This window comes from Lolium rigidum, chromosome 4 (assembly GCF_022539505.1).
Source record: "Lolium rigidum isolate FL_2022 chromosome 4, APGP_CSIRO_Lrig_0.1, whole genome shotgun sequence".
NCBI classification, from domain to species: Eukaryota; Viridiplantae; Streptophyta; class Magnoliopsida; order Poales; family Poaceae; genus Lolium; species Lolium rigidum.
Genome location: NC_061511.1, coordinates 252,143,414 through 252,215,502, shown reverse-complemented (window position 1 = coordinate 252,215,502; position 72,089 = coordinate 252,143,414). Strand labels below are relative to the sequence as shown.

The following is a 72,089-nucleotide window of genomic DNA, read 5'->3' as shown; positions in this document are numbered from 1 at the left end:
AGTAGTCAAAAGTGTTTCCACCTCTCGTTCATCAACGGATGCGCTTTACCGTAGACACTTGTATCCGTCGGGGCAAGCGGTGGGCTGGGGAAGCCTTAAGTCCCCACGGCATAGTCCGTAGACACTTGTCGCTCGAAGTGCAAGCGGTGGGCTGGGGAAGCCTAAAGTCCCCACGGTATTGCGGTCTATGATGGGTTGCAGCTACCGGCGAAGGAGTTTGGTTCGATCCCAAACTGTTGTCGTGGTCGGGGTCCATCCTTAAGTGGTATAAGAGGACCGACGAGGACCCAGGGTCGGGGTATGCAACAAAGGGTGGGTGTTCGAGGTAGCGGAGGAACATGATTGGCTAGACCTTATACCGGGCCTCACACCAAAGGAAGTGTGGACGGGGAAATTGCTCGGTTGGCACCAAGGTTAAGATCTCTTATGGGTAAAGCAACACACCTCTGCAGAGTGTAAAGAACCGTGACCTGTCACTCCCTGTTCCGGGATATGGAACTGCGAACGCTGCCGGAAAGGAGCTCCATGAAGTTCTAGTAAACCGGTGAAGGCCGACGGACATAGCTCTTCCGAATAAAAGCAACCTCTTGAAGAAATGATTATGAAAACCTGCATTGGTATTAGACTTTCTGGTCTAATGCCGTAGCTAGTGCATTAAACACCTCTTTCCTATAATGAACTTGTTGAGTACGCTCGTACTCATCCCACTCTTAAATTCCCTGCTTAGGTATGGAGGCATCGAAGGAGGATCTACAGTGCAACTCAAAGGCCGAGGAGTCAACAACTACTTCAAGAGACAGGACCCCGTCAGTGGAGTCAGATATCACATCCAACAAGGAGAAAACATAGATTAGCCATAGAAGGGAACTAGCTTCCTTAACCTAGCTCCTATTTAGCTAGAACCTATTCTTAGCCTCTATAGCCAGTTAAATACTCTACAAATAGTGTTCGTGATAGGATTAGACTACGAGTCGTTCTTCTGGAGTTTATTTGCAGTTTTACCTCATTGTAAAGTAGGAGGCTGTGCTGATCTTATGTAACAGAGTCAGTGTTGTAATTCTATAGACATGCCTTGGACCCGCATATGTTTCTGTTGTACCACTCTGAGCGATATAATACTAGTGGAACGGTGTTTCATTGGTGTTATATCAGACTTGCATACTACACCATGCAGTGGTATGCCGGGTCACCACGGTTGGTATCGAGCAAATGCTTTGACCCTAGGATTAAAACCCTTCAAAGGAGACCTATAGGATTGGTAGTGTCTATAGGAAGTCATTTTAGTTAAACCAAATATTTTTATGACTTGAGATGGATATTCACTAGAGAATAATCCTGACACACTTGAGTCAACATTTCTTACCTATCCTTCCTAAGTAAAGTTAGTTAGCTAATCCCAAATATGTAGCACACCATTGAAGTCTTAAAACAATAGATGAGTAGATCACGAGTTGGTATACAATACATGGTAGTCCAAAGAGAGGATACAACCATATGGAAGATATCCTATTGGAAGATGTGTACCAACACATGTTATGGTTAAGAACTATTATGACCTGTAATAGGAACGATATCAAGTGATAAAGATAAGAAAATTAGGAAGATATCCTAAAAGAAGGTGTATACCAAAACAAGTAATAGGGTAAGTAAAATTTATCTAAATTTGTGAAACAACTGGTAGTAAGTGATAACTATGAGTCATATGTGGTAGTATAGACCATGATGAGTCAATCATGGGAGATAAGGAAGAGAGATATGAATAAAATATGATTACTTACATGGTAGAGTTGTTAATCATATATGATTCACTTGAGAATCATTATGTGATGGAATAGAACATTATAAGTATTTTGGAGGAGTACAATAAGAAGCCAAGTGCTAAACAATAGTGTAAGAATTATGTTCCAAAAATATGGGAAGTGTGCCAAGCACATCATGTCCATAGTCTCGTGATAGTATAAACACTTGGAAGTATAAGAACTATATTTTCATAGTTATGTGTTTAGAGTAGCAATGTTAGAACCTAGACATATCATAGGAACTAGTCCTCAATAACACTTATATATTATATAACACTTTGTTAGTACTTCCAAAGAAAATTAGGTTAACCACAACTATCCTAGACCACTTTGTTTCAAGTTTATCTCATTGCAAATGTGCAATTCAGGTAAAGGTTGAGACAAATAGTAGAATTCCCTATATTCGTGCTAAGTATCACGATATAAACCTATATTATGTGGTGTTCTATACTACACATCAGAGCCTGATGTTTAGAGATGTCTTACTCAACTATTATATTCGGGCTTATGATGGTGTGTATTATAAGCACAAAGCTGAATCTTCTTGGATTTTATTGGATTTTCATTGTTTGACTAGATCCATACATGAAGTTTGACTTTGATATGCAAATGCATGTTGCAATATCAAGTCTTTACTTGATGCTATAGATCTAGAGGGTAATAGTATTCGTGTGAGGAAGCGACGAATTCGGAAGATTCTGAAGACAAGATGAAGGTTCATCAAATAAAGGAAACAAAGTTGTGGGAAGTAACCACTATACTCTGAAGGAAGTACCAACCAAAACTCATGCTTTACCTCAACAGAGGAGTACTTTAGTACAGGAGAAGCATGAAGGTGAGAAATATGATGATTATGGTGAAGCTCAAGCAGATCCCTAGTCATCATGAAAGAGGGAATGCATGGGAAATCACTTAGGATACTATAATCATAGTGTCAGCTAGTGGTTTTCTTGCAAAATAAACCCTGAATGAAGGAATATTATATTTGAAACCATAGCAAATGTAAGAAGACCATAGTTGATATCAGAAGACCACAATTGGTATAATATCAATACTGCGAGATAAAGTAGAAGATGTCTCGTCCAGCTCATCAGAACCTATAATAGAATCCATTTTTAGATATCAAATAGCCACAGTTGGTATAATAACCACAGCTGGTATCATTTGGTATTACAAATAGTCCACGATTTAATTGTTTGTAACAAAAGTTGTGAACAAATAAAACCTTATTAGCCAAATGACAATGACCTATAATCATTCAGTCGAAGGATTCTTGTTGGATATCCACAATTGAGTGGATACACCACAAGGATTCTTCACAAGACCTTAGAAGAATATAAACCATACGCCACACCTCGACCAATATTCTAACCATTAATCCAATGGTTGGAATAAAAGGAATTGAAGACCATAAGAAAACTCTAAGGGGTAGAGTAAAGATTGAGTTGGATGTACAATAACTCAATACTTTGAGCAAAATAGAAACAGAAGGTCTGAACTGAGAGGAAGTTCGATCTTATTTTCATAAGATTGTTGAGTACTATTTTCAGAAGAATGTCAGACCAGAAGCCGAGGTTTATACCTCGAGAAAGTAAGGATTGGACTATAACTTGAGAAAGGGAGAAATATTTACTCAGAAGTACGAAACCTCAAGTAAGTTAAGCTTAATGAAGCTGGAAGAAGGAAATATAGGAGACCAAATAAAGCTCAAGAAGACCAAAGACCTAAGGAGATTGACTATACCAAAACTAAAGTCCATTTGAAATATTCCTTTCATGGAACCTAAATAACCAAAATAGTTTTAGGTATCACCTATAATCCATGATTGGATGGACTAAATGAGTCTAATCCATTCTTGGGGAAATAAGCCATCATGATCATTCCCATAGTTAGTACCTTATTAAGCACCATTACTGCAATTTTAGTAGTAAGGAAAAAAAAAACAAAGACCTATTTTATCAAATAGGAGATTGTTATCTAATTAGTCCTCAAATAAGACTGTCAGGACAAGACGAAGTTCCAATCATTGAATATTCAATGAGAAAGGAAACAAGCTTATAATATTGGAGGAAATCATGGAAGATAGGGAAGTAATAGTTGTTTGATGTCAAACACTAATGGATTCCAGGAAGAATCTGGACAAGGGATATATTCAATTATATCTAGTAAGATCACTACGGAGTTCAAGAAAAGTTTAAGTCTGCATAAGTCAGAACCACACTCCGGAAACGTGAGAGAGTTCAAACTTCGAGGACGAAGTTTAGTTTAAGGGGTAGAGACTGTAATATCCCAGGTAATGGGGTTACAAAAATAGAGGAAACATATGTGTGCATTGCATTCATGCATAGAAAATCTGGGGAATTTTCGCGCTTTAAGGTAAAACGATCCACGATAACTGAAGTTTCACTTGACCTTGGTGGAATTGAAGTAGCTCATCAAGTCAAGCGCTATAAACCTCAATGTGACTTTGCTAAAACCTTGTTTTGGGAAAAGATGATTTGATCTAAGGGGTTAGATCAAATGGAACTAAAATTAACACAACAACACTTTACTCAATGATCAATTGCTTGATCTCCTAAAAGATCACAACATGGTAGTCCTTGCCATAACATATGAACATCCATTTAAATAGGAATCAAGTAACAATAAATCAAGAAACCATTCTTCACTTATCTTTTCCATGTCTTCAACTAATCCTTGATCCTACCATGAACCTCATGGTATGCATTCTATTTCAATCTTGGAAATATGACAAGGAGATGAACTCTAGAAATATATATATCCTTCTCTATTCCATATTGTTGTACATCAAACATAGAGAGGTGAGAGTTCTATAATAATTATTAAAGAAGCAATAACAAACTTTGAGTTAAACCTTGGATATACATCCAAGTATTCAAATCATCATCTTCAAGACAATCCCAAATAAGAGAGACCATCCATACCAATCTTAGAATTACCTATTATGGAATAAAGGACAATCTTTGAACTAAAGCATTGGGTTGTAAATCATTTCACCTTGGAGTGGTGAGATAACCAAATACCAAGTGAAATAAGACTATATCCATGAATTAGTGAAATAAGGAGTGGAATAATCCAACTAAGTTAGACAATTGAATCTTTAGCTCAGCAACCTAAATAAATATTAGGAGTACACCATAAACCCTAGAATACCCATTCCTATATGACAGAACTCAAGCTATGGGGTTATACTCAAGATAGTTGAGGCAACACCTGGATTTGAGGGAGAGAACTATTCTTATAACCAGATGACCATATCATCATTGTTGGAATAGAAACCTAGCAGAATATCTCGGGCATTCTCCTGGGATATAAACTAATGAGACAACCATAAATGTTCCATCCTAGAAAGTGAAATAGAAGTACTATACCCTAGTTGGTCAAGACAATGCTTGATCATAGAAGTGAGAAACTCATTTCATAAGAGATACTTTAGGAAGCCAAACCTTGATCATTATAAATTGGTGAATGATCATAAATCCTAAGAACTTGAGGTATGTGAGGATCAGATAAACCCTACTAGTATAAGTAGATCCCATTTCCACATGAAATTATAGGGAGATCACTAGTAATCAAATCTAAGCTTATATCCCAACCTTTACTTGTGAATCACTTGGTTATCATAAGTACAATTCTACCACATCTACATTCCACTTATCCTTCACTTAAGAACCACAAGAAAACCTTTAGAGTCAAACTCTATACTTTGTATGGTGAGAAACCATCCATTCATATTACCAAAGTTAACTATAAAAAGAACTATAACCCTATAGTTACTTTAATAATTAACGAGGATAACCATAGAAGTTAATTGGTAGAAGATAAAACCAATCCTCAAGTCCTTTAAATAGACCCACAAGTGGTGATCAACCACTTATCATTATAACCAAGACCAAATCATATTAAGAGTAGCAACTACTTTGGGTATTTCAAGGTGTTAAGTATTAACCTTGAAATAGGGGTGTAATCAAACCTACAAGACCTTAATAAAGAAGTACTCACATAAAATCATATGCAAGTGAACAAAATTTCCAAATATGAGATCAAGTCCTTAGAAATAATCTAGCACTTGAAATCATGTCATTAAATCACTTCTTAATAGTAATCCATAAGTATATGTTACTTTGAAATTGTTTCTTGCAAGATAAAACCACATAAAACTCTACATATCATTAAGTAAGATCAACAATCAATTGGAAAATAATTTGAACATTTCCAAAGACAATACTCAAATTCATGCCTATATGGCTATTTAACTCAAATCCAAATAGCAATTAATAAATCAATGTTTTAGTATCCATATTCAATCTTCTAATACACCACTAAATAAATTGCAGTATTTTGGAATAAGTCTTGTATGGTTCAAATAGGAAAGACCTGCAAAATAATAATGAATTCAAATCTGAATTCAAAACATGAATTAAAAACGAGAAAATGAAAAAAATAGAAGAGAGAAGAGAGCTTACCGCCTTACCCGGCCGTGTAGCCCACCTAGCAGCCCGAGCACCCAGCCCACCAACACGGCCCAAATCACCAACTTAGCAGCCCCGGATACCCCTTCGTCCAAAAACGAGCTGGAGGAGCTCGTCCTCATCCTCTCCTCCCGCATGCCGGCCGGCACGACGCCGTGCCTCTCCTCCTCTCTCTCGCTGTCGACCTCCCCTTGCTCGATTACGTGACGAGGCGAGTTCTGGAGCCCTATAAATAACCTAGACGAAGACCTAGCGCCGATTCTTCCTCTTTCCGCTCCATTTCACCACATGCCGAAACCCTGGCCGCCCCAGTCCCCATCACCGCCGGCGACTGAAGCCTCCTCGAGCCGATCCGGGCACACCGGCAGCTGACCGCCGTCATCGACAAGCCCGATCCACGGGAGGAATTGAGCCGAGGCACCCGAAATCAACGCCGGCGAGATCATCTTCTCCGACACCGGCAACACCAAATTCCGGCGGACTAGACCTCCATTTGCCTCGCCGTCAAGCCCTCGCTTGCTCGGGGTGAGTCCCTCTTCCTCCTCGTGTGCTCGGCATCCTCGATAATAGCTTGGAACGCCGCCGCGTTTGATCGCTCGTGAGCGCCGCCGTCGGACATGAACGCCGCCGCCGCTCCGGCGACCATTAGGAGGTGGCGCCGCCACCTTTAGGCCCCTCGCGGTGCGCTGGTTCGAATGGAACCAGTCGCCCAGCCGAGCTTGGCCGGAATCGGCGACGCCGGCGACGTCTGCCCGCCGGTCACCATGCTCCTGGCCACGTCGTCGATTTTGACTCTGGTCAAAAGACGCGTGGCAGGTGACGTGGCCTTGGCCCACCAGTCAGTGACTGCGTGGGTAAACTGGCCGGGTAGGTTTAGTCATTTCGTTTTAATTTTTCAATTCAACAATTATCGCAACTTCAAATAATTATAGAAAAATCATATTAACTCGGAAAAATAAAAATAAGATATCAAAATTCTTATAAAAGTAAATTCTATTTAATAAAAATATAATATGAAATTTTTATTTTAAATAAAAATTTAATTGTTTAATACCTGTTAATTAAGCCTTTAATTTTAATTCTAAATTGAATTAAAATTCAATAATTAAGAAAACCTTCTAAAATAAATAAAAACCAGTAAGAAATCAAAGAAAACATTAAAGTTATTTTCTTTATTGGTTTTTTTTAATAAATCTTTATTAGTGGAGATTTTAACCCTGATTAATAATTACCTTAATTATTAATTCATTGAAAATAATAAAATGCCAAATCCAATATTAATTTTATTTCAAAGATATTAATAACTTCAACCTTAAAGTGAAGTTATTAATTCAAGAACTTAGGGTATTTAGAAAACCCTAATTTGATCGGTAATAGAACCAGGAACTCATCATTTCATGTGACTCCTAAAACCCTAAATTAATTAGGAACCCTAGTTCCATTATTACATGTGAACCCTAATTTGCTTCTAACCTAAACCCAAGGTTAGAACAGATGATCATGGTACTTTATTTCAAATCATAGAGCCATCATTAGCAACTAAAAGACATACATATGTTCACATAAAATGTAGAACCCTATCACTAGCAATTTAGTATTCCATGTATGCATATCACTAAACCTAGTTGATCAAGTAGGATCAACCAAGTTTAAACCCTAGCCTCTACTGTCAAAACCATCATCCTTATTCATCCATGCTTAGCATCACACCATTGTGATGAACCCTAATAACAACTATACCAAATATTATGCATTACCTAACCATAGTCCACTGAACCCTACAAATATTTCATAATTATGAACCATCCTATTTAGGAGTCAATCATTCCTTACTTAGTGGATCCAGTAGCAAAACCTAGACAACCTCAACCCTAACTGATATACTTCTTATTACTTAGGAAGTATGTTCTTCAAAAGTTATTCTTTTGAAGTAAATAAAGAATCATCATCAACCCTGCTTATAAGGACCTATAAACCCTAGCCAGCTATCACCAACAAGGTATACCACCTTGATAGCAACTATTGGTAATTAAGATGTTTAGGCTTAAGAAAACAATACAAGCCTAATAGCTAATGAATCCAACTAGGTTGTGATCCATTTACCACTTACTCCAGAAAACAATTAGAACCATAGAAAACCATAGAACCCCACAAATCTAATAATCATACTTGTTCTTTATTAAATAACATGTTCTTCAAAAGTTATTCTTTTAAAGAATATAACAAGTAATCATCAACCATGCCTTATAGGACTTAAAATTGACAACTGCTCTTTACTTATTATACAACTACTATTCCTGGGTGTGTATGATTGTTACTATTCAGTTTACCACCTGCTTATGATCCTAAAACAACACCACCCATGATAAGAACCTTGTTTGTGATTCACTCTAAAAGTGCAACAAACCCTGAACTAATCATTACCACTCACTAATCCTAAATCATCGGGGTTAGGTCACGCTTAGAGCGACTGCATCTCATACTTATGCATTATTGCATCCTTGCCAATCTTTAAACATCGTCCTTACCGGACGATGATGCTATTTCAGAATTTGGAGTTGTTGCGTATCGAAGACCTTGCCCGCATAATCTTGCAGTCAAGAAAGGCAAGTTCATCACTTGCTCATGTCATTTGATTATTTCTATCAAATTACTTGCAAATTACTATGGTTATCACTATTGCATAAAAACCCAAAACCACTACTTTCATAACTATGAATATGACTATGTGGTGGGCAATGGAACCATGGATTGTGTTGATATGGTGGAGGTTCCATTGCACGGGCTTATATCCATCTAGGATTAAACAACAAATGTCGCCAGTGATTCTTGTGCCGTAATATCCGTGTTAACCATAAGATCCGGAGTGGGACGGAGTAGTCAAAAGTGTTTCCACCTCTCGTTCATCAACGGATGCGCTTTACCGTAGACACTTGTATCCGTCGGTGGCAAGCGGTGGGCTGGGGAAGCCTTAAGTCCCCACGGCATAGTCCGTAGACACTTGTCGCTCGAAGTGCAAGCGGTGGGCTGGGGAAGCCTAAAGTCCCCACGGTATTGCGGTCTATGATGGGTTGCAGCTACCGGCGAAGGAGTTTGGTTCGATCCCGAACCGTTGTCGTGGTCGGGGTCCATCCTTAAGTGGTATAAGAGGACCGACGAGGACCCAGGGGTCGGGGTATGCAACAAAGGGTGGGTGTTCGAGGTAGCGGAGGAACATGATTGGCTAGACCTTATACCGGGCCTCACACCAAAGGAAGTGTGGACGGGGAAATTGCCCGGTTGGCACCAAGGTTAAGATCTCTTATGGGTAAAGCAACACACCTCTGCAGAGTGTAAAGAACCGTGACCTGTCACTCCCTCGTTCCGGGATATGGAACTGCGAACGCTGCCTGGAAAGGAGCTCCATGAAGTTCTAGTAAACCGGTGAAGGCCGACGGACATAGCTCTTCCGAATAAAAGCAACCTCTTGAAGAAATGATTATGAAAACTCTGCATTGGTATTAGACTTTCCGGTCTAATGCCGTAGCTAGTGCATTAAACACCTCTTTCCTATAATGAACTTGTTGAGTACGCTCGTACTCATCCCACTCTTAAATTCCTCGCTTAGGTATGGAGGCATCGAAGGAGGATCTACAAGTGCAACTCAAAGGCCGAGGAGTCAACAACTACTTCAAGAGACAGGACCCCGTCGATGGAGTCGGATATCACATCCAACAAGGAGAAAACATAGATTAGCCATAGAAGGGAACTAGCTTCCTTAACCTAGCTCCTATTTAGCTAGAACCTATTCTTAGCCTCTATAGCCAGTTAAATACTCTACAAATAGTGTTCGTGATAGGATTAGACTACGAGTCGTTCTTCTGGAGTTTATTTGCAGTTTTACCTCATTGTAAAGTAGGAGGCTGTGCTGATCTTATGTAACAGAGTCAGTGTTGTAATTCTATAGACATGCCTTGGACCCGCATATGTTTCTGTTGTACCACTCTGAGCGATATAATACTAGTGGAACGGTGTTTCATTGGTGTTATATCAGACTTGCATACTACACCATGCAGTGGTATGCCGGGTCACCACAGAAGCTCGGGGGCTGATATTCGCCAAAACTACATATTGAATAAATGCCTTGGTTCAAAACCTCGCATTATACAAATACAGTGAATAGCCACCGAAAACACTCGGGGGCTAGACAAATATAGAAATATGATGTTTACTTCACAATATAATCACAATCATGATTTACAAGGAAGAATTGTCTACCAAAGGAAAATAATTAGTCATGATTCAATATATCATCAAGGGTAATTCTGTTTTCTTCAGGAGCAGCGCCAAGAAAATTAGCATAATGACCATCTGCAAAAAAGTCGGCATCCATCCGAAGAAGGTCTTCAATCATTTCTTCAGCTATAGGCGAAACCTTTGTGTCAATACGATCGACACCAACTCTTCGGCGCCGTACCTTCTCGTGAACTTTCACAACAACTTGGGTCAGGTCAAGCTTTGAGTGGCAGATCTGAAGCATGATAAGGGCAAATCTGGCGCCAGCTACCAGTTGAGCTTTGACAAAGTCATGGATCCTGTGGGCATCCTTAAATTTCTCCATTAACTCGGGAAGAGTTTTTGGTTGAACGTTCCGAGGAAACATGGAGTTATAAACCATAGACAGGGTCTTGCTACGAAGTCAAGGAAGTCGCGAGTTTGAGAGGCGCGATCCCGAAATCCGACAATCCGGCGGGTCCTCTCCGGGGTAGCCCAAAATAGAGAACCATGATCAAGGGAAAGGTTAACAAGGAGGTTTGCCCTAGTATTTACCCTCTCCTCTTCGGCAACAGATATCGATAAAGGAACCTATTAAAACAAAGGAGCGAGAAAACTTTAAGAGACGTAGCATGAAGACGGAAGATATTGAGGATGAAACAAGCATACCCGACATATCCGCACTGGCTTCATTCATTAACTCGAGCATGAAATTCTCTCGAGCAGTCGCCTTTTCAGCCTCGGAAGCAGCAATTTCCCTAGCAGCCACGGCCTCGCGAGCTTGCTGAAGTGCAATTTTTTCGGCTTCAGATGACTTACGAGACTTTTCCAACATCACAAGTGTTTGCTTCTTCGCATACTGAAGTTGCTGCCGAAGTTCATCCAATTCTTGCGGCAAGGAATCTTCGACAGGTGTAGTATCAGCAAGAGCTCTCCTTGAGCGAGAAGAAGAAGGCGAAATATTGGAAGGAGCGGAAGATGGCGTATAGTTATCAAATACCAACTGAAATTTAATAAAACAAGACAATATCAATCAACAAGCAAAGATCGAGTTTTCATTAATCTTTCGGGATAGTTACAAAGACCTTACAGTGGAGCTAAAGAAGTACGTATCGCCAAATAACTACTTTGGCGACAAGAGCAAAAGAAACAAAGAAAGAAAAAACAAGGAGGCATGCAACTAGACCTCCGGCCTCGATGAGCTAGGAGTCGAAGCTGGCTTGATCCCGAGATATGCCAAGATTTTCTTCGTGTTGGGCTTGGCTGCCTTAATCAGCGACCTCCATCTCGATTGCTCTATTTGATCGGTGTCGCCAACTTTCATCCAATCAACGATCTGTTGGTCGTCGGCAACCGAGGCAACGAGTGTTTTCGACAGCAATCTTCATGTTTTCCTGACGCATCTTCAGTCCAAGGTCTTCTGACGAGTTGAAGCTCTTGGCAAGGGCAAGGAAAGTCGGGGGCTCCTCTTTCTTCGGGAAGAAGTAGGGGAACAGCATCGACAATCCTGCACTAGCATTTGCCACGCCTTCACGAATTTCGGATCCATGAAGCTCCAGATAAGAAAGTGCGTCAAGGAGAGGGTCATTGACGGGATTCTCCAGATCAAAATCTTGGTTTGTTTGGGCTGCCACAGGAAACAAAACATTAATCAAAAAACAAGAAACAGGAAGTCCACTAAAAATAGAAGGGATCGATAATATTACTTAAAGTACGTCGACTTTGTGATTTCAGACGCTTGAGGATACCCTGCTCACGAGCAGCTTGTGCATCTTTATGCTCGTTTAAAGCAGATTCAGCATCCTCAAGTCTTTTCTGCAGTTCCTCGACACTAGCAGCTTTTGCTCTGGCTTCATCAGCCTCGGCTTTAGCTTCGCTAGCAACAAGTTCGGCTTTCTTGCGAGCCGCCTCACTTTGCTCCAGTTTTTGAGCAAGTGCGTCGGCACATTTATTGGCCTCTGCAAGTTTCTCTGTCGAGATAAAAAAAAGAGGAGGAGGAAAGATCAAAACTTTGCGACAAACAACAGGAGCAAAAAGTCAGAAAGAACGGCAAGTATAAAGGTTGTTACCTTCAGTTTTGCTGGCATACTCACGGTACCCAATGAATTGGGATCCGATGCGGATAAGATCTTTGATCATGGGCTGTCAAAGAAGAACAAAGGAAGAGAAACATCGGCATGAAAAAAAAGAGTGAAGGCATGAAAAAGCAAAATAGAGGAAATATAGATATCGACAAACTTACATCATCCAAGAGCAGGGTCGAAGAGCTGCCCAATTGAGGGGCAGGCTCGATGATCGTTTCAACCCTTGTCCTTTTTGGTGAAGAAGCAAGGGGGCTTGAAGGAGGAGTGGTGGTGACGACGTTTTGTTGAGGAGGCGAAGATTCTTCTCCTTCAACTACCGTCTCCGATACAAGCAAAGTGTGTGACGTGCTTGTCCGAGGAGCCACGTCACGAGTTGGCACTTCTTCCTCGTCATCACTGCGATTGAGGATCAATAGCATAAAAAGCAAGACAAGATAAAAAATTTCGACTACAGAAATAAGGGGAAGTCAAGGTGACTTACGAGCTGACGAGGGATGCGAGATATGGATCATAAATTGCCTTCTGCTGTGAAGGATCAACTTCTTCGGCTTTGGAAGTGCCGGAATCTTCGGCGTTATTCCTCTTCCTTTTCCTTTTTGGAGAAACAGCGGGAGGAGGAGATTGGACAGACGTAGTGTCCTCGGAAGATCCCGCAGATTTTCGAGAATCCACGGGATCATTCACAAAAGACGGAGCTTCTTGATTGTCATCAGTGACAATGCCCCTTTCTTCGACTTCTCCATCCTCGGGAAGAGGAGGAAGGGAAGCCATAGTAGGATGGTTCTGCAGGAAAATAGCGACAACAAGAAAAATTAGAGAGATATCAATACAATGAGATGCGAGGAAAGTTCGGAACAAGATAAAAATTCGAGAAGACAAAATACCTCGGGGAGAGGATTGGCGGAGCTGTATGGTTCCACGCGGCAAGAGGAGGGAATAGGATCCTTCTTGTTCGGCGAGGAAATTCTTCGAATCAGCTTCTCCAAGTCCTTCAAAGAAAGATCATTGGAGAGCCTATTGGCGTCATTTTCACCGACATACGTCCAAAGGGGATTTTTGCGAGCTCGAAGAGGCTGCACTCTAATCCTAAGAAAGTAGGCAGTGATTTGAACACCGAGACAGCTCTTCGCCTCGAGTATTTTGAAGTCGATGAATACGAGACATAAGTGCTTCGTCGCCTTTTTCTCTTCTTCGGAAGCTTCAGCATCCCAGGAGCGGCGGCGTTGAATTTTGGCACTTCCGTCGAAAGGGATTATGTTGTGTTCCACAGAATTGGCACTTTCTTCGTGTATGTAGAGCCACCTTTTGCGCCATACTTGGACATAATCAGGAAATTTGACGTCGAAGTAATCAACATCAGTTCGGACACAGATAACAACGCCGCCTATGTTATAGGTGGCGTTGTGGGAGCCATTGCGGCGGAGGCAGAAAATGCGTTTCCACAGAGCCCAGTTAGGAGGGATTCCAAGGAAGCATTCGCACGGCGTGATAAAAATGGAAATATGGAGGATGGAATTGGGGGTCAGCTGGTGCGGTTGAATCCCATAAACAAAAAGAAGGCCGCGGAGGAATCGTGAATTGGGGCAGAAAGGCCGCGGATGAGGTGATCAACGAAACTAACCCGGTACTCCATTGGAGGGTCTGGGTAGCTTTCTTCGATGGGAAAGCGGATGGCGTCCTCTTTCTTCATCAGGCCAAGCCTCTTCAGCATGTTGACGTCTTGGTTGGAGATTTTAGATCTCTCCCATTCAAGATCTTCAGCGGCCATCTTGGACTCTGGAGTACTGTGGCGAGTGAGTCGCGTGCGCGGTGGCATCAACGGCACTGGGAAAGCAATGTTCGTGCGTGCGGAAGATCAAAGAGAATTGGGCGCAGGGGAAGTTTTTGCAAAGAACAGATGTGCGGCGCAAGCGAAGAAGTGAACCGAGGTTGAAGAAAGGTTTATATAGGAATAGGGCGAAGCAATGCACCGTTGGATGAAGAAATCGTGTGGTGAAAAAAGGTCTTGTAGATAAAAGGGTAAAAAGGTATTTTTACTGAGATGGAATAGAACAGGCATTACCGTACGTGCGCCAGGAAAACCGGAGGACGTGTGTCCCCCACTTGCACGACGTGTCAACGTGGTGGAAACAATGGACCCACAAGGCAGAAAAATCCCGACTATTAATAGAGATGAAGTGAATTTGACTAAGGGAAGCGTGCCGACAAGAAAAATAAAAGAAGATTGGCGACAGGAGAAGTTATTTGAATACTTTGGGAGCCTTTGGTCAAATACAAGTTTTTGCCCAAATGCTCGGGGGCTACTTCGATAAAAGTAAAATTTCGAGTATGGCAATATAGAAATTATGGGAGTCTACAAGCACAAGTTCTTGGCTGTAACCTGGGCTATCTCATCGGAGCGCTGTCACGCCTCGAGATGAAAAGAAGATCATATCGAAATAATGACAATATACACAAGGTGGACTAAATGTTGAGCCTACAACCAGCACAAGTTCTTGCTGTAGCCTCGGGAGACTGAACTATTCGCGCCGATGAAATTAAAAAAAAAAGAGAAGATAGAAAAGCAAGAGAGTATATTTCAAGTTATAATTAACTCTACATATACTCCCATCGGGAGAGCAATACAAGTCATATTTGACTCGATAAAATGTGCCATTCCAACAGCCGGAAAAGCACTCGACAATATATTCTCAGAACGCCAAAGTTGCGATCAATTTCTGAATGCCGCAAATTTGCGAAGGTAAGACCCCGGATCCGTTCCGCCGGGCGTGGCATCGCCGAAGACTGCGCTCTGCTACTTTTATCCGTATCAACGGATACGAAGAAAAATCCTAACGGACGCGTTAGGTACTCGATAAATATGACCGGGACTCGACGGAATGGTAAGACCTTAAGCGGCACTCGTCGAAGTTTACACCAGTATCCCGAAATCATGTCCAGGGACGTGATTTTGAAGTAGGTTTTTGCGGATTGCCACTAGAGCAGTTAACTAGTACCTGATCCGTCAGATGAACTAGCCCCAACTACCATTATCCCTGTACAATATAGAAATTTATATAAAGAAATATAGAAAAGTCTAAGGTGTCAAATAAAAATAAACAGTGGAGATTTTCCCTGACTCTACGATTCAAGCAAAATCTCGGGGGCTACTGACATAGGCATCCCTAATGGGCCTGCCGAAGATAGTACCCGGGGTTTATTGAAGGCCCACTACTCGAAGAATAAGAAGATTCGGGAGCCCAAGATATATTAAGGAAAGTTAGAGTTGTAATAGGAAGTGCTATTTGTAATCTGGCGGGATGAGTTAGAAACCATCCCGGACTCTGTAACTTGTACAAAACAAAACCCTCGGCTCCGCCTCCTATATAAAGGGGGAGTCGAGGGACGAAGAGATCATCGAATCATTGTTGACAAACCCTAGTTTTCATAATCGTCGAGTACTTTTCGGCTGAAACCTTCGAGATCTACTTGCCCTCTACTTCCAACTAAACCCTAGCCTACAATCCATAGGCATTGACAAGTTGATACCTTGTCACCGGGGGCCCCACCCCACAAGGCGGCGCGGCCAAGGGGGGGCGCCCCCTATGGTGTGGGACCCCTGGGACTCCACCGACATTGCCCTTCCACCTATATATTCTCTCCGCCTCGAAAACCCTAAGAGAAGAAGCCGCGATACGAGAAAAGTTCCAGAGCCGCCGCCATCGCGAAGCCAAGATTCAGGGGACAGAAGTCTCTGTTCCGGCACGCCGTCGGGACGGGGAAGTGCCCCCGGAAGGCATCTCCATCGACACCACCGCCATCTTCATCGTCGCTGCTGTCTCCTATGATGAGGAGGGAGTAGTTCTCTCCCGAGGCTAAGGGCTGTACCGTAGCTATGTGGTTCATCTCTCTCTCATGTGATCTTTATGTGATCATGAGCTTTGTGATCTAGTTGAATATCACCTATGTGCTACTCTAGTGATGTTATTAAAGTATTCTATTCCTCCTCCATGATGTAATGTTGACAGTGTGTGCATCATGTAGTACTTGGCATAGGTTATGATTGTAATCTCTTGTAGATTATGGAGTTAACTATTACCATGATAGTATTGATGTGATCTATTCCCCCTTTCATAGCCTGACGGTGACAGTGTGCATGCTATGTTAGTACTCGGTATAATTGCAATGGTCTATTATGCACTCTAAGGTTACTTAAATATGAACACCGAATGTTGTGGAGCTTGTTAACTCCGGCTTGAGGGAGCTCTTGTAGCCCTACACAATGAATGGTGTTTGTCATCCAACAAGAGAGTGTAGATAAAGTAGTATTTGTTTATTCAGTTATGTGATCAATGTTGAGAGTGTCCACTAGTGAAAGTAGGATCCCTAGGTCTTGTTTCCAAGCATCGAAACTCCGTTTATTTACTGTTCCACTGCATGTTTACTTGCTGCCATATTTATTTCAGATTGCTACTACCACTCATATTCATCGATATCACTTGCATCTCCCTATCTCTTCGCCGAACTATTGCACCTATACATCTGACAAGTGTATTAGGTGTGTTGGGGACACAAGAGACTTCTTGTATCGTAATTGCAGGGTTGCTTGAGAGGGATATCTTTGTCCTCTACCTCCCTGAGTTCGATAAACCTTGAGTGATTCACTTAAGGGAAACTTGCTGCTGTTCTACAAACCTCTGCTCTTGGAGGCCCAACACCGTCTACGAGGAATAGAAGCGTGCGTAGACATCAAGCTATTTTTCTGGCGCCGTTGCCGGGGAACGAAGAAAAGCTACACCACAGAGATTTCTACCTCCCACGTCAACCACGCGCCAGTTGTGGACAGCAAGCTATTTTCTGGCGACGTTGCCGGGGAGGTAAGATAAAAGGTATTCACATCCTCCGACTACTAAGTTATTTCCTAGCATTGTTGCCGGTGTGTGAGTGCTCGAAGCTATTTCCTTTAGATCCTGCAATTGCATCTTCTTGTTTCTTGTTTTTATTTTCACTAGTTAGGCTTAATGGAAAACAACAAAAATATTAGAGATCTTTATAGTATCTATCTTGAGTTAGGACATGAGGGGTTTGAAGAGAAAATTAAAAAACCAATGGAACTTTATATGCATGATAATGCCATTGTTATTAGTATGAATGCTTTGAACACTATTATTGCTAATGCTATGGAAGAATTTAAGCTTGGGGAAGCTGGTTGTGATATTTTTAGTCCCCCAAGTTTTGAGGAGAAAATTTTCTTTGATGATACTTTGCCTCCCATTTATGATGATTATAATGATAGTGGTATTTTGGTGCCACCTACTATGGAGGATAAAGTTTATTATGATTATACCATGCCTGCAATTTATGATGATTACAATGATGGTTGTGATAGTTTTACTCCCACTATTACTAATAAAATTGATTATGCTTATGTGGAGAGTAATGATACTTTTATGCATGTGAATAAGAATGCTTTATGTGATAGTTATATTGTTGAGTTTGTTCATGATGCCACTGAAAGTTATTATGAGAGAGGGAAACATGGCTATATGCATCTTAATAATATTAAGTTCCCCTCTTTATGTTGAGAATCTTGAAGTTACTCGTGTTTTATCTTCCTATGCTTGTCACTTTGCTCCTCATGAATTTATTTGTGTACAAGATTCCTTTTCATAGGAAGTGGGTTAGACTTAAATTTGTTTCATACTTGCTTCTTGATGCTCCTTTTGCTTTATTTTCTATTTTCCATGTGAGCATCATTAAAATTGCTGAGCCCATCTTAATGGCTATAAAGAAAGCACTTCTTGGGAGATAACCCATGTTTTTATTTTGCTACTGTTTTGTTGTGTCTTGGAAGTTGTTACTACTGTAGCAACCTCTCCTTATCTTTATTTTATTGCATTGTTGTGCCAAGTAAAGTCTTTGATAGTAAGGTTGATACTAGATTTGGATTGCTGCGCAAAAACATATTTCTTGCTGTCACGAATTTGAGTAGGATTCTCTGTAGGTAACTCAGAAAAATCTGCAAATTTACGTGTGTGATCCTCAGATATGTACGCAACTTTCATTCAATTTGAGCTTTTTCATCTGAGCAAGTTAAGTGCCTCAAAAAAATTCGTCTTTACGGACTGTTCTGTTTTGACAGATTCTGCCTTTTATTTTGCATTGCCTGTTTTGCTATGTTGGATGGATTTTTTTGTTCCATTAACTTTCAGTAGCTTTGTGCAATGTCCAGAAGTATTAAAAATGATTGTGTCACCTCTGAATATGTGAATTTTTGATTATGCACTAACCCTCTAATGAGTTTATTTTGAGTTTGGTGTGGAGGAAGTTTTCAAGGGTCAAGAGAGGAGGATGATACAATATGATCAAGAAGAGTGAAAAGTCTAAGCTTGGGGATGCCCCGTGGTTCATCCCTGCATATTTCAAGAAGACTCAAGCATCTAAGCTTGGGGATGCCCAAGGCATCCCCTTCTTCATCGACAACTTATCAGGTCACCTCTAGTGAAACTATATTTTTATTCCGTCACATCTTATGTGCTTTACTTGGAGCATCTGTATGTTTTTATTTTTGTTTATGTTTGAACAAATTGGATCCTATCATGTGTGGGAGAGAGACACGCTCCGCTTTTTCATATGAACACTAGTGTTCTTCGCTTTTACTTTTAATGTTCATGGCGAAGGTTGAAACTGCTTCATTCATTGTTATTTGGTTGGCAATAGAAAATGCTTCATGTGGTAATTGGTATATTGTCTTGAATAATTTGATACTTGGAAATTGTTGTGCTCAAATAGATCATGTTTAAGCTCTTGCATCATGTACTTTGCACCTATTAATGAAGAACTACCATAGAGCTTGTTGAAATTTGGTTTGCATGATTGGTCTCTCTAGAGTCTAGATATTTTCTGGAGAAGTGTTTGAACAACAAGGAGATAGTGTAGAGTCTTATAATGCTTGCAATATGTTCTTATGTAAGTTTTGCTGTACCGGTTCATACTTGTGTTTGCTTCAAACAACCTTGCTAGCATAAGCCTTGTATTGAGAGGGATTACTTCTCGTGCATCTAAATCCTTGAGCCAAAAACTATGCCATTTGTGTCCACCATACCTACCTACTACATGGTATTTCTCTGCCATTCCAAAGTAAATTACTTGAGTGCTACCTTTAAAAATCTATTCTTTGTCTTTGCAATATATAGCTCATGGGAAAATAGCCTTAAAAACTATTGTGGTATTGAATATGTTACTTATGTATCTTATTTCTTATAAGTTGCTTGTTGAGCGGTAACCATGTTTCCGGGGACGCCATCAACTATTACACCTTTGTTGAATATCATGTGAGTTGCTATGCATGTTCGTCTTGTCTGAAGTAAGGGTGATTTATCATGATCAAATGGTTTGAGTATGCATATTGTTAGAGAAGAATATTGGGCCGCTAACTAAAGCCATGAATCATGGTGGAAGTTTCAGTTTGGACATCAATCCTCAATCTCTTATGAGTATATTATCTCGTTGTTGAATGCTTATGCATTAAAGAGGAGTCCATTATCTGTTGTCTATGTTGTCCCGGTATGGATGTCCTAAGTTGAGATCTATCAAAAACGAGAAATCAAATGTGATCTATCTCCTTGGACCTTTGTACAGGCGACATAGAGGTACCCCTTTGTGACACTTGGTTGAAATATATGTTATGCAATGATAATCCATGTAAATCCAAGCTAATTAGGACAAGGTGCGAGCACTATTGGTATTCTATGCATGAGGCTTGCAACTTATAGGATGTCTTATGCATAACACATATTGATTATTACTACCGTTGACAAAATTGTTTCTATGTTTTCAAAATGAAAAGCTCTAGCACAAAAATAGTAATCCATGCTTCCTCTACGAAGGGCCTTTCTTTTACTTTATGTTGAGTCAGTCTACCTACTTCTTCTATCTTAGAAGCAAACACTTGTGTCAACTGTGTGCATTGATTCTTACATGTTTACTTATTGCACTTGTTATATTGCTTTATGTTGACAACTATCCATGAGATATACATGTTACAAGTTGAAAGAAATTGTTGAAACTTAATCATCCTTTGTGTTGCTTCAATGCCTTCTACTTTGAATCTATTGCTTTATGAGTTAACTCTTATGCAAGACTTATTGATGCTTGTCTTGAAAGTACTATTCATGAAAAGTCTTTGCTATGTGATTCAGCTTGTTTAGTCATTGTCTTTACCATTGCTTTGAATCACTTCATTCATCTCATATGCTTTACAATAGTATTGATCAAGATCATGTTGGTAGCATGTCACTTAAGAAATTATCCTTGTTATCGTTTACCTACTCGAGGCCGAGTAGGAACTAAGCTTGGGGATGCTTGATACGTCTCCAACGTATCTATAATTTCTTATGTTCCATGCTAGTTTTATGACAATACCTACATGTTTTATTCATACTTTATATCGTTTTGATGCATTTTCCGGAACTAACCTATTAACGAGATGCCGAAGCGCCAGTTCCTGTTTTCTGCTGTTTTTGGTTTCAGAAATCCTAGAAAGGAAATATTCTCGGAATTGGACGAAATCAACGCCCACGATCTTATATTTCACGGAAGCTTCCAGAGAGTCAGAGAGGGACCAGAGGGGAGCCCTGGGGGGCCCACCCCACAAGGCGGCGCGGCCAAGGGGGGGGCGCCCCCCTATGGTGTGGGACCCCTGGGACTCCACCGACATTGCCCTTCCGCCTATATATTCTCCCCGCCTCGAAAACCCTAAGAGAAGAAGCCACGATACGAGAAAAGTTCCAGAGCCGCCGCCATCGCGAAGCCAAGATTCGGGGGACAGAAGTCTCTGTTCCGGCACGCCGCCATGACGGGGAAGTGCCCCCGGAAGGCATCTCCATCGACACCACCTCCATCTTCATCGTCGCTGCTGTCTCCTATGATGAGGAGGGAGTAGTTCTCCCCCGAGGCTAAGGGTTGTACCGTAGCTATGTGGTTCATCTCTCTCTCATGTGATCTTTATGTGATCATGAGCTTTGTGATCTAGTTGAATATCATCTATGTGCTACTCTAGTGATGTTATTAAAGTATTCTATTCCTCCTCCATGATGTAATGTTGACGAGTGTGTGCATCATGTAGTACTTGGCATAGGTTATGATTGTAATCTCTTGTAGATTATGGAGTTAACTATTACTATGATAGTATTGATGCGATCTATTCCCCCTTTCATAGCCTGACGGTGATAGTGTGCATGCTATGTTAGTACTCGGTATAATTGCAACGGTCTATTATGCACTCTAAGGTTACTTAAATATGAACACCGAATGTTGTGGAGCTTGTTAACTCCGGCTTCAGGGAGCTCTTGTAGCCCTACACAATGAATGGTGTTTGTCATCCAACAAGAGAGTGTAGAGAAAGTAGTATTTGTTTATTCAGTTATGTGATCAATGTTGAGAGTGTCCACTAGTGAAAGTAGAATCCCTAGGCCTTGTTTCCAAGCATCGAAACTCCGTTTATTTACTGTTCCACTGCATGTTTACTTGCTGCCATATTTATTGCAGATTGCTACTACCACTCATATTCATCCATATCACTTGCATCTCGCTATCTCTTCGCCGAACTAGTGCACCTATACATCTGACAAGTGTATTAGGTGTGTTGGGGACACAAGAGACTTCTTGTATCGTAATTGCAGGGTTGCTTGAGAGGGATATCTTCGTCCTCTACCTCCCTGAGTTCGATAAACCTTGGGTGATTCACTTAAGGGAAACTTGCTGTTGTTCTACAAACCTCTGCTCTTGGAGGCCCAACACTGTCTACAGGAATAGAAGCGTGCGTAGACATCAGCCCTCTCGGTGCAATGACATCCAATTAGCTTGCAAGCATGTGACTGACTCACAAGGGATATCATATCACGGTACGAGTAAAGAGTACTTATCGGTAACGAGGTTGAACTAGGTATGGAGATACCGACGATCAAACTTCGGATAAGTAAAATATCACGAGACAAAGGGAATTGTTATTTTATGTAAATGGTTCTTTCGATCACGAAGTCATCGTTGAATATGTGGGAGCTATTATGGATCTCCAGGTCCCGCTATTAGTTATTGATCGGAGAAGAGTCTCGATCGTGTCTGCATAGTTCTCGAACCGTAGGTTGACACACTTAAGGTTTGATGTCGTTTTAAGTAGATATGAAATATGGAATGGAGTTCGAATGTTGTTCGGGGTCTCGGATGGGATCCAGGACATCACGAGGAGTTCCGGAATGGTATGGAGAATAACATTCATATATAGGATGTCACTTTCCAAGTTCGGAAATGATCCGGTGTATTTATGGAAGGCGCTAGAATGTTGTAGAAGCTTCCGAAATAAATCACTATGGAAGGTGGAGTCCCGGATGGACTCCGCCAACCCTAGCCGGCCAACCAAGAGGGAAGGTGGAGTCCATGGTGGACTCCACCACATTGGCCGGCCAAAGGAGAAGGGAGCAATCCCACTCCACCTAGGTTTCCCTATTATGGTAGTTTTGGAGTTGGACTTCAGACTGGTTTTGGGGCAAACTCTAGCGGGTTCCACCTATATAAAGAGAGAGAGAGGGGAGGGGCCGGCCACCCAAGCCAGACGCACCACCAAGGGCTCCCAAGGCCGGCGCCCAAGAGCCCCCCTCTCCCAAACCCTAGCTACTCCATCCTCCTTCTCCCGCGGTGCTTACGGCGAAGCGCTGCCGATGATCTCCACCACCACCGTCACCACGCCGTCGTTCTGGCGGGATTCCGAGGAGGATCTACTACATCTGTTGCCCGCTGGAACACGGAGAAAGACGTCGTCATCAACACCGTATGTGTGACCGAGTGCGGAGGTGCTGCCCGATTGTGTCACCGTCAAGATCTTCTACGCGCTTTTGCAAGCGGCAAATGATTGACTACATCAACCACGAGATATATCGAGTTAACGCTTAGCGATCTTCAAGGGTATGATGATCTTCACCTCGTTGCTACCATCTACTAGATTAGATCTTGGCTTGTTATTCGTTCTTGTGGTAGGAAATTTTTTGTTTTCTATGCTACGAATCCCTACAGTGGTATTAGAGCCGTGTCTATGCATAGATTGGTTGCACGAGTAGAACACAATGGTTTTGTGGGTGTTGATACTTTTGTTGTCTCTTGTTTATCGTGTACCTGCGGGATGGTGGGATGAAGCGGCATGGGCTAACCTTACATGACCGCGTTCATGATACTTGCTCCATGCTTGAGATGCAACTTGTATTGCATAAGTGGCTTTGCAGGTGTCAGTTTCTCTCACCATAGTTAAGATTCAATTTACAATTTTCAATTGACAACACTTGTATCAGCGTTGTGGTTCATGTTCATAGGTAGATTGGATCTTAATCGAAAACCCTAAACCACGTAAAATATGCAAACAAAATTAGAGACGTCTAACTTGTTTTTGCAGGGTTTGGTGATGTGATATGGTCATGATTTGATGATTAGTATATTTGATGTATGAGATGATCATTATTATATTGTGGGAACCGGCAGGAGCCTTATGATTGTCTTTATATTTCATGTAGTAGTTTTATTTCAAAGTAGTTGTAATAGTTGCTACACGTGGTGGACAACCATGAAGACGGCACCATTGACCTTGACGCGACGCCGACAATGATGGAGATCATGCCCGTTGATGATGGAGATCATGTCCGTGCTTTGGAGATGAAGATCAAAGGCGCAAAGATAAAAGGGCCATATCATATCACATTATGAATTGCATGTGATGTTAATCCTTGTATGCATCTTATATTGCTTAGATCGCGACAATACCATTATAAGATGATCCCTCTCACTAAAAATCAAGATAACAAAATGTTCGTCCTTACTTAGCACCGTTGCTAAGACTCGTTGTTTCGAAGCATCACGTGATGATCGGGTGTGATAGACTCAACGTGTGCATACAACGGGTGCAAGCCAGATTTGCACATGCGGAAACTAAGGTTTGACTTGATGATCCTAGCATGTACATACATGGCCTCGTAACACGGCAGACCGAAAGGTTAAGCATGACAATAAGTATGTAGAGATCCTCATGATATGTAGAGATCCTCATGACAATAAGTTCATATCTCTCTAATTCTATAGGCGTCCGTTTTACTTATCCGCCTTCACCCCCTTGTATTTCTTTCTGTTCCGCCTTCCCTATACTATGTCATCCATATACACATTTTTTCCATTGATGAAATTTATGTGAAGTGATCCTATTTTTCATCATTTATAAATTCAATAAAAATATATCTTTGAAACATTCACTCCAAGTGTTTCGTGACAAGGAGTAATGTGTCACTGAGAGATAGAAAAACATTACTACGAAAAATTTGTCAAATTAATTATAATTTATTTAGTTAGATTAATATCATGAAAAAGTATTTGCGATATTAACTAGTACTAGTATTGACATACTATATAATCTATAGGTGAACCGATAAACATCTAGCACATATATCTCATTTGCATATGAAGTAATCATCAATAGAGGTATCAACAACAAGGCAAGAAGACCAAATATATTGGTTGATACTTGATAGTATGACCATGGTAATCATTGTCTTGGCGACGACGGTCTTGTCAGCACATTCCCATGACGACGATGTGTCATAGTCATAGCAGGTGATCCAAAGGAAGAAGTCTTGCCAGCACACAAAAAAAAGAGTATATCCAAATGGCACAGAATTTTCAAGTGGGTAACATGACATGATCATAATAAATAAACGGCCAATTACCATGAAAGTGTAATGAATCACCAATTTATCTCCAAATAGCCAAAGTAAAGGGTAAAACTGCATCGAACTGAGCCGTGCTCGATCATGAAACACAACGCGAATAAGCGATTAGGAAAACCAGAATAAAACAAGATACAAAAGAGCATAATGTCTCCCACTGATAGGGTCGAAGACAAACACGACGCCAAACTCACTAGCATACCTGTAATTACCCCGGAGACCACCACACCACAAACAACACCATTGTTGAAGGGGGGAAGGAGAAACCGAACTGCTATAACAAATGGGCTAACAACCTCAAGGCATGCGAGATTTATACAGGTTTAGGCCCCACGTGATGATTGGGTAACAACCCTACATACTGTACCGACTATATTATATGCACCATGTGAGGTGCTCAAATATTACAAGGGGTGTCCGGCTAGCTGGAAGATATGGTGGATAACGGCTAGGAGTCTAGCCGGCATGTCAAGTCTGTTCCGACTAGGATTTAGCTCCGGGTAGAATGAAAGTAATGAGTATGCTATAAGTTCATAAAGATTAACTACCTAACTACTACAACTTCGGTGAGCTTCTCGCTAGAGTCTTATGGATTCTGGTGTGTGGATGAATTTCTGAGTGTATGGTGTGAATGAAATTGGGCATGGTTCTTCCTCAGTGGGCTTCTCCTTTTATGACCTCGGCCATGGGCATTGGGGTATGGCCAAGAGGTTACCTCCATAGTAGAAAAGACATGGCAGTGCTGAGCTCCTTGGCCGCTACTCTTCGACTCCTTGGATGCTACACTGTTTTTCTGTCGCCTGACTGTCGGGAGCCTTCTATTGTAGCCGAGGTCACTGTGGACTTTCGTGTCTTCGGGGATGACTCCATCGGTCGAGGGACTGGGATGCGACCCTTCAAGTTAGGCTATCCAAGGATGTGCCAGGACGACATGCTATTTGGTCCCATCTGTCAATCGTGCGTCGCGTAACGTGTCATGGGTGCTGACTTCTATGATGCGGGGCCTCCTGGCCCCTTTAGCATGTCGATTTTGCAAGCTGGCTACTATGGGTTGTCTTGTTGGTGCGTTCGGCGAGTACCGTATTTGTATTATGTCATCTAAGTCTAAGATCTTCCATGTCTGGCATGCTAAAGTTTACCCGTCTTTGGGTACTCGGTTACTAATGTCTACGCACGCTTCTATTCTTGTAGACAATGCTGGGCCTCCAAGTGCAGAGGTTTGTAGAACATCAGCAAGTTTCTCTTAAGTAGATCACCCAAGGTTTATCGAACTCAGGGAGGTAGAGGTCAAAGATATCCCTCTCAAACAACTCTGCAATTAAGATACAAGAAGTCTCTTGTGTCTCCGACACACCCAATACACTTGTCAGGTGTGTATAGGTGCACTAGTTCGGCGAAGAGACAGTGAAATACAAGTAATATGGATGATTATGAGTAGTAATTGCAATCTGAAATAAAAATGCTACCAAGCAAACATGTAGCAGAACTGGTTGTAAACGGTGTTTCAATGCTTAGAAACAAGGCCTAGAGATCATACTTTCACCAGTGGATACTCTCAACAATGATACCATAATTGAATACATAGATATTATCACCTCACTATGCTACTCTGAACCACTCTCCGGTTTGATAATAAACAGAAGTTCACTTCGTAGGTCTGCATGAGCATTCCTTAAAGTTCACATTCCCAATCTATTAACACCCCACGCTGTCACTTTGAGCATACAAAGATGGTACTAACTAGTCACCACAATTCATAAGTATTTCTATAAATTAAGCATAAGAAACAAACATGGTGTGCACACTGTTACCTTCACACCGTTGGACAAGGTGTCCCCGGAGATCACATAATAAAACCACTTGAGTAGCATAATAGTTGAAGCATAACATTTACTTATTCAACTAGATTACAAAGTTCATGATCACATAAAGATCATACATGGAGAGATAGATAGACCGCATAGCTACCGGTAAAGCCCTCAGCCTCGGGGGAGAACTACTCACTCCTCATCATGGGAGTCAGCAACGGCGATGAAGATGGCGGTGGAGTCGATGGAGATGGCTCCGGGGTCAATTTCCCGTCCCGGTAGGGTGCCGGAACAGAGATTTCTGTCCCCCGAATCTTGTCTACGACGTCGGCGGAGCTACGGAACTTTTCATAGGCGAAGACTTATTGATTTATGGTTCACGCGTTGGGAGGCTTCTTATAGGTGGAAGGGCGAGGTCGGTGGAGGCCAGGTCGCACCACACCACCCCTAGGCGCGGGCCAGGGACATGCCGCGCCTAGGCCTGGTCTGGCCACCCTGTGGCCCCCTTCGTCTCTCCTCCGGAATTCGTCTTTGTTACGGAAAAATAAGATCTTCGGCTTTTGTTTCGTCCAATTCCGAGAATATTTTCTGTACCATTTTTCTGAAATACAAAACGGCAGAAAACTGAAAACTGGCACTGTGGCATCTTGTTAATAGGTTAGTGCCGGAAAATGTATAAAAGTGCAACGAAGTGTGAACAAAACATATAGCAATTGGTGTAAAACAAGCATAGAGCATCAAAAATTATAGATACGTTTGCAAGGTATCAGTTACCCATAACCCCGTCAAGGTCGCCCAACATTGTCGGTAGGAAAAGAGTGCCTCAAGAACCTAGGGTGTGATAAGTAGCACTAGAAAAATTGATGCCCACCTCATCCTAGGACACCACACGACATGCACCTGGCCGCTGCACCCTGCTAGCCATCACCACCTTCCGGGGGAGCGTCATCAACACCCTCCGCTTGCACGCAAGACATAGCGTCACTGACCTAGTTGATCACAAGGTTATCTTCACCAAAATTATGCCCGCGGACCATGACTATCACACCAAACACAGGGACACCAATGCGATGTAAAAGGATAAACAAGACCCAAGAGTTGCACCCCCATCTAGGGCCTCTGATCCGATATGCAAAAAAGCCTCGAGGCAGTTGCCTCGACACCCATTGCAACCATTGACAAAAAAACTACTTGCAGGAAGATGAAGCGCTGGGCGTCCAAGGTGACACCCTCCTAGGGAGACGCCGAAGAATTTTCCACCCACTTTCTCAAAGACCAAAGCTATGGTCTCAGTTGGATAGCACTGTTATTTGAGGAGATGGAGATGTTGGCGCTCCACGGCGGCGCCTCCAGGAAGGGGATGAGGTCCCAGTATGTTGTTATTGTCGACGCAGGTGTGGTCAAGTCTAGTTGTTCGCCAGGAATGAAAAAACGACCATTGGTTCGAACAAGCCGATTACCAATGCCATCTACGTCCAAGCCAAAGCATGTGTACGACTAGTTTGACACCGCCTCCATGTCAACCGCCAAGGGCAACAGCATGAAGTCACCTCACACCGTAATGCTACCACCCACGAAATGCTCCTTTGTAAGGTGGTCTCAACTCTACTCCACTCAACTCTTATTTGCGGGACGAAAATCTGCGCATATTGTTATACAGTCAAAGATGTGCCTTTGAGATTTGTTGGAATATCTTCAGTCAATGGAGAAAAAAAAAACATAAACTCCAACAGAATTCGCTACCCACAAACAAACTAGGAACGTGGCAAAAACCTTCAATAACAGAATGGACAGCGCTAGCCGTCCAAGACGAATGAGGAGGAGGACAGCAATAACCATGCATGAACCATCGATGTGGACCGCGAGCGACGAAAATATCGAGCATGAGACCATGAGAGTAGTGTAGTAACGACGATTGGACGATCGCTTGTTTCATTGTCCCTCACCATGCAGGTCGCGATCATCGGTGCATCCCAATTGCCTAACACTTCAAGAGGGCTAGCGATCGTGAACCATACTCCATCCTGTTTAATTCCATAATAATATAGCCTTGCCTTCTAGACGGCCGATCGACGTACGTACGTGCCACACCTCATCAATCCGGTGGAGTCCAAAGTCTGATCTCTGTGCCGCGATAGTATCTCCGCGCGCGGGCGAAACATCGTACACTCCAAAGTCGCCAGATATTTAAATTTCGTGACTGCGACCTTGGCTCCTGTCTTATTATTAGTGCTAATTAAACCTCCAGCTCAGTGTGCGTGAAAATTTTCTCCGCTCACATTAAATCGATCGCACTGTGGCTGTTATGGCACTGCTGTGCGAGATCAGCACAGCACACTACTGTGTATCCACTAAAGAGACTGCACAAACACTGGTTGTTGGCGATGGTACCTCTTGATTTGATATTTTCCTTCTCTTTCACCATGGATATTATCATTGGTCACGGCCTAGCGTTGTTACAGTCACACCTGACTAGGACCCATATGAAACTTCAGGTCCTAAGGTTGCGAAATACCTTGTCGGGAAAGTTTCAACCCACACAAAAGGCGTAACTATCCGGGCACTGTCTCGGAAAGAGAGACTCGGTGAAATGGATATGCCTGTGAAGTGTGAAGATATGGACTACTGCACAAGACCCTACTTCCTCTGTTTTATATATAAGGCCACTAAGTATTTTGAGTCAAAACTTTAACCAACAATTTAACAATAAAACATGAGTTATGTGACATCAAAAATATGAATTCAATGGTATACTTTCGATGAAATATAACTCATATTTCATTGACTAACTTATTATACAAATATTCTTGCCTATGGCGTGGCGGCCTTATAAAAAAGAGAGGAAGTATGAAGCTGTTTATTTTTCTTCATGATTGTCACGAAATCCTAACTTGAACTTCTTTATGTATAGATCCTTAAAACTCACGTGTTCTAAAGTATTAATCCCTCCATTTTATAATTCTTTTTGTGCTTGTAGTTCAATGAAAATAGGGAGCATGAGAGATGAGAGATTTCAAGCTGCATGATTCAAGCCTCTTTTTTTCTAAAATGTAGTACAAACGCAGAGACTTCATAAATACACACGTGCACCTATTCCTATAAACGCGTATACGCATCTTACAGCTATAAGCACATCCGAGTTATTGGGTTATAAATTTTGAGAATGATGAAATCATCATAGCCGTCTCACTATCGACGGGAGCATCGTCTATCACTGATAAATGTTTCATAGTTACGAGACATCAAAGTGTTAAACCTGAAATTTGATTTCTAAGTAAACGAAGATAGCACTACATACCTGCTAACAATCCAACCACGAGTAAATTTTGAAGACCCCATTCAATCATGACGAGAGCAACAGCTCGCCACGGCCTTGTAATTAATTAACAGAAAACTCACAATCACATGCACATGCACCATGACCAACCGAAGAAAACATTTCGCCCTGGCTTAGCTAGCTCCCCGCCGTACGTCCCACGTATATATGCACCTCCATCCGCCCTCCCCCCGCACACGAAGCCCTCTCGCCTGCAAGCTTCCAAATCCTCTCACATCACCGCATTCCCACATTCCCCCGGGTCTCGTGCGCTCGGATCTCCTCCACGATCTCCGAATCTCGTCACCATGCTGCCTTCTCACTGCGAAGACATGCTGGCCTACGCCGCCGCCGCCGCCGGACGGCGCGCGGCGCTGATCGACCCGCGTCGGTACCGGCCTAACGTGGAGGTGGCGCCCAGCTGCCCGCGCTGCGACTCGCCCAACACCAAGTTCTGCTACTACAACAACTACAGCCTCAGCCAGCCGCGCTACTTCTGCAAGGGCTGCCGCCGGTACTGGACCAAAGGCGGGTCCCTCCGGAACGTGCCCGTCGGCGGCGGGTGCCGCAAGAACCGGCGGGGCAAGCCGGTGCGGTCCACCACAGAAACCGTCTCGGCGAACCACGACGCAGCAGCGTTCTCTCCTCGGTTCCACGGCCCTGTGATCCGGCCCGACCTGCTCCTCGAAGGCATGACCGGCAGCCCGCCCGAGCCCGGCCACCAGCCCGCATCGTCCGGCAACGAAAAGCCAGCTGGAGTCGCCGATGGATCGACGATCGATATGTCGCTGCTCTACTCCAGGTTCTTGAGCCATCAACCTCTCGGCGAGAAGTGCGCCGTCGTGCCGGAATCGGTCGACACCTTGAGTGGGTCATGCACAGATGAAGTGAGCCCGCCGGCGCTGTCCGATCCGAGCCAGCACGGGTTCGGCGAGCTCTGCGGGCCGGTAAGCTGCACAGAACCCAGCAGCGCAACCACCATGCCGCAGTGCGCCGACGCCGCGCGCGCACAGGCGCTCAGCGAATATAACAACTTCAGCGTAGACCAGAGCTGCTACGACTCGCTCGGGCTGCCAACGGACGGCGGCGATCTGGTCCTCCCCTCAACCTGGGGCCAGGAGGCCAAGTACGAGCCGTTCGACTCTCTCCCCGAGGACGCCATGGGCCTCCACGCCGGCGACGATGTCTGGAGCAAAGTGCTGGGCTGCCAGGGACTAGAAGCGGCTCTCTGCAGGCCATGATCGATGGATATGAACTCATTTACTAGCTCGTTGATTCGCGGCTGCAGCCTGCCTCTGGTGTTCTTGTGATCGATTCTATGTCTTCTTCTTCTTCTTCTTCTCCTTATTTTGATCTTGTTCATAAGTAAGTAACTTATATGGGGTGTTCATCAGGGTGAAAGGACTGGTATACATGTGGGATAGAAAGGACATGTAATAATAATACTCGCTTGCTATAATCGATATACTACTGTTTAACAGCTAGCTAGCTGGGCTTCCTATTCTGAACTATCTGCTCACTTCTTCCTAGTACGATCAATCAATGTCCTTCCTCTTATACGCCTGTGGACACATGGTGATGCCGCCATGCCATGCCATGCTGGTGAATGCATGATGGATGGATGCACTGGGATTCCAACGACATGCCCTGTGGGCGGTGGTGTGGACGTTGCTCGCAATCTGAAACAGCTGCCACTAGTTGCTTGAAAGGCCGCATTTGGCCCTAGCTAGTTATAGAGGATTTACCATGCCTGCACGCCTCCATTATTGTTGCTACAACAGGACAGGCAGCTCCGAGATCCAGTCCATGGCCAGATGGTGGGAGGACGATATTGTTGTGTATGGATCGATCGATCATTACCCACTACCAGCTCCAGTGTCCTGTCATGGAGAGAGTGGTCGGAAACGATACTATGGAGTGGTGCTCCCGCCGGTCCGTAGCAGATGTGCTAGAAGCTGAGTTTTTCATTCTTGAAAGAAAGGAAAAAAGGCTTACCTTAATTCATTAATAGAGAAAGAGTTCAGAACAAGGTCTTAACATACATATAACCCGCGGAAAACAAAAGCCTAGTCTCCCGGCAACATGAGACCCGTGTGCTTAGCATCGGCTAAAACCCAAGTTTTCATGTCCATCTTAATCTTTGCAATGACGATGCCGGGCAAGGTATTGAACTTCTTAAAAATTCTTACCTTTTTCTCATTCCAAATTTCCCATGAGACAAGCATCACAAGGAGGCCATGGCCTTGTGATGCCCCGGGTGCTTAAGGACAAGATGGCTCCACCAAGACTCAACGTCCTCGAAAGCGCCCCAAGAGTTGTGGTCAAAGTGGTGCATCCCAATCCATTTTTTAAGCATATTCCATATATGGATGGTGTATCGACAATGTAGCAACAAGTGGAACACGGATTCGTCAACTAGTTGACAAAGAGGGCAAATCTCTCGTTGGGCCACCCTCTTCTTCCATGCGGTCCGCCGCCCAAACCCGATTTTCAAGGATGAGCCAAACAAAGAGCTTGCATTTGGGTGGCGCCCATTTTTTCCAAACAATCGCATCCATTGGAGAGCGAATGGGTCCCACAAACTGACTCATGTACGCCGAGGCGCAAGAGTAGGATCCAAAGGTGGTGAGCTTCCAAACAATGGTGTCTGTGTATCGTCAATGAGATCAACTTGGGAAGTGAATTGCCAAAGATTGGTAAATTCTTGAAGGTGTTGGACCGATAGACCATGGAAGATATCAATTGAAGAATCCAAGCATCATTGGCTAAAGCTTTACTAACGGTCCAAGCCATCCTCTTGGAGCGGGCATAAATGGACAGCCCTATGACTTTTGGTCTTAACCCATCCGCCCAAGGGGCATCACAAAAACTTGTCTTGTTGCCATCACCGGTCATGATCTTTAGTCATCGCGTAAAAAAGATTCCATGTCTTCCTTGCTAGAAGCTGTAGAGTTCGCACTGCATCTGAAACGAAGTAAAAAAGGGCGTCAGAAAATTCCAAAATCCACATGTTTAGAACATGAAAATCAGTTTGTTATTGACCAAGGAAAATGTTTCACACCAGCTTACCTGCATATATATGGGCATTGATCCGATTGAGAAGATGTAGTTCCCAAATCCTGCAATCCAGGGCTACGGTGCATATGGGCTTTGATCTGATTGACAGAATAAATTGGCCGATAGTCCATAATTGAGCTATATAAAAGTAGATTAATTATTTCTGGCTCCTCCCAAAAGCAAAAAAAAGGCATAATTCAGTTACTTCATATACTACTTACGCATACTCTCATATAATGTAGCCACTTCAGTCCAGAACATAGAAATCTCCAAATTCTCCTCAGAGTTGTCGTCCAATTTCTGTTTACATATGAACTCATCTGAACAGAGGACAACGGAGATAAGGAGTCCGTAAGCTTGCTGTTTCAGTTTATTCAGGTCTTGTAGCCACTCCCAGGACATATCTGGTGCTTCCACCTCTTCCGGTACTTCCGCAATACTCAAGAATTATACTCCATAAACCTGTAAAACGATCGATAACATTAATACAAGATGAATCTACCACAAAACTTCAAGACCCAATTCCATTCACAGCTCGAGAAAAAAATAGGAATATCCTATACTGTTCAAATCTGCTGTCAATGGTACATGTTCAGATCTTCAGGAAGTAAGAAATAGACAGGAGCGAAAATCTTTGTACAAATCCGTGTAAAGCCACAGCAGTCTTCAATCTTCATACAATACTGACAAACCATACACAATCGTAGTAGACATGACACTCTTGATGCAGCTATTGCCGAATGGGAAGTTCACTCTTTGCATAGTTTTAGCAGGTTTCGACAACGATCTTGGAAAATACATGGTAATGAAGGTGATGTATACATCTCCAGATTTTACAACAGCAGTGCTGCATTCTAAGCAGCAACAAGTGTGGTCACAGCCGGAGCTTGGACTTGTCCTGGAGTTGCCAGCTGACTGATGTTCGCCGGACGAATCCGGCCGCTTGCGAGTCCGGCTGTCAGGTCCTCCACCTCTAATTTCAGCACGTCTCGACGGTTGCCAATGTCGCCAGCATACCTGCTGACACAGTACACCCCGACAGCCATCACCACCATTCCATAGATGTTCGTGGTTACTAGGCGGAAAGGGGTTGAAACCACAGCAGCAAGAGGCCCGCCAATGATGGAGACAGCCTGCCCACTCTGGCCAAGCCCGACGCTACCTTGCTCAGCCACAAGCAGACCAGTCTTGCAGTATATCGCGAAGTCCTCACAGTTATTCTTGAACAGGCTGTAGCATCTGAAACCATTGCTCAACAAGTAGTTGGCACGACGGACAACCACCTCATCGGGATCAGTGGCAGCAAGCGTGCAAGTCCCTCCTCGCGCCTTGGCAAGGAAAAGGGCCGGGTTGACAGCATACTCGAAACGGTAGAGGGCACCCCCTGAGAGGAAACAGCTGAGACAGGAGGACGTCACACCATTTGTCTCTGTGGCGGCGGTGACTTCGTTGCTGCTGCATACCGAGCATGGTGTGGTGCTCCTAGCAGGGCCAGAACTCACAAGAAGATAATCAATGACTGTTCCTGTTCCAACCTCTTGGTCCCTTCCTCTGGTAAAATGGATCACCTTATCATCGCCCACGTATATTCCTGTGGAGAAAGAAATCGGTTATAAATGCAATAAAAGAACCAACAATATAGCACCTCCAACGAAATATACTACTAGTACTAATTTCAGAAAAAAGGTCCACGAGATTGCCACTGCATCGGACCTGTACTATTTGTATGATCAGAACTAAGATTTGTGCTCTCGTCTATGTTTTGGCAAGTGTTTCTAACGTGCCAGATAGTTATGCCCAATAACTGTTACACTCCAAAAAGAACATCAAAACCAAGTCTATGCCATATATATAGTAGTACATAATGTGTATGCATATGCTTCATATGTAATTGTTCGAGATATGCTCCATATGTAATTCATCGACAGATTTTTCATGATCTCCTGCCGAGCAATAAACAGCTTCAAGATTACACATCAAAACCAGAGAGGCTGGCTACGGCAATCTGCTGCACAGTTGTATAGCCAATTAAGCACTAAACGGTTACCAAAATCTGATTGTGAACGCATGGACATGCTAGCTCGTTCACTGAATCTACTGTTTTGGAAAAATTACCAACACACAGTAATCTCCTGATTTGGCAAAATAAGCAAAGCACAGTAATCTCCTAATACTGAATCTCATTGTGAACGCATAGACCCGGCTAGATTTCCATTAAAACTATAAACGCGAGGCATTCAATACGGGTTCTCTCTTCTCCTAAATCCACTGATTTAGAAACGCAACCGATTCATCAACCACCGCGACCAAAAATCTAGGCGCAAGGGGAATTAATCTGATCCAACCAAGCAAATATACACAAAGGAGGCGACAGAGCGTTCCGCACCATGATGCGCGTAGACCCAGGCGGCCCTCCAGGAGTAGATGTGATCCCCCGCCTTCAGGGTCTCCTTCCCGACCCTGAAACAATGGGGAAAAAGAAAACAGCACAAGATTCAGCAACCAACATACCAAATTAGATGCGATGGTTCGATGAGCAGTAGCGCGGAGCAGGAGAATCAGAGAACGGGTAGAGAGATTTGGAGCAGCACCTGTTGGACAGGAGACCCATGGAGACGGGAGGCTGTGGATGAATGAACGGCGAGGCGGGCGGCGAGGAAGAAGGAGAGGGACGGAAGCGAAAAGGCGCCGTGCGCTTTGGGGCAAAGCACGAATAGGGCGAGGGGAGTGGCCGTGTAGGATTCACGAGACGATACGATGATCTCGTTTCACGCACGCGTAACCGCTAGCTTTTAGTATCTGCTATATACTAGGAGTTTTTGGCTCAGCACCCCTAGTTTTTGCAACAGTTACATATCCTTGCTTTTCTGTATATAAGACCGTAAACTCATATTTCAGGTATTATAAAGTACTATTATTAACTAATAAAAGCATAACTAATTAATTATATAAAATGATATTTAGCTAATTAAATGTGTTACATGTGATGCCTTGTATATAATTTTTTTGCATGAATTAACATCATCCTACAACGTACTTCTTTCCTTTTGTCCTCAAATAAGTGATTTGGATTTGTCTAGAAAGAAGTGAAAATTTAATCAATTTTCTTTGATTAATGGTACTGATCTTATACAGAATTATAGATACAAAATGTATATCGAATAGTGGCCATATGTGAGAAACGGAACAAATATCATCTTGAGTGGTCAAACTTAATTTGACCAGTTAATTATTATCACTTGAATCTAAATACTTTCAGTTAAAATATAACCTAAAATATGTCTGGACAGATATATTAAATCGGTGACAAATACTTAGGGTCTAAAGTACAACATGTGTTAAACAAGATACTACATAAAGAACTTTAAAAGTGTCTATATGGTCATTCCTACGGGAGTGATGTTTTGGGACATGGGAGCATATGCATCCTTTATTTTGAAATGCATGTTAGACATGTTTTGAAATGTTAAAAAATTAAAACAAAAATTTCGCACGTACATCTTCATGTGCTACACACTCACAAAGTCGTTTCATGAAAAATCGACTTGTCATGTGGCGTGTGCAAAGAGACAAAATTCGGTGTTAAAACAAAGACTTGTCACATGATAAATTCTCTTTTTCACATAGTCTACAAAAATTATCATTTTTTCGTGAAACTTGACAAACACACATATATATGGAGATGTACATGTAAATTTTTTGTTAAATTTTTTTAACACTTGGAAATATGTTTTTATAGTAGAGAGATCATACGCATCCGGAAGTCGAATTGAGTTTCTGCATTCCAACCCTCAACCTTCTCTCTTCTGGGAGCGCTACCTCTCTCTCCTCCTATATTTCCGCTCGGTGCCTCCCCCTTCTCAGTCGGCAGCTCTGCTACTTGGCATGAGGATGGAAGAGGAGGCCTAGACTATAGTGTATATACTATGTCTATGACTAGGTTGAGTCTAGGTGTAGGGTTTGCTTCTAATTAAGTTTGGCGTCATGCATGTGTGGAGTGCTCCCAGCTTGTCGTCACGCGCTGTTGGGAGATGGCCGGCCTTCTTCTTCCTCCAACATCCATGGTGGGTGATGGCGAGACTGGAAAGCAACCAGATCTTCGTCAATAAGCTTGTGTTGATGCCTCTAGTGTTGGAGGTGGTCACCGAGTCTGTGTTGGCTGGATCTGGCGCTATGCGTCTCCTTGCCCTTCGTGGTGAAGATTGTGAGGAGCGGCGGATGGTGATTTCCTTGCGCTCGGCTAGGCCGGGTGGTTCGCGTGAAGATGTGTCGATTATCGGAGCTCCCAAACGACGGCTTGACTGCTCCGTTGCTACCTGCGGCCAAAGGAACCACTCCAAGAACGGGTAAGATGGTGATTTGTGGTTCTTTTTTCCTCCGTTTCGTGAGGATCTTCTTTAACCTCGATGCAGGAAAGCTTGCTGGCTTCGGCCGAAGTGGTTTCGTGTCCGGTGGCGTTGTCGTTGCCTGCGTTTGGAGGTCTTGTTGGTGCGGCGGTGAAGATGAAGGACTTGATCGTGTTTTCCTTATAGTTTCTGAGGCCCTATGTTGTACTTCTTCACTCTCAGAGGATCCTCCTTTGTAATTTGTACACCGCATTAATACAGCTTTGAGGTCCTTCAGAATCTTCCTGCATAAAAAAATGTGTTTATTATCTCTACTTCATTTTACTACAGAGTCCAAAACATACTCTCGTGAGTAAACAATAAGCGGCCTCTGCTGGCTCAGCAAGCCTTAACGCCGAAGGTTTTCCATGCCGCGTCAACGAATAGATAAAACTGAGCCGTATAGGTGGCCGGTCGGCGGCACGAGCGCTGTCGGCAGGAGCAGCGGCGGAAGCGCGTCTCGTCCGTTCTCTCCTCGTGAGCTGAAATGGAGAGGAGTAAAGAATTTCGTTTTCAGTTCAGCTATCCACGCAGAATCATCGGATCCGCGTGGCAGAAGCGAGGAGTGCAAGTGTATGCGTCGCTGCATCACCACGCAAACTGCCACAGTCACACATCTCAACATGGTCACACGTCGACGTCGTCTAGTCGAGGGCATTACTAAAACGTTTATGTATTTATTTCTCCCGTTATATGGGCACTTTTGCTAGTAACTAAGTGCACCTCAAAACCTATATACTATTTATTTTTTGAGAAACACATTATTGAATTTGCGTCAGCCAGAACACGCGCGACTAGGGATTTAAGGTGGCCTATAAAATCACTACGGGCTGGACTTGTTTTACCGGGTCTGCTAGAGATTAAAAACAAGATCCCAAAACTGTATGTTGGCACAATTTTAAAGGCCGGGCGATATACGAGGTCCATCCATGATGCTCTTACGTCATACACAAAGCAAACCTAAGGAACAGGAAATTAAATCCAATTAAAAAATATTTGCAGTGATCATTGCAGCGAGCCTAGGACACGCGATTCTTCGAGCTAGCCAGTTGACTCACTCCTCTCGCGTCGCTCCTTCAGGAAACAGAGAGGGGCAAACCCTAGCCGCCCCGTCCTCCCTCCCCTCCCCCCTCGTTGCCCCTAGACCCTAGAGGTGATGCCGGCCGAAGGCCGCAACGCCGGTTAAGGGGGCCGCGGGGATCTGACCCTCGGCTGTGGCCCCTGGCTCCTAGCACGACCATATGGTAGGAAGGTTGTCATGCTCGGCTTGCCGGGGCAGTGCTGCCCAGTGGTGTTCTCCGTCCCCGACGCGTCTCCCCCTTGGACAACAACGCTCCTCCGTTCGTGGTGGCGGGTGGCTCTCGAGATCTGGTGGCTTGGCGGCGGCCTTCCGTGTTGGAGGTGTTGGCGGTGGTGCTCTCGGCGAGGGCCCTGGATGTTGGAGCGGCGGCTCTAGATGGTGGCAGCGGCTTCGTCTTCTTCCCGGCGAGCGGTGGCCATGAGTGCTGGTCGTGTGGGCGGAGAGCAATGGTGCCGCATGTGGGGTTTTCCGTTGACCCTCGATGCCAGGTCTAGGGAGATCTCCATCTTTGTCCGGTGAAATTCTTGTCCTGCGGCTTGATCTGCGATTTTGCCGGCTGGATGGTGGTGGGTTTTCGGGATGGAGGATTCCCTTGGCCGTTGGTCGCCATGACATCATCAATGCCCCTTGAGCTGGTTCCCTCCTTGGACGCTTCGTTGAGGTTCCCCTTCCCCCCACCCTCCCCCTGCCATGGCTGAAACCCTAACCCTTGTGTGGGCAGTGGCGGCAGCTCGTCGTTGTTCCCCTTCTTGAAGGCACCGTCTAGCGCTGGAGTGGTGGCTGTCGAGTTTTTGGCTGTTGGTGGTGGTGCTTCGCGATGCTTCTTATGTGGCGACGACCTTGGTTTGGTGGTTGTTGTGCATGCTCTCGTCAGATGGTAGTGGTTGTTCCTTGTCTGCATATCTTCTTGTTGAGCCTACGTTCTGCAGCTTGTGTGTTCTCGGTGATGGTGCCTCGGGTTGGCAATGGTCGCGATGAGGTATCTAGCGCGGCAGTAGGCCTTGGTCTCTTCTATGAACCTTGGTTTGATTTTGCTCGGGAGTGTTCTTGGGGGAACCTCTCTGCCTGTCGACGATGTGGCGTCCTTCGATTCTAGGCGAGAGGGATGGGTCCCTCTTCGGAGTGAGAGACCGCGAGCTGGTCTCCATATGTTCACCTTGAAGCGATTTAAGCAGTCCTTCCGCTGTTAGTGCCTCCTTATGTCCCTTCTCCTCTTGGTGGTGGCATTCTGGAAGACGATGGTCCTAGTGTCTGAAGCGAAACTTTCTTTTTATCCTTTGTTTTGAGTTTGGTGTGGAGGAAGTTTTCAAGGGTCAAGAGAGGAGGATGATACAATATGATCAAGAAGAGTGAAAAGTCTAAGCTTGGGGATGCCCCCGTGGTTCATCCCTGCATATTTCAAGAAGACTCAAGCATCTAAGCTTGGGGATGCCCAAGGCATCCCATCAACAACTTATCAGGTCACCTCTAGTGAAACTATATTTTTATTCTGTCACATCTTATGTGCTTTACTTGGAGCGTATGTGTGCTTTTATTTTTGTTTTGTTATTTTCACTCTCTGAATAAATTCATGCTTGTGTGGGAGAGAGACACGCTCCGCTTTTTCATATGAACACTTGTGTTCTTGTTATCACCAGAATTTTACCGAGTCAGAGGTGGGCCGCGATCAAGATGGGTTTGAAGATTATACATAGAAGAAATACGTGAATCGGCCTTACATGCAAAGTTTGGGCTAGTTTTCCCTTGTATCTGTAACATATTAGATTACGTGTCGGTTAGGAGTTAGAGTTTTACCCGTGCACGGTTAGGTGCACGCCTGAATTAGAAAGTCCCTTGGACTATAAATATGTATCTAGGGTTTATGGAATAAACAACAACCAACGTTCAACACAAAAAAATCTCGGCGCATCGCCAACTCCTTCGTCTCGAGGGTTTCTCCTGGTAAGCACCATGCTGCCTAGATCGCATCTTGCGATCTAGGCAGCATAAGCTTATTTACGTTGTTCATGCGTTGCTCGTGCCGAAGCCTTTTTGATGGCGAGCAACGTAGTTATCTTAGATGTGTTAGGGTTAGCATTGTTCTTCGTATCATATGCTGTCGTAGTGCAACCCTTATACATCTAGCCGCCCTTACACCTATCTTAGGTGTAGGGGCGGCACCCCGCTTGATCATCGTTTAGTAGATCCGATCCGTTACGGTTGCTCCTTGTTCTTCAAGGATTAGTTTAACATCCGCAGTAGTTAGGCCTTACAAAGGGTTGGAGGATCCAGCGGCGTGTAGGGTGTAGTTTGCTAGCCCTAGACAGGATGTTCCGGGATCAACTTCGTGTTGGTTTTTAGGCCCTGTCTAGGATCGGCTTACGATCACCGTACGCGAGCGCGAGGCCCAATCGTGAGTAGGATGATCCGATTATGCGGTGAAAACCCTAAATCGTCGTAGATCGCTTTAGCTTTATCTTGATCAAGCAGGACCACCATATATTCGTACACCTCGTATGAATCATGGGTGGATCGGCTCTTTGAGCCGATTCACGGGATAACCCGAGAGCCGATCGAGGCTCGTATTTAACGTTTACGTGTATGCCATGCAGGAAACTAAGCGAGGCATCATCCAACACCTTCCCGACCGTGTATAGGTCAGGTGGCACGCCCTTGCGACAGCATCGGACGTGTGACCAGAAGGCTTTGCGGGCCGGCGCTCTGAGGGACTGGGGCCAGCCGCAGCCCTAGTTGTTCCCGGCTCTACGGTGTTGCCAGTCGCTGCCCGCCGGTGGATTTCTGACCGCAACACATTCTGGCACGCCCGGTGGGACTATCTTCGACATCCACCGCATCGCCATCTACATCCGAGATGGCGGAAAGCAGTCCGGTCAAGTACGAGGATCTGACTGACGAGCTCAAAAAGAAGCATGACGAGATCAAGGCAGTCCTCGAAGCCGAACTCATCGGCTCTTTCCACGTAACCCGCTCCCATGGCGTCGGTGGAAGGGGTTCTCACCGAAGGCGCACTCGATGGAGTGGACCTGTCCGCCCCGTCGAAGAACGCACCGGGTCGCTGCGTCAGGAGATCAACTACATGGTGGCTCATTCGCCGCACCGCCACTCGAGAGCCTCGGTGAACACTTTGGAGCGTGTCGCTCTGCGCGTGATCCAGGAAATCATGAGCCATCGGTATTCTCCGTCGGGACCAGCTCTGGGGACTTACAAAGGAGAGGTGCCACTCCAGTCCCATCCACCGCTGCCGTTCGCATGGGCGGCACCAGAAGTGCCGAACTCATCGGCATACGTCGTCTACAAGATTGGTGGTGATCCTAGTGACTACCAATTCCTACCTGAGGCGCCTAAGGAGATCCCGCACGGATACACGTGCGCATACGTGCCAGACTGCAGTACCTGGGCACTCTCGAGCCAGGCTGCAACAGCAGGGGCCTCTGGAACAGCAGGAGGAATGTCGGGAGCAGATCTTGAGAAGCAAACGTGGTTAGCTAGGTACATCACTCCGACAAACCTCCAGAGCTCAGCTCCTGCAGTTGGCTCAGAACCGGAAAAGCAAGCATGGCTGGATAAGTACGCCACCCCGGCGAATCTTCAGGGTTCGATACCTGCAGCCATCACCGCGGATCAGATTTGTACGATTCTGAAAGATCAGTTCGGCATGATGCCGAAAAGGAAGACGTTCGGCTATACCAAGCCGTACCCTAACGAGTACGAATCGATCCCGCTACCACCCAAATATCGGCTCCCGGACTTCACAAAGTTTAGTGGATCAGATGGTTCCAGCTCCATCGAGCATGTGAGCCGATATTTGGCACAGCTGGGCACGATCTCAGCATCAGACGAGCTGCGTGTGAGGTTCTTCGCACAGTCCCTCACAGGATCGGCTTTCGGGTGGTACACATCGCTGCCACCGAACTCAATCCGGACTTGGAAGCAGCTTGGAAGAGCAGTTCCATGAGCAAGTATCACTCGGAGGCTTCCGAGGCTGGCATTGCCGATCCGGCACAAGTACGACGAAGCGCGGGGAAATAGTGTCGGAATACATCCAGCGCTTCAGACCGTGAGGAACCGATGCTATTCGGTTCACGTAAGTGAAAAAGAAGCGATCGAGTTGGCGGTGGTGGGTCTCTCATCATCGATCAAGGACGTGGCCTCCCAGCGTACTACCCTTCATTGGCGCACATGGTGCGTGCTGTCGGCATATGAACGAGCGCCACCCGGATGTTTACCAGGACAAATTCAAGCGTGCGGTGGCCCCGGTTGAGGCGGACGAGGATGAAGGTGCTGCGGGAGATCGAGAGGTAGCAAGTGGCTGAATGGACTCGAGCGGCAGGCCCCGTGTCCCGCAAATGGGTGAAGCCACAAGGCCCTCCAAAAGGGTTCGACTTCGACGTGACCAAAACCGAGCAGATTTTCGATCTCTTACTCACGGAGAAGCATATAAAGGTACCCGAAGGCCACAAGATCCCCACGGTGCAAGAGCTGAACGGAAAGCCATACTGCAAGTGGCATAACACGTTCACCCACACCACGAACGACTGCAGGGTGTGGCGGCAGCAGATCCAAATGGCGATAGAAAAAGGGCGGTTAATTTTCAACCAGTACGCCATGAAGGTCGACACACACCCCTTCCCCGCCATTAACATGGTGGAGTACACTTACCATGGAGGGTGCCAGCCAGATTTCTCGTGCAATATCAACATGGTGGGACCCGGGCACCACTCGGTAAGGACGGAGATGAGGGCAGCTGCTCTCATAGCAAGGACACAGAGGAAGCCGCTCCACGCGATCGGCTCCGCCACGACGGCAAGCGCTACGTCACAGAGGGAGAAGTGAAGAACATAAGATATCAGCGACCTCTCTCTGATCACCTCCTCAACAAGTATGTGAGTCAGTATGACCAACGCCGATTGTACAACGACGATGATGAAAAGGATCGTCTGGCTAGGGACGACAGGAGACGTCGTCGGCATGATCACGACGAGGAGCGATACGAACGCCACGCCAAGGAAAAGTCGAGGGAGCAAGACGACGTGGATAGGCACTGGGACTACCCCTTCTTCAGACACTGCTGGGATTCAGGAATGAGCCGATTGCCTACAATCGGCAACTGCCCAGAATGCAAACAAAGGAAGAAGGATGCAGCTAACGTGTCTGTGTTCAAGCGTCTAGGGCCTCTCCCGCCTCGGAACAAGCATGCTGAGTCCGCTCGGGTGGAAGATCTCAAGGAACTAGAGGACGATGATGAAGAAGACAAGTATCATCGGCCAAGATGGTGCCCTGATGGGCTCAGCCGTTCCCGTAAGCGAAGGGTTCAGCGTCTCGCGTGGGTTGGAAGAAGCCGAAAGATTATACCCGCACACGTTGAGAAAGGCACGGCCTGATCCGGCCGCCAAAATTCAGCGAACCCCGGACGAAGAAGGTCGGCCACAAAGAAAAGAGTGGCGCCCCAAGCAAAGGAGAGCCGATGATGAAACATCGGCCGGCACAAACATGGTGCTCATCCTCCCAACGGAGTTTACCGCTCGAAGATTAAACGATGCACTCAAGGTGGACGACGGCGAGCGCATCGACATGACAAAGGATGAAGTTAGGCTGGTCGTATCCACCGGCCTAACCATGTAGCTGGAGCAAATCAATGAGCAAACGTGGCGAGGCTGATCCTTGTGATCGGCCCCAAAAATTTATGGAGGGACATTACAAAACCTTCATCGAACAAGCAACGTGGAGGCCGATTCCAGCAGTCGGCCAAAATTATCCTCATCATACATTCTGCCTGGGTTCTGCATTTGATTCAACAGGGAATACCTGAGGAGCCGATACCATCAAATCCCTTGAAAGAATCGGCTCGGGGGGCACCTAGGTGGATAAAACACGAGGATATGCAGTAGAAGCGTCTTACAAATGCCCAGCAGCCTAAGATATCCTTTGATAATGGGTATTGAAGTATGGGGGCCGATACATAAATCGACCGTAAAAATTCAAAAAATTTTAAGCACAGCCGATGCAGCAGACATCGACTTAAGGATATAAAGCCGATGCATAGCCATCAACTCAAGAGGTATAACTGTTATAATCAGAGAGTCAATGGAGCAGGAAGTGGGCCACGAAGAGAGACTCTAATGGAAGAACTCCTCAATGGAGTGGTTTAATGGCTCAGATCCTCTCTTCAAGAACCCCCGGATTCTTTTTGCGAGTATTCGAGTCCGCAGTATCAGCTGGGGCAAGTTTGAGGGATCATGACCCTGACCAATGCCAAGAGCAGCATGGATGTGCAGATCAGGTTAAGGGAGGGTTGCATCAGATCCACCGAAGGAACGGAGCCGATCTCGACTCGCAAAGACGAAGAAGTGGACCGAAGAAGCTCGGGGCAGCTCACCCCGAAGGTTCTCTCGTTCGGGAAGCCGATTTTGTTGAAATCGGGCTGGCTCGCGTTATGATTTGAGGCCAATGGCGGCACATTGGGCTGACTCACTACCTTTCCCGCCTTGATCGAGGCTCGGGGGCAGCTTGCCCTGAAGGACCCTTTGCTATAAGGAGCCGATTTTTGTTGAAATCGGTTGGTTTTACATCTCAGCTTGAGTTAGCAATGGTCTCAGAGATTGGCAGGAAAATGTCTGGAAACCTGAGGTTAATGATGAGGCCAGGCATTTATTTCAGGGGTTTTTTGCCGTTGAATCCAACATTACGCTCAGTGACTGCGGATTGGACCTGTTCGGTTAGAAGTTTAGGGATCTGAATTTGAGCAAGGTTTGCAGGTTACCGATGTGTTGCCATCGGCTTATTGAGCGGTGATCAAATTAGCAATCGGCCAAGTCAGTATGAAAAGAAGTCGGCGAAATCAAGTTAAGGGAAATTCTTCATTAATATTGGGATTTTTTTTTTACAATGAAGAGCCGACTACTCAAAGAACAAAAGAAGAGCCGATTGCTCAAGGGACTACTAATCCTACATGACTACTCCTCGCTAGCATCGTCATCGGCGTCGCCATCGGTGCTACTGCCGGAGAATTCCTCGCCGCTGCTGCCCCAGCCGTCGGCCGGAGCTTCCTCCTCCTCGTCATCATCATCATCCTCGCTGTCCGCCCAAGTGTGGAAGCGCTTCGTCGGCGGGTACCCAGCGGAAGAGGAGGAATCATCTTCCTCCTCCTCCTCTTCTCCTTCCTCGTCGTCATCGTCATCCACACTTGTGTTCTTGTTATCACCAGAATTTGACCGAGTCAGAGGTGGGCCGCGATCAAGATGGGTTTGAAGATTATACATAGAAGAAATACGTGAATCGGCCTTACATGCAAAGTTTGGGCTAGTTTGCCCTTGTATCTGTAACATATTAGATTACGTGTCGGTTAGGAGTTAGAGTTTTGCCCGTGCACGGTTAGGTGCACGCCTGAATTAGAAAGTCCCTTGGACTATAAATATGTATCTAGGGTTTATGGAATAAACAACAACCAACGTTCAACACAAACAAATCTCGGCGCATCGCCAACTCCTTCGTCTCGAGGGTTTCTCCCGGTAAGCACCATGCTGCCTAGATCGCATCTTGCGATCTAGGCAGCATAAGCTTATTTACGTTGTTCATGCGTTGCTCGTGCCGAAGCCTTTTTGATGGCGAGCAACGTAGTTATCTTAGATGTGTTAGGGTTAGCATTGTTCTTCGTATCATATGCCGTCGTAGTGCAACCCTTATACATCTAGCCGCCCTTACACCTATCTTAGGTGTAGGGGCGGCACCCCGCTTGATCATCGTTTAGTAGATCCGATCCGTTACGGTTGCTCCTTGTTCTTCAAGGATTAGTTTAACATCCGCAGTAGTTAGGCCTTACAAAGGGTTGGAGGATCCAGCGGCGTGTAGGGTGTAGTTTGCTAGCCCTAGACAGGATGTTCCGGGATCAACTTCGTGTTGGTTTTTAGGCCCTGTCTAGGATCGGCTTACGATCACCGTACGCGAGCGCGAGGCCCAATCGTGAGTAGGATGATCCGATTATGCGGTGAAAACCCTAAATCGTCGTAGATCGCTTTAGCTTTATCTTGATCAAGAAGGACCACCATATATTCGTACACCTCGTATGAATCATGGGTGGATCGGCTCTTTGAGCCGATTCACAGGATAACCTGAGAGCCGATCGAGGTTCGTATTTAACGTTTACGTGTATGCCATGCAGGAAACTAAGCGAGGCATCATCCAACACCTTCCTGACCAGGTATAGGTCAGGTGGCACGCCCTTGCGACAAGCATCGGACGTGTGACCAGAAGGCTTTGCGGGCCGTCGCTCTGAGGGACTGGGCCAGCCGCAGCCCTAGTTGTTCCCGGCTCTACGGTGTTGCCAGTCGCTGCCCGCCGGTGGGTTTCTGACCGCAACAGTTCTTCGTTTTACTTTTAATGTTCATGGCGAAGGTTGAAAACTGCTTCGTTCATTGCTATTTGGTTGGAAACAGAAAATGCTCCATGTGGTAATTGGTATATTTTCTTGAATAATTTGATACTTGGCAATTGTTTTGAGTTCTCAAATAGATCATGTTTAAGCTCTTGCATCATGTCGTGTTGAACCTAGTAGTGGAGAACTACCATAGAGCTTGTTGAAATTTGGTTTGCATGATTGGTCTCTCTGAAAGTCTAGATATTTTCTGGTGAAGTGTTTGAACAACAAGGAAGACAGTGTAGAGTCTTATAATGCTTGCAATATGTTCTTATGTAAGTTTTGCTGTACCGGTTCATACTTGTGTTTGCTTCAAACAACCTTGCTAGCCAAAGCTTTGTACTGAGAGGGAATACTTCTCGTGCATCCAAAACCTTGAGCCAAAACCTATGCCATTTGTGTCCACCATACCTACCTACTATGTGGTATTTCTCTGCTATTCCAAAGTAAATTGCTTGAGTGCTACCTTTAAAATTTCATTCCTTGTCTTTGCAATATATAGCTCATGGGAAAATAGTCTTAAAAACTATTGTGGTAAAGAATATGTAGCTTATGTATCTTATTTCTTATAAGTTGCTTGTTGAGCGGTAACCATGTTTTTGGGGACGCCATCAACTATTACACCTTTGTTGAATATCATGTGAGTTGCTATGCATGTTCGTCTTGTCTGAAGTAAGGGTGATTTATCATGATCAAATGGTTTGAGTATGCATATTGTTAGAGAAGAACATTGGGCCGCTAACCAAAGCCATGAATCATGGTGGAAGTTTCAGTTTTGGACATTAATCCTCAATCTCTTATGAGAATATTATCTCGTTGTTGAATGCTTATGCATTAAAGAGGAGTCCATTATCTGTTTTCTATGTTGTCCCGGTATGGATGTCCTTAGTTGAGATCTATCAAAAACGAGAAATCAAATGCGATCTATCCCCTTGGACCTTTGTACAGGCGGCATAGAGATACCCCTTTGTGACACTTGGTTGAAACATATGTTATGCAATGATAATCCATGTAAATCCAAGCTAATTAGGACAAGGTGCGAGCACTATTGGTATTCTATGCATGAGGCTTGCAACTTATAGGATGTCTTATGCATAACACATATGAATTATTACTACCATTGACAAAATTGTTTCTATGTTTTCAAAATAAAAAGCTCTAGCAATAAAATAGTAATCCATGCTTCCCTCTGCGAAGGACCATTCTTTTACTTTATGTTGAGTCAGTTTACCTATTTCTTTCTATCGTAGAAGCAAACACTTGTGTCAACTGTGTGCATTGATTCCTACATACTTGCTTATTTGCATTCATCATATTACTTTGTGTTGACAATTATCCATGAGATATACATGTTGAAGTTGAAAGCAACTCGTCGTGGTATCGTCACGGCATATGCCATAGGGTGGCTAATCGAAGGGGCTCCCGAGAGATCTCACGGCGGTATCCGGAAGCGGGTATGGGCACGAGCGACACGGCGACGTACCCAGGTTCGAGGCTCCTCCGGTGGAGGTAAAACCTCTACTCCTGCTATGAGTGTATATGGTAATCACACAAGCACAATGGTGCTCCTAGAGCCGTGTCCGGCTGGCCCCGAGAGGCTAAGGGAGACGATGGTCTCTCTCACGTGGCAGCGCCGTAGGTAGGTGAAAGCAATAAGTGATCGATCGTCCCCGCACGAGAGGGGGTAGTGCGGCTTATATAGGCACCGGCACTTTACATATAAGACCCTATAGTCTACTGGCCGGCTTGGCCGGCTTCGGCTTCCGCTCCTTCCCGAGGTGGTGACGTCAAGAGCCGTTGAGGCGTCATGGCCTGTCCCATCCGGCTGCCACGGTCAGCCGGTATGGAGAGGAAGCGTCTCTGTCGCCGTCAGCCACTGTAGCCTGTACGGCGCGTCGTAAGCCATGATGGCCTGTCCGGCGCGTGGCACTATTGCTCCAAAGTGCCCCGCGCTTTACGGAAGATGAAGTCAGCGTGGACTTTGGGAACCCGGATCACCAACCCGGTTCCTTCCAAGGCAAGACTCGCCAGCCTCGAGTCGGTCCGAGGTACAGCACCCCGGCCGGATATGGCTTGTAGAAGCCGGCCCAGCTACAGCATTGGCGGCCGTAGCCGGGCCGACTAGGACCTAGAGCCAGCCGGCTTCCGGACCAGCCGGCCACGGCGCCGCCCGGCCGCTCCTCGCCCGGCCTTTGCCGCGAGCCGCCGCTGGCCAGCCGGCCGCTCACCGTCCATTGCCCTACCCGGGGTCTTCCCCCGACATTAGCCCCCGAAGCCGGCAAGGTCCTGCGTTTAGAAGGACCTAGGCAGGTTTTCCCCGGCTTCTTGAATATATTTGACGGCACTTGGAGGGGCCGACTGAGAATTTTCATTCAGCCGGCTGCGCCCTCATCCGGCTCGTTCCTGCCGGCTGCTCCCAGCCGGCCGCTTTTTGCACTTGTGTAGTTTTTGCCTTCTCGCAAGATTTGGTGGCGCCTCCGCCTTGCTGATGAATTTTGGTTCGACTGGAACTTTTTGTCCGGCTCCGGCTTGCTGCGCGCCGGGGTCTCCGCCGCCTCGGGTCCTGCGCCCGACTTGACCGGTCCGACGCCCGGCCCGGCGGTCGGTTCGTCCGGTCACATCAATGTCCCTCCGGATCCGGTGCGGTTGTGGGCGACGTGGTGTGGCGGTTTCGGTAACGGCAGGGTCGTGGGAGGAGTTACGGCGCAGTAAATCCGGAGACGTGGCCCACGTCGGCCACTTGGAGGCCAACCGCCCGCGCCCGAGGGCTTTAAAAGCCGCGGGGAGGCATCGAGGCGGTACTTGGCCATTTCTTCCTCCTCGCGCTCCTCGCCTCGCAACCTCTCTCCGCTCGAGCTTTTCACCGCTCCGGTGCGATTTCTTCTTCCGCTCCCCCGGCGAACATCGGCGAGCAGCTGCCCCGACGATCCTCCGCCGTGCCGTCGCCGCAAGCCTGTCAGCCCGGCGCCACGGGGCCACGCGCATCGACGGCGCGCCCCTCTCCGCCGCGTTCTCCTCCGGCGAGGAGCGGTTCTTCTTCGCCCTTCCGTCTCTCTTGGACCTCTTCTTCTTCTTCGTCTTCGATGGCCCAGCCGAGTGGCTCTTGGAAAGGATCTTACATGCGGGAGGACGACATCGCCCGGCTGGTGCGCCTCCGCCGCATCCCGGCGGGGGTGATTACGAGGCCGCCGGGCGCGGAGATGGAGCCTCGGCCGGAGCCCGGCGAACGCGTGGTCTTCGGCGTGCACCTCGACCGCGGACTGGGCCTGCCGGCTTCCAATTTCTTCCGCCGCTTCCTCGACCATTTCGGCCTGCAGCCGCACCACTTGCCGGCCAACGCCATGATCCTCCTCAGCTGCTACGTGGCCTTCATGGAAGGCTACGCCGGCTTGTGGCCGGACGTGGAGTTTTGGAGCCGGCTCTTCTACCTCAAGGCGCAAACGACCGAAGGCCGCCTGAGGATCTGCGGCGCCGCCTCCATCTATCCCCGCACGGGTACGCACTTCCCGAAGATTCCGACTGTCGATTCTGTGAAGAATTGCGCAGATGTCTTTTTCTATGTGCGGAATGCGAGCCCAGCCTTCGACCGGCTCAACTCTGCCGGAATACAACCCGGCTCCGCCGCCGGCCGGATCAACCGGGCTGCAACGCCAAGTCCTCGGACCCGGACGCGGAGGTGAACCTCTTGAGTGACTTCCTGAGTGAGTGCGTCACGAGCGGCCGGCTTAGTGCCGAGGACCTCCTCTGCACCTACATCTCGCGCCGGGTCATACCGCTCGCGGGCGCGTCCACAAGATTGGCCATATGTCCGGCCGGCTCGACCCGACCCGGACGTCGAAGGCGGAGCTTTCCCGCCTGCAGGTGGCTCACCGGGTGAACAACATCACCAAGGCCAACATGCCCGACAACCTGGGATTGGGGGCTGCCGCCCTACGACCGGAAACATCCGCCAGAACTAGTAAGTTTAATGTTTTTGCCGTCTTCCGGCTTGCGGCTGCGTGGCCGACTTGATATTTATCTTGTTGCTTTCAGCTTTTCACCCGCCAAGGCATCGAGGATGGCGACTGGGCGACGAAGGTCTGGACGCCGGATCACGTCGACCCGGCTGACCCAGCTGGCGACCAAGCCGGCGACGACGATCTGCCGGAGGTGCAGGATCGTGGCGGCTGCGGGGAACACAACCCGCCGCCCTCGCCCGAGCACGAGCAGGAGCAGGAGCAGCCGCAGGCGGAGCCGGCCGAATCCGGCACGGGGCCCATCCCGCCGGTGCCTCGCGCGCGGTGCCGCCTGCGGGCACGGCGACTTCCAAGCCGAAGGGGAAGAAGCGGGCCGGCAGCGGGTCTACGGCTGCCACGGAGGCGAGAGTCAAGAAGCAGCGCCGGCTGGCGCCCAAGAAAGTCCCGGAGAAAGCCGGGTGAGTTCCTTTTCCTCTGTTGTTTGATTCCTTTTCTTTCCTCTTCGTACTTATCTTTTCTTGCTTGTTTGGCTAGGGCTGCGATCAAATTCACCCAGGGAGGCGGCTCTAGGCAAGCTCCTCCCGGTCGCGTCGCCGCTCGCGGCAAAGGAGGGAGCCGACCCCGCAACCTTCGGCGCGCGCGCGCACGCCGCCGGCTGCCAACATGCCGCCCGCGGGCACGCCGCCTTCTCGCGGGGGCGTCTTCTTCAGCCCGCGCCTTCTAAGGCGCCTGGCGGTGGAGACCAGGGTCAGTCGGCGCGCCGGCCGACTATAGACGACATGTTCCCGCGCCGTGCCCCGTTTGTGGAGCGCACGGCCGGAGCTGGAGCTGGAGCTGGCGCTGGCGGGGCTGCGCCGTCTGCGACCGGAGTCGGCGGGCCCGCGCCCAGCGTTGTGGTGCTGGAGGGCGCCCCGGATGGGACGGCTCCCACCGGGCCGACTGCTTCAACCGCGCCGCCTCCATCTTCGGAGCCGACGAGGAGGGAGCCGACCGGGAAGGAGCCGGCGAGGGAGGAGCCGGCGCGCTCGAAGGACGCCGACTCCCGGGCGCTGGTGAGGACAGAGGGTCCAGCGGGCCCGTCTGAAGGCCTTCATGTGGCGAAGGGCGCCCGGCTGGTGGCTGTGCCGTCCGCCTCCGACTCCAGCCTTCGGCTCGGCCGGGACTATGGAGAAGGCATGGCGTCGGGCGAACTCCCGCGAGATTATCAGCCGGGAGGGGCAGCCCGGCAAGGCGCCCATGAAGATGCTTTTCTCCGGCTACCGCGCCAGCCTCAAGACCAAGGCCGCCGAGACCCTTGCCCGACCGGCGACGCCGGAGGATGCGGAGAAGGTGTGTTTTCTTTTCTTTTGCAATTTTGTTGTTATCCCGTTAGCCCTCCGAGACGTGGGCCGACCGCTTGGAGCCGGTCCGGGTTTCATCTAAGCAACCGATTCTTTCGTACGGTTGAGGAGCGGCGCACCTTCCTGTACAACCAGGTGGTGACCAGCTACCATAAGGCCAAGATCGAGCGAGCCGGCTTGGCTCGCGAACTGGAGGCTGTCAAGGGTGAGGCCTTCTTTCTTTTGACTTTGCTTTTTCTGTTGAGTTTCTTTTCTTTTACTGACGGCTTCATTTTTGCCGGCTTGCAGCTGAGGCCGCCCGGATCCCACAGCTGGAGTCGGACCTCCGAGTTGCCCGCGCTCAATGCGTCACGAGCGAGGAGGCGAATCGGGCTGCTGCCGCCAAGCTGAAGGTGGCCGATGGGGAGCCGTAGCGGCTGCGCCAGCCTGAGGCTAACCACCTCAAGGAGCTTGCCGCCCTCAAGAAGGACGGGGAGGAGAAGCTGGCGGAGCTGAGCAGGCGGCTGGACGAGGTGGAGAAGCAGCGGCTTGCGCTTCACGAAGAGGTGACCACCAAGTCCAACAAGCTATCGGCCACCGCCAAGCGGTGGTTGGAGGAACTTAGCGCGCTCGACCGCGGCTTGGCGGGTGAGTCTTTAGTCTTATGCCTTCCCCTTTGCCGGCTTAGGTTGGCGGTCGGCGGCAGAAACTTGATTTTTTCGATATCTCCATCTTCGGGCTGGGGGCAGTCGGTTCTTGCCGGCTGCCGCCAGGCTTTCTTTAGGACTTCGAAAATTTGCATTTTTCAGCTTATTTCGGCTTTGACAGCTCCTAACATGCTTTTCTTCTTGCAGCGTCCTTCCCTGAGGCGCAGGATCGGGCGTTAGCGGCCGCTGGCGTGGCGCGGGAGGAGCGCCGGCAGGCCACCGGGGAGCAGAGCTCCGATCGCTTCACCATGGACGACTATCCGACGTCCATCGCCGCCCGCGTGGAGCCGGTCACCAAGCTTGGCCGGGAGCTGCGGAAGGCGGCGGAGGAGCTGATCCGGCTGCTTTGGCCAACGGAGACGCTGCCACAAGACCTCTCCAACCTCATCTCCTGGCCGGAGAGGGCTCCCGACCGCTTCCTCGGATCGGAAGGAGTCGGCCACGCGCGCTGGAGCCGACATGGCGCTGTCCTTCGTGCTTTCCTGGTATAACGAGGTTAGTCTCGACCAGTTGGAGTACCGGCGCGCTGACGTGGAGGACAAGCTCCCGGCGGAGAACAAGGCTGCTCGGCTTGCCCGCGCTCGCGCCATTGCCGACTTCGTCGACAAGGCCATCTTCATCGCGGACTCCGAATCCGCCGTCCGACGACGAGGAGGAGGAGGCCGAGGACGAGGAGGCGGAAGACGTGCCCGAGGATGACCCGGCAGCCGGTTCTGCTGACGCCCCGCCGGCTGGTCCTGATCCAGCCGATGCTTAGCTTGTACCTGTTATCTTATGCTTTTGCAAGGCAATTTTATTAAATCCCCGGGATGCCGGGTGCATATGTAAGACAATGTTATTATCCTTTTATTAAGGCACACTTTAATGTGTTTGTTAATCATTTGTGTGCCGGCTTGCTTTCTTTCGACCTGTTCGCTTTTTCCTATCCGCCCCACTCTTTGGCTATGCTCTTGCCGGTCGTACGTCCGACTTGCGATCCGTCGCCGGATCAAGAGCGGGCCGCTGAGGGAGGCCGACGCATTTCGGCCGAACAAGCTGAGTTCGGCAATCCGACACTTTATGAAAATTTGCAAGTAAATTCGCTTTTACTCTTTCCCTTAGTCGTTTTTCGCGTGCCGGCTCCCTAGGCCTTACTCCCGCCAGCCGGACAGCCGGGTTGCGGTCTGTAGCTGGATCGGAAGCCGGCTGTCGGAAACCGGGTCACGTTATTGAGCCGACCGCGTGAGAGAGTTCAAGCCAATTGGCGAAACAAGGTAAAGTACGCGAAAAAACTTGTCGGAAACGGCGCTCTTGGCGCAAGCTTTTTCATAACTCACAAAAGGGATACAAGGGATACATACATTCCTGTTCTCATGTGTAAAATGGGCGGAGTAACCTGACATTCCAGGGACGTTTAGTCTCCTCGTCAGCCCTTGTCCGGCTTGTTTTTCTTAGCCTCTTGGGCATCTATGAGATAGTAGGAATCATTGCCTACTGCCTTGCTCACGATGAAGGGACCCTCCCATGGGGATGCTAGTTTATGCTGTCCGGCTGTCCGTTGGATCAGCCGGAGCACTAGGTCTCCTTCTCGGAATACTAAGGTCTTGACCTTCCGGCTGTGGTAGCGACGGAGGCTTTGCTGATATACGGTTGACCTGGACTCGGCCATCAGCCGGACCTCTTCAACCAGGTCGACTCCATCTTCGCGAGCTTCTTTGGCTTCAGCTTTTGTGTAGAGCTTGATTCTTGGCGCGTCGTGCTCGATATCAGTCGGCAGGACGGCTTCGGCCCCGTATACGAGGAAGAAGGGTGTGAACCCGACTGAGCGGTTTGGCGTCGTGCGCAGTGCTCCATAGCACACTCGGGCAGCTCTTCAATCCCAGCAGCCGGCTGAGCGCTCAAGCGGCTCCACCAGCCGGGGCCGGATGCCGGCTAGGATCAAGCCATTAGCCTTCTCCACTTGGCCGTTGGTTTCCGGGTGCGCCACGGATGATAGGTCCATCCGGATCCCCATTTCTCCGCAGTAGCGTTTGAAGATGCCTTCGGCGAAGTTGCTGCCATTGTCGGTGATGATGCTATGCGGGTAGCCATATCTCACGATTATTTCCTTGAGGAATGTGACGGCTGTGGAGCCGTCCAGCCTTCTTGATTGGCTTGGCCTCGATCCACTTAGTGAACTTGTCAATCATCACCAAGAGATGAGTCATGCCGCCTCGGGCTGTTTTGAATGGGCCCACCATATCCAAGCCGGCAAATGGCCAGGTGATGGGGATGGTCTTCAAGGCGGAAGCCGGCGTGTTCCTTTGCTTGGCGAAGCGTTGGCAGCCGTTACACTTCTTCACCAGTTCTTCTGCGTCTCTGAGCGCAGTCGGCCAAGCAAAACCGTGCCGGAAGGCTTTCGCCACTATGGCTCGGGAGGAGGCGTGGTGGCCGCACTCACCCTGATGGATTTCCCGTAGGAGTTCAATCCCTTCAGCCGGCTCGACGCACCGCTGGAACACCCCACTTACGCTGCGTTTGTACAGCCTCGTGGTTGATGATTGTATAGGCCTTGGCCCTTCTCTCAATCCGCCCGGCCCGGACTCGTCATCAGGGCAGCACACCGTCGGTGAGGTAGGAGAGGAATTCTTGTGCCCATGAAGGTACGCATCTTATCTCGAATACGCTAACCAACGTGGTCTCCCGCGTGGGAGCTTCCGGTTCGACTGCATGGTCGCCGGGTTCGGCTTGCTAGCCGGCGGGTTTGGCTTGCTAGCCCCCGAGTGTGGCGATGAAGCCCCCGGGTTGGACTGAGAAGTCCCCGGGTTCGGCATGGTAGCCGGCGGGTTCGGCTTGTTAGCCCCCGACTTGGGCGATGAAGCCCCCGGGTTCGGCTGAGCAGCCCCCGGTCAGCCGGCACGAATATTGAATCCGAATCCGGTGACGGTATGATGGACGGCTTCTTGATAACCGCCAAGGCGATGCCCGGCGGAATGGCTTGCCGGGTTGAGCCAATCTTGGACAAGGCGTCAGCCGCCTCGTTGTTTGCTCGTGGCACGTGGTGGAATTCGCAGCCGTCGAAGAAGCCGGATAGCTGCTGGACGTGGAAGCGGTATGAGGCCATGTTGGCGTCCTTCGCGTCCCAGTCGCCAGATGCTTGTTGTATAACCAAGTCGGAGTCGCCGAAGCAGAGTATGCGACGCACGCCGATCTCTTTGGCCAGCTTCAGCCCATGTATGAGCGCTTCATACTCCGCCACATTGTTGGATGCGGCGAAGTGGATCTGCAGGACGTAGTCCAGCCGGTCTCCTTTGGGAGAGGTGATGACGATGCCGGCTCCCAAGCCGTTGCGCATCTTCGAGCCGTCGAAATGCATTTTCCGAAGGTGTGGAATCCGGCACAGCGGCGGTGTACCGCATCTCAGCCCGGCCGACGAAGAAGTCCGCGAGGATCTGCGACTTGATGGCCGTGCGTGGCTCGTAGAGGATGGTGTGGGCGGCTAGCTCCAGGGCCCACTTGGCAACCCGGCCGTTGGCATCCTTGCTGCCGATGATTTCCGCCGCAGGCGCCGTGGGCAACCACCCGGATGGGATGTTCTTGGAAGTAGTGCTTGAGCTTCTTGGTTGCCATGTAGACACCGTAGGTGACCTTCTGGTAGTGGGGGTAGTTTTGTTTCGACTGAGAGAGCACTTCGCTGAGGTAGTAGACTGGGCGCTGGACCAGCTGCTCTCTGTTTTCGGCTTCTTTGCGCTCCACCACCGGGACAACGCTAACCACTCGGTTGGTGGCAGCGATGTACAACAGCATCGGCTCCGTTGAACCCGGCGTTGCAAGGATTGGCGCGGTTGAGAGCACGCGCTTTAAGTCACGGAAGGCTTCATCCGCCTGTGGTGACCAGACGAACTTGTCCGCCTTCCTCATCAACTGATATAGGGGCAAGGCTTTCTCCCCAGCTCGGCCGACGAAGCGGCTCAAGGAAGCCAGACAGCCAGCGAACTTCTGGACGTCCTTGAGGCACTGCGGCAGCTCCATCTTCTCAATGGCACTGATCTTCTCCGGGTTGGCTTCGATTCCTCGCTGAGAGACGAGGTAGCCCAGGAGTTGGCCGGCTGGCACGCCGAAAGTGCACTTGGCCGGGTTGAGCTTCATCCGGAATCTTCGCAGATTGGTGAAGGTTTCTCTCAGTGTCATCAAGGAGGGTAGGCATCTCCTTGGTTTTTACAACGACATCATCCACATATGCGTGAACATTTCTGCCGATTTGATCCTGCAAACACTTTTGCATGCACCTTTGGTAGGTGGCGCCTGCATTTTTCAAGTCGAACGACATAGTCGTGTAGCAGTAAGCCCCGTACGGGGTAATGAACGAAGTCTTTATTTGATCATCCGGATTCAAAGGAATCTGGTGGTAGCCTGAATAGGCATCTAGAAAAGACAACAGTTCACAGCCGGCACCGAGTCTATGACTTGATCTATGCGCGGCAGGGGAAGGGGTCCTTCGGGCACGCCTTGTTCAAGCTGGTGTAGTCGATACACATGCGCCAGGAGCCGTTCTTCTTCAAGACCAGGACCGGGTTCGCCAACCAGTCCGGGTGCAGTACTTCCATGATGAAGCCGGCAGCTAGGAGCCGGGCGATTTCTTCACCGATGGCCTTCCTTCGTTCTTCGGCGAAGCGCCTGAGAGGCTGCTTCACCGGCTTGGCGTCAGGCCGGACGTGGAGGTGGTGCTCAGCCAACTCCCTCGGCACACCCGGCATGTCTCTTGGAGTCCATGCGAAGATGTCCCGATTCTCACGGAGGAAGCCGGTGAGCTCGCTTTCCTATTTCTTGCTCAAGCCGGCACCGATGGTGACGTACTTGTCCGGCTGCGCCGGGTCCAGCAGGATCTTCTTGGTGTTGTCGGCCGGCTGGAAGTGAGTTGTCCCAGCCGGGTTGCTCGCAGCCGGCATGTCCGTCCGCGCGGCTTTGGCGAGGGCAACGGCGTCGTGGATGAGCTGCTTCTCGGTGGCGATGACCAGCGTCCGGGCCATCTTGGAGCTCGCGTGGCGCAGTCCATGGAGCGGCGATAGTCGCCGGCTATGGTGATGACCCCCTTTGGGCCAGTGCAGCTTCATCTTTAGGTCCCCATAGTGGGGCACCGCCATGAACTTGGTCCGGGCCGGCCTGCCCAGGAGCGCGTGGTAGGGACTCACGAGGTCCACCACCTCGACCTCGATTCTCTCGGTGCGGAAGTGGTCCGGCTTCCCGAACATCACCTCCAGCCGTGATCCGGCCGATCGGCCGGCAGCAGTGGCTTGGCACGATGCCATGGAAGACGGTGGGGGTGGGGCGCAACTCGGCCTCCCGGATGCCCAGCCTTGCGGGCGGTGTCGCGGTAGAGGATGTTGATGCTGCCGCCGCCGTCGATGAGGACGCGCGAAAATCGCACGCCGCGCCGAGTCGTGCCGATGGTGGGGTCGAGGACCATGGCGTAGCTGCCCGGCTTCGGCAGGACAGCCGGTGTGTCGCGGCGATCAAATGTGATGGCCTCGCTCGACCAGTTTAGGTACCGGGGGACCGGCGGTATGACCGCGTTGACCTCGAGGGAACGGCTCGCCGGCTCGTCTTGTCCTCGGGCTCGGAGGTGAAGATGATGTAGGTAGCATCTTCGGCCAGATATCGGCCGCCATGGTGCACTTGGTTAGCCTCGTGGTGCTCGAGGTTGGCGTTCTCGCGCCGCCTTGACCACCCGGCCCGCCGGCCGGAGGGGGCGGGGGTGGAGGGGAGGGGTTCGCCGCTTGTCGCCCGCTTCATGAAGTGGCAGTCGCGGGTGGTGTGGTTGGAGGGGTTCTTGCCGCTGTGGTACTTGCACGGCGAGTCGAGCATCCGCTCGAAGGTGTACTTCGGCTTCCATTGCCGGTCTGTTTGCTTCTGGCGGCGGCTGCCGCCTGCCGCGTTGTCCGACACGGCCGCCACATGGGCGGAACCGTACCGGCGGTCCGGCTGGTCGCTGTGACGCTTGCCGCGGTAGTTGTCCCGCCGGCTTCCATGCGAGCCGCCCTCGGCCGGCTTGTGCTCAGCCGGCTTGTTGTTGTCCCGTCTTGCCCGGGGCTGGCGAAACGTCAGCCGGCGCCTTGCCGGCTTCCTCAGCCAGCGCGTACTTGTCGGCGATGGCCATCAAGGCGGCCATCGTCTTGGGCTCGCTGCGGCGTAGCTTGTGCCACAGCATGGTGTTGGGCCGGCAGCCTCCCATGAAGAAGCTGATGGCTTGCATCTCGTGCACGCCCTCGCAAGAGTTGCGCATCTCGCACCAGCGCGTCGGTGTACGCGCGATCCGTCTCGTCCGGGCCCTGCTTGCACATCTCAAGCTATTGAGGGCGACCCGGCCGGCGATAGGTGCCGGTGAAGTTGCCGATGAAGGCGGCCTCGAAGTCCAGCCAGCCGTTTATGCCGCCGGCCGGCGGTGTTGTTGAGCCATGTGCGGCGCGAGCCGAGCAGCATGAGGGGGAGTAGCGCACAGCCCAGCCGCTTGTTGCCCCGAGAGATGCCGACCGCGGTGGAGTAGTCCAGCAGCCGGCTCCTCCGGCTTGGCGGTGCCGTCGTACTTGGGCGTGTCGCGGGGAGCCGGAAGCCGCCAAGCACGGGCTCGTTGGCGATGCGGGGCCCGAAGCACTTGGGGCAAGCCGGCGCCTCCTCTTCCGCGATGCGGGATTCGATCAGCCGGTCGAGGCGATCTCCGCGCCGGCGGGCTCGATGCGCGGGCCCAGCCGGGAGTGGGCAGGCTGGCGAGCGCCGCCGGCTTCCGGAGCCGGCCGATGTGGGCGTCGAGGCTCGGAGTCTTGCTCATGGTTCCTCGCTGGTGGGGCTCGGCTGCGGCTGCTGCCGCCGCCCGGTTGGTGGCTCGGCCGGCTCGGGGTTGCGCGCGTGGCGCGGGAGTCGCCGCGCCGGCTTGGTGCCGGGGAGGCGGATTCGGCCGTGTCCCCGGCATTGCCTCGCGGCACCACGAGCGTGAGGAGCCCTAGGGTCTCGGGCGCACTCGGGGTCTTTCGACCGCCCGTTGGCAGCCTTCACCAAATCAGCCACCCGCGCAGTCTCGGCGGCGTAGCTCTTCGCCTTCGAGGCGGTGCAGCTCTTCCGCGGCAGCTTCGGCCGCGAGCATGTTCTTGTCGGGGGTGTTGTAGATGGGCAGCTCCATGGATGGAGCCGGCTCGTCCGCGCCGTCGCGGTCGATCTCGGCGCCTAGGTCGCGGCCTCGCGCGGCGGATCCGGCCGGCTCGACCGGGGTTGTCGCCGCCGGGGTGAGGCCGTGGGCGTGGTTGTACTCGCGCCGGGTGATGTCCCACCGGCGCTTAGCAGCAGCCAGCTCCTCGGTCCGCTTGAGGAGGAGCACGCGGTGCGCCTCCAGGTCCGCCTCGACGGCGGCGGCGTCGGTGGTGAGCGGGGTGCTCAGCCTTGCCCGCACTTGCTCCAGCCGGGACGGTGGTGGTGGCGCCTTTGGGCCTCGAGCCGGAGGCGTTGGGGTCAACGTTGCGCTCCGAGGTTGGGGCCGCGGGTGCGCGGGTTCTTGGTGACTTCCTCGCCAGCCATCATGACTTGCACGACGGCGGGGCTGGCGGGAGCGCCGCTGCCGGCTCGCGGAGGAGGGCTAGCGCAGCGCAACACCTGCCGCGGGTAGCGCGGCGGTGCGACGGTGGCGACGCAGACGTCGTGGCCGCCGAAGGAGATGACGCGGCCGCCGGGCTGGGAAGGGCCGGTCGGCGAAGCAACCAGCGTTGTCGCTGACGCAGTCGAGGGAGCCGAATCTCCAGATCAAGCCTGAAGCGACTCGCTCGCCGGTGGTGATGGTGAGGCCCGTCCGGATGAAGACACCGGCCGAGGATGCTGAAGGCCCCACGGTGGGCGCCAAATGTCGTGGTATCGTCACGCCATATGCCATAGGGTGGCTAATCGAAGGGGCTCCCGAGAGATCTCACGGCGGTATCCGGAAGCGGGTATGGGCACGAGCGACACGGCGACGTACCCAGTGTTCGAGGCCCTCCGGTGGAGGTAAAACCTCTACTCCTGCTATGAGTGTATATGGTAATCACACAAGTACAATGGTGCTCCTAGAGTCGTGTCCGGCTGGCCCCGAGAGGCTAAGGGAGACGATGGTCTCTCTCACGGGGCAGCGCCGTAGGTAGGTGAAAGCAATAAGTGATCGATCGTCCCCGCACGAGAGGGGTAGTGCGGCTTATATAGGCACCGGCACTTTACATATAAGACCCTATAGTCCATCGGCCGGCTTGGCCGGCTTCGGCTTCCGCTCCTTCCCGAGGTGGTGACGTCAAGAGCCGTTGAGGCGTCATGGCCTGTCCCATCCGGCTGCCACAGCCGGCGGTATGGAGAGGAAGCGCCTCTGTCGCCGTCGGCCACCGTAGCCTCGTACGGCGCGTCGTAAGCCATGATGGCCTGTCCGGCGCGTGGCACTATTGCTCCACGGTGCCCCGCGCTTACGGAAGATGAAGTCAGCGTGGACTTTGGGAACCCGGATCACCAACCCGGTTCCTTCCAGGTGCAAGACTCGCCAGCCTCGAGTCGGTCCGAGGTACGGACCCCCGGCCGGATATGGCTTGTAGAAGCCGGCCCAGCTACAGCATTGGCGGCCGTAGCCAGGCCGACTAGGACCTAGAGCCAGCCGGCTTCCGGACCAGCCGGCCACGGCGCCAGCCGGCTGCTCCTCAGCCGGCCTTTGCCGCGAGCCGGCCAGTGGCCAGCCGGCCGCTCACCGTCCATTGCCCTACCCGGGGTCTTCCCCCCGACAGCAACTGCTAAAACTTATATCTTCCTTTCTGTTGCTTCAAAACTTTCTACTAAGAATTTATTGCTTTATGAGTTAACTCCTATGCAAGTCTTATTGATGCTTGTCTTGAAAGTACTATTCATGAACAGTCTTTGCTATATGATTCAGTTGTTTAGTCATTGTCTTTACCATTGCTTTGAATCACTTCATTCATCTCATATGCTTTACAATAGTATTGATCAAGATTATGATAGTAGCATGTCACTTCAGAAATTATCCTTGTTATCGTTTACCTACTCGAGGGCGAGTAGGAACTAAGCTTGGGGATGCTTGCTACGTCTCCAACGTATCTATAATTTCTGATGTTCCATGCTAGTTTTATGACAATACCTACATGTTTTGCTCACACTTTATAATGATTTATGCATTTTCCGGAACTAACCTATTAACAAGATGCCAAAGTGCCAGTTCCTGTTTTCTGCTGTTTTTGGTTCCAGAAAGGCTATTCGGGCAATATTCTCGGAATTCGACGAAACAAAAGCCAAACATCTTATTTTACCGAGACGGACCAGAACACCGAAGGGGAGACGGAGTGGAGGCCCAGGGCCCCCATACCATAGGCCGGCGCGGCCAAGAGGGGGGGCGCCCTATGGGGTGGCCCCCCCAGGCACCCCCTCGCGCCACCTCTTCGCCTATATTATCCCTCGTGACCTAAAAATCCGACACCAATTGACAAAACTCCAAAAAGACTCCAGGGACGCCGCCGCCATCGCGAAACTTCATTTCGGGGGGCAGAAGTCTCTGTTCCGGCACGCCGCCGGGACGGGGAATTGCCCCCGGAGTCATCTCCATCGACATCACCGCCATCTTCATCGCCGTTGTTGTCTCCCATGATGAGGAGGGAGTAGTTCTCCCCCGAGGCTGAGGGCTCTACCAGTAGCTATGTGGTTCATCTCTCTCTCCCATGGTGTGATCTTTATGTGATCATGAGCTTTGTAATCTAGTTGAATATGTAAATGTTACTCTTGTTTATTATGCACTCTAGAGGTTACTTTAATATGAACTCCGGAATTACTCTCCACGGTGTGACGGTGACAGTGTGCGCATCGTGTGTGATTCCTTTATGACGTTGTGGAGCCTGTTTACTCCGGCTTGAGGGTGCTCTTGTAGCCCTACACAATGAATGGTGTTTGTCATCCAACAAGAGAGTGTTTGAGAGTAGCATTTATTTATTCAATTATGTGATCATTGTTGAGAGTGTCCACTAGTGAAAGTATGATCCCTAGGCCTTGTTTCTAAGCATTGAAACACCGTTTCCAACAAGTTCTGTTACATGTTTGCTTGCTGCCATCTTTATTTCAGATTGCAATTACTATTTACAATCATCCATATTACTTGTATTTCACTATCTTTTCGCCGAACTAGTGCACCTATACATCTGACAAGTGTATTAGGTGTGTTGGGGACACAAGAGACTTCTTGTATCTTAATTGCAGGGTTGCTTGAGAGGGATATCATTGACCTCTACCTCCCTGAGTTCGATAAACCTTGGGTGATTCACTTAAGGGAAACTTGCTGCTGTTCTACAAACCTCTGCTCTTGGAGGCCCAACACTGTCTACAAGAATAGAAGCGTGCGTAGACATCAGGCCGCCGCCCTTCCCGCGCCCAGGCCGCGCCGCTGCCGCGCTCGCTCCCTCACAGGAGACGATGGGCGTTGACCCAGCTCGATCTCCGCGCCGCACGCCTGCTGCTCCCCTCGATCATTGCGCGCGCGCGCCCGCTCCGCTCTGCTGCCTGCCGCACGCCGCCCCACGCTGCTGCTGCTGCCGCATGACCCCACCTTCTGCTGCACTGTTATCACATGCGTTGCTGCTGCTGCCTGTCCCCTCTTTCTCTCTCTATTTTGCAGATTTTCCTCAGATTCGGTACAAGCGGTAGTACCGCCCATGCAAGGGGTACTACCGGTTCGGGCCGTTTTTCGCGTATTTTTTGCTCAGTTTGCGCGCGAGTGGTAGTACCGCTTTGACAAGCGGTAGTACCGCTCGGGCGCGAATCTGACCGTTTTTCAGCCCAACAGCTATATTTCTGGGCCCCTATTTATACCTCTCTTCCACCTCCGACCCAAACACTTCTTCCCCTCCATTCTCTCTCCTCCATTGTTGACCTTGAAGTGATTCTTCCTCCTCTTGATCCCCCCACTATTTCTTGCATATTTTTTGGGGGGAAAGGAGAGAGGAGATCTAGATCTAGAGCTTCACCATTTGAATCCCTCTCCAAGTGAGGGGATCTTGCTAGATCTAGATCTTGGAGTAATTTGGTATTTCTCCTCATATTTGTTCTTCCTCCCTTATTACCCCAATAGCTTTTGTAGCTTTGTTGGAATTTGGGGGAGAAGAACTTGGGCATCTTAGTGGTGTTCTTAGCCATTGCATTAGGTGCATCTGTTTGGGTTCTCTCCGGGGTTTCGGTCTCGTAGAGGGCGTGTTTGACCTTAGTGGTGTTCTTGTAGCCTTTTGTGGCCTTGTAGCCTTTGTGGCCTTGTCGTCTTTGTGGCGTGGTAGTCTTTGTGGCATTATTGCCTTTGTGGAGTGTGGTAGCCTTTGTGGTTTTGGAGCCGGTTGTGGCGCGTTGGTGTCTTGGTGGCTTTGTTGTCGGTGTGGCGTGTTGTAGCCTCTTGTGGCCTTGTACTTGAGAGCCTCCGTGTTGTGGAGTTGCCTCAAGCTTGATACTTGGGAGTTTTCCCAAGCTTGTACGGGTTCGGTGACCACCCTCAAGGGTCCCTTAGTGGATCGAGGCTTTCCTCCTTGGAGGAAAGGCTCGAGGAGAATACGGTGGCCCTAGTGGCTCATTGGAGTGCCTCGTGCCTCCACACCGCTCCAACGGAGACGTAGCACCCTTGGGTGTGAACTTCGGGATACATCGTCGTCTCCTCGTGCACCGGTTACTTCTCAACCCGAGCTCCTTTACCTATGCGCTTTACATCGTGATATCTATCATGCTTGATGCTATACCTATATTGTTATCACGTTGTTTCTCATCATGCTAGAATAGGTTGTTGGAGCACTTAGGCAAACCCCTAGTTGATAGGCTTTGAGCTAAACAAGTAAACACTTAGTAGTTTTATTCTGCCTAGTTTAGCTCTCAAGTAGAAGTTTTTATACACCGCCTATTCACCCCCCCTCTAGGCGACGTCCTAGTACATTCACCTTGGACTGTTGTGCGGGAAGACACAAAAGTACATGAACAGGAGCGTGCAGAGTGTGGGCCAGGTGTGTCCACCGGCCCGAAGCCCACTTGTTGTGACGCGCGCCCACTGCAGACTCAGCAATTCGGGCCGCCAACCACCCGCGATGCTCATTTCTGCACAATCGCTGACGGTTAGACCTCGCCCGTCACTATTTTTTCGGGCCGAGCGGCCAAAATCACCATCTGTGACGCGAAAACGCCCTATCGTCATAGAAAAAGATAATCGCTGACGGATTTCCAAACCATCAGTATCATACCATCATTGAAGACCCATATGTTACTAGTGTATAATTTTTGATGCTCCATGCTTGTTTTACACAAATTTATATATGTTTTTCTTACACTTCGTTGCACTTTTATACATTTTCCGGCACTAACCTATTGAAAAGATGCCACAATGTCAGTTCCATTTTTTCTGTTGTTTTGTATTTCAGAAAAATTGTACAGGAAATATTCTCAGAATTGGACGAAACAAAAACCGAAGTTCATATTTTACCGTAACGAAGACGGAGTCCAGAGGAGAGACGAAGGGACGCCATAGGTAGGCCACAGCTGCCCTTGGCGCGGCCTAGCCCCTGGTCGCGCCATGGGGTGGTGTGGGCCCCCCAGGTGTCCACCGACCTCGCCCTTTGGCCTATTTATTCATGATCTCGGGAAAAACCTAAATACCCAAGCCTCCATCCACGAAAAGTTCCGTCGCGGCCGCCATCGCCGACCCTAGCTAGGGAGGGTTCGAAGTTCTTCCCGGCACCCTGCCGGAGAGGGAGATCATCACCGGGGCCTCTACATCGCCATGCCCGCCTCCGAAGTAATGCGTGAGTAGTTCATCTTTGGATTACGGGTCCATAGCAGTAGCTAGATGGTTGTCTTCTCCATTTTATGCTTCATGTTTAGATCTTGTGAGCTGCCTATCATGATCAAGATCATCTTTATGTAATGCTACATGTTATGTTTGCTGTGATCTGATGAATATTTAATACTATGTTGAGATCGATTATATACTTGTCATATGTTATTCATGATCTTGCATGCTCTATGTGTTGCGGTCAGAAACCCACCGGCGAGCAGCGACGGGCAACACAGTAGAGCCGGGAGGCTCCCAGGGCTGCGGCTGGCCCTGGCCCCTCCGAGCGACGGCCCGCAAAGACTCCGGCACGCACGTCCGATGCTGATGCAAGGGCGTGCCACCTGACCTATACCTGGTCAGGAAGGTGTTGGATGTGCCTCGCTTAGTTTCCTGCATGGCATACATGTAAACATTAAATACGAGCCTCGATCGGCTCTCAGGTTGTCCCGTGAATCGGCTCAAGGAGCCGATCCACCCATGATCCGTACGAGATGTACGATCGGATGGTGGTCCTGCTTGATCAAAATAAAGCTAAAACGACCTACTACGATTTAGGGTTTTCACCACATAATCGGAACATCCTACTCGTGATTGAGCTCGGCGGCCACGCACGGTGATCGTAAACCGACCCTAGACAAGGCCTAAAAACCAACACGAAGTTGATCCTCGGAACATCCTGTCTAGGGCTAGCAAACTACACCCTACGCGCCACTTGGATCCTTCAACCCGTTTGTAAGGCCTAACTATGCAGATATTAAACTAATCCTTAAAGAACAAGGAGCAATCATAACGGATCGGATCTACTAAATAATGATCAAGCGGGGTGCCGCCCTTACACCCAAGATAGGTGTAAGGGAGGCTAGACATCTAAGGGTTGCACGACGACAGCATATGATACGATGAACAATGCTAACCCTAAAACATCTATGATAACTACGTTGCTCGCCATCAACAAGGCTTCAGCACGAGCAACGCATGGACAGCGAATAAACGTGTACTCGCCTAGATCGCAAGATGCGATCTAGGCAGCATGATGCTTACCCGGAAGAAACCCTCGAGACAAGGGAGTTGGCGATGCGCCTAGATTGGTTTGTGGTGAACGTGATTGTTGTTTATTTCATAAACCCTAGATACATATTTATAGTCCGTAGACTTTCTATCGTGGGAATAATCCCAACCGGGCACGAGCCAAGCTCTATCTAAACGACACGTATCCTACTATGTTACAGATACACGGGCAAACTAGCCCAAACTTTGTATACAAGGCCGATTCATGTATTTCTTCCATATATATTCTTCAAGCCCATCTGTAATCGCGGCCCACCTCTTATCCGGTCAAATTCTGGTGATAACACATGCCCCCCTGGTTTTGGAAATGACAATTCCAAAATCACTCTGCTTTTCTTCGTCGGGTCATGTCGTGGCAGAGCAGAACCGTCGCAGTATCCTTCGTCATGATGCCTTGCCTCTTCCACTTCTCCGCGTGACCTGGCAAATTTTTTTTTCTCTTTTGTTGGGCACCACTTCCTCGGAAACTGCTGTGGCATTGAATCTCCACTATATCCCCTTTTATTTAACCGTTCCAAACAGTCCGTTTCTTCATCCCCTTCGCATTAGCACTCCAAAAGCCCTCCTGCGCCACCATGTCTTCTTCCTCCTCTGCCTCATCGGGTCTTTCCATCGAATCCTCCTCCTCCCGCGAGCCGACGCCGGAGTGGGACCCGGAGGAGGCCCACGCGACCAACATCCGCCGCGCCATCGAAGCCGGGGATGAGCCCAGTCACGACTTCTCCGTCTGGTCTGAGGACGACAAGTCCTCGACCGACGAGGAAAGTGACCTCCGCTTCCTCGCCGACGGGGAGACGGAGGAGGAGAGCGATGACGATCGCTTCTCCTGTGACGACTTCACCTTCTCCGAGGAGGAGGAGGAGGAGGAGGAGGAGGACGACACCTCCTCCGACGAACCGCCGACCAAGCGCTTCTGCCCCTGGCCGGGGAACCTCACCGACTTCAACAGCGACGACGACGATGCTGACGAGGAAGATGAGGACAACGAGGGTCCTGCCGGCGGCCGCTACAGCAGCGACGACGAGCCCGCCGGGAGTAGCGCCGACAGTGGCGACGACGGCGACGACGAGGGCAGCGACGGCCCGTAGATAGGACCCCTAGGATAGGATCGGTAGTAGTAGATGGGGCAATGTATCCCCTAGTACTTCCTTTTGAGAGCAATCAGCTCTTTATGTAAGAAATCTCGTTTATCAATGAAGAATTTCCCCAATTTGATTTTGCCGATTTCCTTTATGCTAATTCAGCCGATTTCCCCTCATACTGACTTTGCCGATTGTCTACTTAGCCAATGCTCAATGAGCCGATGGCACCGCATCGGTCCCTCATAATCCGCCTTCATCTCTTTGACTACGGAGTGATCGTAAACTTGGTCAATGCTCAATAAGCCGAGGTCAACGCATCAGTTCCTCACGATCTATCCTTCATCTTTTCGACCGATGACTTTGAGCTCTGGTGGACAATGTGGAAGACCAATGCCTTCAAGAGAGCCCTAGAACCGCTGCTGAAACGACTTGACGCTGAAGCCGATACTTCGCAGAACAGATATCACCTGCTCGCAAATCTCCTCAGTGATACTTCATAACCTCGCTTCTGTTTCTTTGCAGCAACCAGATGGCCAGAGCCAACTCCCTATCGGTGATGATGGATCCCAGCTCCAGCGATCCTTTTCTGCAAGAACTCACCACCTTTGAAGAAGATTGTGACGCAAAACCAGCCGATGACACTCCAATCGGCTTCTAAAAACAGAGCATCTACCAGGTCAGCTGCCCCCCGAGCCTCAGTCAAGGCGAAAACAGTGATGAGGACATGCAATTCAGACAAATGGACCTGAGCTCGATCACATCTGAGAAAGCTACCATGCAGAGCCAGCCAGAGCCGACCACCTTTCTTCTGTTGACCACACCATGCAGAGCCAGAGCCAGAGCCAGCCAGAGCCGATACTGCAGATGATCACCAGCGGCTTAGAAACCAAAACTCCTCTGACAAGGTTGTCTTGTACGCCCAAAACTCCTCTGACAGCACTGCTGAACTGGCACCCTTGCGCACAGAGTTGGAGGTCCTCGTGTCTTGAACATGCCACTGGTAGGTCCCATGAAATTTGCACTAGAGTCGATGGCCGTGCATCGGCTTTGTTCCTTAGCTCTAAAGTCGATGTCCGTGCATCGGCTGTACATCATGAATTTTTTTTTTACTGGCCGATTTTTCTATCGGCCCCCAATATTTCACTGCACATGTATCGCACATGTTCATCTGATTAGGTGCCCCCCGAGCCGATTCTGCCAGGTAACTGCTGATATCGGCTCTGTGGTTAGGCAAGGCACTATATGTGAACGTCGGCTCTGTTAGGACCAGTGTTGACTTCTTCCAGCTCATCAGCCGACGTAAACCCATTGCCCATTAGATTGACGTTGAACCCAGGCAGAACGCATGGTGAGGATAATTTTGGCCGATTGCTGGAATCGGCCTCCATGTTGATCGAATCGCTCAATGAAGGTTTTGCAATGTTCCTTCATAGATCCTTGGGGCCGATCCCACGGATCGGCATCTCCACGTTTGTCCATAGATGTTGCTCTTGTTACACGGTCAGGCCGGTGGATAAGACCAGCCTTACCCCGTCCTTTGTCACGTCGATGCGCTCGCAGTCGTCCAAATTGATGCCTGAGAGTGGCTCTTGGCCTGTTGTCTCCCAAACGTTCATGCCAGCCGTTGAAATCTCGGCTGAATCATCTGCGTGGACGACCTCTACTTCATCTCCATCCCACTGTATTAAGCATTGGTGCATCGTGGATGGAATGCAACAGTTGGCGTGGATCCAATCTCTTCCTAGCAGGACAGCGTAGGTGCTCTTGCTATCGACAATAAAGAACGTCGTAGGGACGGTTTTCCTTCCTACGGTCAGATCCACGTTCAGAACACCTTGTGCGTCAGATGCTTGGCCGTTGAAATCGCTCAGTGTCACATTGGTCTTGATCAGATCCGAGCTAGAGCGTCCTAACCGACGTAGCATGGAGTATGGCATAATGTTGACTGCCGCTCCGGTGTCCACCAACATCTTGTTGACAGGCTGCCCATTGATATAGCCCCGCAAGTACAAAGCCTTCAGGTGTCTGTAGTTTCTTTCTCGTGGCTTCTCAAAGATAACCGGCCGTGGGCCGCAGTCAAGTTGTGCCACAGGTGCCTCGTCTAATCCTCGGAGCACTAAACTCCGTCGGAAGGATGAACACCATGTTTGTGCCAGCCGATGTTTCATCATCGGCTTTCTTTTGTGCGGGCGCCACTCTTTCCTTGGTGGCCGACCTTCCTCGTCCAGGGTTCGCTGAATTTTAGCGGCCAGATCAGGCCGCGCCTTCCTCAACGTGTGCAGGTATAACCTCTCGGCTTCCTCCAAACCACGTAGTCGCTGAACCCTATGCTTTTGGGAACGGCTGAGTCCATCAGGGCACCACCTTGGCCGGTGGTACTTATCTTCTTGTTCATCATCATCGTCTTCTAATTCATCGAGATCTTCCACCCGAGAGGACTCAGCGTGCTTGTTCCGAGGCGGGAGAGGCCCTAGATGTTTGAACACGGACACGTTAGCTGCATCCTTCTTCTTCTGTTTACATTTTGGGCAGTTGCCGATTGTAGGCAATCGGCTCATTCCTGAATCCCAGCAGTGTCCGAAGAAGGGACAGGTCCCGGTGCCTATCCACGTCGTCTTGCTCTCTCGACTTTTCCTTGGCGTGGCGCTCATATCTCTCCTCGTCGCGATCATGCCGACGATGTCTCCTGGCGTCCCAAGCCAGACGATCTCTTTCATCATCGTCGTTGTATCGTCGGCGTTGGTCATATTGACTCACATACTTGTTGAGGAGGTGATCAGAGAGAGGTCGCTGATATCTTACGTTCCTCACTTCTCCCTCTGTGATGTAGCGCTTGCCATCGTGACGGAGCCGATCGCGTGGAACGGCTTCCTCTGTGTCCTTGCTATGAGAGCAGCTGCCCTCGTCTCCGTCCTTACCAGAGTGGTGCCCGGGTCCTACCATGTTGATGTTGCACGAGAATCCTGGCTGGCACCCTCCATGGTAAGTGCACTCCACCATGTTAACGGCGGGGAAGGGGTGTGTGTCAACCTTCATGGCGTACTGGCTGAAAATTAGACGCCCTTGTTCTATCGCCATTTGGACCTGCTGACGCCACACCCTGCAGTCGTTGGTGGCGTGGGTGAACGTGTTATGCCACTTTCAGTATGGCTTCTCGTTCAGCTCCTGCACCGTGGGGATCTTGTGGCCTTCGGGTACCTTTAGCTGTTTCTCCTTAAGCAAGAGGTCGAAAATTTGCTCAGCCTTGGTGACGTCGAAGTCAAACCCTCTCGGAGGACCTTGTGGCTTAACCCACTTGCAGGACACGGGGCTTGCCCCCCGAGTCCATTCAGCTACTGCTACCTCCTGATCTCCCGCAGAGCCTTCATCTTCATCTGCCTCGACCAGGACCACCGCACGTTTGAATTTATCCTGGTAAACGTCTGGGTGGCGCTGCTCATATGATGACAGCTTCTGCACCATGTGCGCCAGTGAAGGGTACTCTGCTTGGGAGGCCACATCCTTGATCGGTGATATGAGACCCACCACCGCCAACTCGACTGCATCTTTTTCAGTCACACGAGCCGAATAGCATCGGTTCCTAACGTTTACGAAGCGCTGGATGTATTCGACACTCGTTTCTCCGCGCTTCGTCGTACTTGTGCTAGATCGGCAATGCCGGCCTCGAAAGCCTCCGAGTGATGCTGCATGTGGAACTGCTCCTCCAAGCGCTTCCA

General features: G+C 48.7%; 2 protein-coding genes across 2 annotated transcripts; one reads left to right on the top strand and one right to left on the bottom strand.

Annotated features, from left to right (window-relative positions):
* The first annotated feature begins 30,799 nt into the window (after positions 1–30,799).
* On the top strand, positions 30,800–31,735 carry LOC124705977. The gene has a single exon (XM_047237658.1). The coding sequence runs from the start codon at positions 30,803–30,805 to the stop codon at positions 31,733–31,735; it is 933 nt and encodes a 310-aa protein (XP_047093614.1). The 5' UTR covers positions 30,800–30,802.
* Positions 31,736–34,166: 2,431 nt separating this feature from the next.
* LOC124707517 (protein LEAD-SENSITIVE 1) lies at positions 34,167–36,318 on the bottom strand. The gene is made up of 3 exons (XM_047239175.1): positions 36,143–36,318; positions 35,938–36,011; positions 34,167–35,142 (listed from the first exon to the last, which is right to left on the bottom strand). The coding sequence occupies exons 1-3, from the start codon at positions 36,160–36,162 to the stop codon at positions 34,406–34,408; spliced, it is 831 nt and encodes a 276-aa protein (XP_047095131.1). The 5' UTR covers positions 36,163–36,318; the 3' UTR covers positions 34,167–34,405.
* Between the last annotated feature and the right edge of the window lie 35,771 nt (positions 36,319–72,089).

Coding starts and splice junctions, on each gene's coding strand:
- LOC124705977 (XM_047237658.1), top strand. CDS start 30,803: ATGCTGCCTTCTCACTGCGAAGACATGCTGGCCTACGCCGCCGCCGCC.
- LOC124707517 (XM_047239175.1), bottom strand. CDS start 36,162: ATGGGTCTCCTGTCCAACAG. Junction 36,012..36,142: donor ATGGGTCTCCTGTCCAACAG/GTGCTGCTCCAA, acceptor CCATTGTTTCAG/GGTCGGGAAGGAGACCCTGA. Junction 35,143..35,937: donor CTGGGTCTACGCGCATCATG/GTGCGGAACGCT, acceptor CTTTCTCCACAG/GAATATACGTGGGCGATGAT.